This window comes from Lissotriton helveticus, chromosome 1_1, assembly GCF_964261635.1.
Source record: "Lissotriton helveticus chromosome 1_1, aLisHel1.1, whole genome shotgun sequence".
Lineage (NCBI taxonomy): Eukaryota > Metazoa > Chordata > Amphibia > Caudata > Salamandridae > Lissotriton > Lissotriton helveticus.
This window is the reverse complement of record NC_136057.1, coordinates 556,619,731-556,691,819: the sequence shown is the minus strand read 5'-3', so window position 1 is coordinate 556,691,819 and position 72,089 is coordinate 556,619,731.

Here is a 72,089-nt window from a genome sequence, read left to right as displayed (position 1 = left end):
CCTCTTGGAATACCACCGACTCAACAAATGCCTCCCACTCCCCCACCGGGCAGCAACCCCCAACCCCGCTCCTACCAAGTCGCACCAACATCCCTTTCCCTTTCTGGTCTGTCTTTGACTGCCTCAATGTAATTTGCAACACTCCTATACCCAGAATTTCGATATCAGATGTCTGGATCCCCTCCTGATTTCGCAAACCCAATAATTCTGATATCCTAAACGCACCAAAGAACAACCATACCATACATAACTTAATTCAAAACCATTCCCACTCATCATAACAACAAGCGGGCAGGACGCCCAACAATTTTTGTAACAATGCAAATGTAATGGGATTTCACAACTTTTTCGCCTGCCCAAATGACCTCCCAAAACCTTTCAACATTTTTTGTAAACGGAAACCCATTCGAACCTCACACCCCAAAACCAGTTGACTATAAAATGAAATGCCCGCCAACTTGCCTGAAATGGTTGATGGCGACAAACCTTAGTCTATCAAACTCAACACAAATTCCCACATAAACTTTTCATCACACACCGCTGTACCATCCAAGCCGTGCTGTGCCGCATATCCCAAAAAAAACAGACCATGCCAGCTGATAACTGCGTCGCGTGGAGCCTGCTAACGACTGCTCGACAAACTCTGCCATTCTCAGTTCCCCAGGTCCCACATGTTCGGTGGAATCGGTGTCCTGTATTGGTCCGCTCCAGGTGCCAAGTCCCGAAACCTCTGCCACTGACAACGAGACAAAGCGTCGGCAATTGAATTGTTGACACCAGGGATGTGTTGAGCTCTAAAAACAATATTCAGCTGCAGAACACGCAACATGAAAGCCCGCAACAATTGCAGCACCTTGACATCCCTTGCCCGCTGCCCATTAACCAGACAGACCACTGCCATGTTATCGATATGAAACAACACGCAGCGGTCCCTGAACTCCTCACCCCAAACCTGTAGCGCCACTAACAGGGCAACCTAAGAAAACCGCATAAATGCATACCCGTACCTCTCTAGCACTCCGCCAGTTGACCCGGTTCACAACAAACATATTGTCACCGTGAAAAAGGACACCACGAATCCCTGTAAACCTCACCCCACACCTATAAAGCTACCAGTATAGGAAAAAACTTCTATGAAAGCAATGTTACTACCTTGATGGAAACAATGATCCGGTCAACGTTCAACACCACGTCCGTCCCAAAAGAGCCCGAAGCCGTGATCCCCAGAGGCATCTTAAATTTTTTATTTTTTTTTAAACTACCACACCATATCCTCTTCTAACAATATTGATGGAGACACCCATGACATCTTCCAAAAAAAAAAAACGCCGCCAAATTACCGGGGCATCTCCCACCGCTTAAAATGACCTGCTATACTACCGAAGTACACTACCTTTCACAATTTCACACGAACCACCCGAGATAACTTTTGCTGATTTCAAGTTGTCCGTCCAACACTGAGCACCAGTGCCTCGGTAACCAATGCGAAAAAACTAATTAACCACTCCAAACAACTCAGAGGCGGCTACCCATCCAGGTACTCAACCAAATCTTGTAACATAGCCTGTATTCTAAATGGGTAGGCCGCCTCTGGGACAACCGATGCACCGGCTCCACTGCTTTTCTGACCTCTGCCGTGGACCTTAAATTGCTGAGTGGAAAAAACACTGTGAAATTGGGTGTCTTTCCCCCCACTGTGGACACTTGTGCCTGAATATGCAAGAGTATTGGCTACTGGAAACCGCAGTTAAAAATCCCAATAGGCTCCTGTTGCTGGCAACTGTGCTCTGCCAACCCCACCAGCCCCCCTTTGGAGCGGGACATTGTATAAAAGGCCGAAAATTGATGGGGAGGACACGTACTGGAAGGATAAAACGTCGATGTCTGACGAACCGACCACCCATGCAGCCAAAGCTCTTGGGCCACTTCCCCCCAATGGCTTGTCCTTGTAAATACATACCCTGGCCCTAACTCGGCAGCATAATTGAGCCAGTCCGATCTACCCACCTACATTTGCTCCCTCCTAAGAATGTCAATGTATTTACCTCGCGCCCCCACCCTCTCCAGATGTCTCTCAAGTACACTAGCGAAAACGAGAAAGGCAGCCGTCCGTTTCCGACGTTGCTGGGGACCTTAGGGTGGCGGAACAATCCTAAATTCTTCCTCTCTCGAACCTTCTGTGGCCTGCCGATCTCTGCGCAACAATCTACAAACATTCGCAAAATCGTGGTTCCAAATTTTGTAACCAGTCCTGCCGTAGAGATGTGTACTCAATGACATAGCCAATCCCATATAAGGTATTTTCACCCGGCCAGACCCAAAACCACCTCTTTCGTTCACTGGCCACATTCGTAACTGGACTACAATGAAATAATGGCACCCCAGCGGTTTGTGGCACTGCCTTAACTGTGCAGGGAATTGACGAAAATTCTCTGCTACCAAAGAAACCGAACCCCTCCCCCCCGCAATTCAACTCTCACGAACCCAAAATTGCCGCCCAGTAAAGAACAAAACCACACTGCCCACCATGTGGTCCTACCTGAAGTAACTGCGTAGCCCCCTTTTTATTTATTTATGTATGTATTTATTTATTTATTTATTTATTTATTTATTTATTTATATATTTATTTATTTATTTATTTATTTAATTTATTTTTATCTTTAGGATCATCACGCCCAGTGATGTCCGCCACGACTCCTTGAAAATGTTGAGACTCCGCTCCAGATCTCTGTAAAAAACGAAAAGACGTGAAATAACCCCTATCCCCCATTACCCAACTTCTTTAAGAACATCACGCCCATGATGAGAATGTTGAGAAATCCGCTCCAGATCTCTGTCAGAAACTAGCAAACGTAAAATGACCCTAGCCCCAGCTACCCAAAACTCCTGACTAACCAAAACAGGAGCCGCTTCTTGAACCAAATTTTAAACATTAATATCCCATTCTCGTTATCAGAACCATGATATGTATTATGTCCCAAGCGAAATTGCTCACGTCAACCTTTGTACTCTGCTTTCTCCATCTCCAATACCCCCATCCAAATTTACCCATGAGGTCACATGACTTTTTTTTTGATCAAATATATTTTTATTGAGTTCCACAAAGCAATGTTATACATACAGTATATGAAGAAACAAAAAGCTATGTCTAGGCGCCCGTCCCCGACCCAGCAGCGCACCCCTCTGAGTGTCCATAAAGTGAGGCAAGTCCGGGCGCCCTAGTATGCTTGCTTGGCGGAGGGACATGCCCCCCTGCGGCCATCCGAACTCTTTTCCACCAACTCCCCAACAGGCCCCCCCTCCCGCCCAACCCCAACGGTATCCCACCCCCTCACCAACCCCCCCAACCTCCCTCCTCCCGCCCGGTGTGTTCCCTGTAGCGCCTAAGGTCGGTTGTACTGTGTAGAGGCTAGACTTTATGTTCCGCTCTGGTCTTTTCATCTCTAAACCCCTCCGCCAATTTCAGGACCCGGAGATACCTCGGGCAGGTGAGCTCCGTGAATTCTTGGGAGAGTAGAGAGATAAGTGGTTGCCATGTTGCCCTGAAGGTGTCGGAGGACTGAGTAAGCGAGGCCTGTATCCTCTCCATCCCCATGATGTACCATAACCGATGTAACCACCCCGTGTGTGTGGGCTGCCTGGTGGACCCCCAGTGTGATAAGATGTGCTGCGTCGCTGCCCCCATTGCCAGTCCCATCTGTTTTCCCCTCATGGACTTGAGGGGGAACGTCAGGTCGTTCGGCAGTCCGAGAACAGCATAAGCTGGGAATCGTGGAATGTCGGTGTCAAAGTGAGTGTCTATGTCCTTAAGTACCGCTGTCCAATATTCCTGTACCTCGGTACAGTCCCACAAGATGTGTAGCATGGTCCCCGTGTGCCCGCACCCTCTCCAACATTTAGGGTCTTTGCTCGGATTCCCCTGATGCAGACGCTCAGGGGTCAAGTGCCAGTAGTAGGCGATCTTGACCGCCGCCTCCCTGCTAGCGGTATTCCTGGCCGTGTGATGAGCACGGTGGTATACGGCTCGCCATTCTTTAGCTGAAAGAGCGCGTCCCAGTTCCCTCTCCCAGCGCCTCTGCCCAGCAGATTTCTCCGAAGGGGGGGGCGGGGACAGCATCTGATACAGCTCTGTGATAGACCTTGTGTCCGATGTCTTGGTCACAATCCAACGCTCATAGGGGGTGAGGGGGCGTCCAACCAAAGGCGCCACGTCAGCGTGCGTTAGCCAGTGCCTAAGCTGGAAGTACTGGTAGCGGAGTGGCTTATCCAATGAGTAGTGTGCTGTCACGGCGTCCCATGTCATGAAGCCCTCCGTGTCGAAGAGGTGGCCCGCGGAGCGACATTCGGATTGTCGCCATTGTGGGAATGAGCTCGGGGAGCTGCCAGGGGGGAACGCCGGATTGTCCAGCAGAGGCGTCATGGGGGAGGGAAAGGTCGTCAGGCCCCTAGGGACCGCGGTAGCATCCCACACTTGCAAAAGGGTCCTGGTGATAGGGGATCTTTTGAGGTACTGTGGTCTGTCTGGGCGCGCCAAATAGGGAACCTTCCAGAGGGGCAGGCCTGCCATGGCTCTGTCCTGGAACAACCAGTGTTTCTCCGAAGTCGGTCGGGACCACTCCAGTAGGAATCTAAGCTGAGCCGCGTGGAAGTAGCGCTTGAGGTCCGGAACCCCCAGACCCCCCTCCGCTGTCGTCCTCGTGGCCAGGTCGCGCCGCAGTCTGGACCTTTTATTCGCCCATATATAGTGATGCAGGGCATCCTGTAGTTTCTTCAGCATCCCCAGCGGGGGAGTGACCGGGATGGTCTGGAATACATAAAGGATCTTAGGCAACAGGGACATTTTTATGGCCGCCACCCGGCCCAGCCACGAAAGCGGCTGTTGCTTCCACCTCGCAATGTCCCCCTGAACTCGCGACAGCAGCCTGGTGTAGTTAAGGTCGACCGTTTGAACGGTTGACGGCGTCAGGTCTATCCCCAGGTACTGCACGGTGGTGCTGACCTCCAGCCCTCCTATGTGCAACGAAGCCCTGTTAGCCGGTCGGGTGTTGCTACCGAGCGGCAGGACGACGGACTTCTGGATATTCATTTTGAAGCCCGACACTGCCCCGAACGCGGTCATTTCCGAGAGGAAGGCCGGCAGAGAGACCCGAGGGTTATCCACCGCCACCAGAATGTCGTCCGCGTAGAGGCTGATGGTTTGCTCCACTCCTCCAAACCTGATCCCGGTTATGGCACGGTTGTCCCGAACCCGCTGGGCAAATGGCTCGATATAAAGAGCGAACAGGAGCGGCGAGAGTGGGCAGCCCTGCCGCGTGCCTCTCTGGATGTCGAATGGCGTAGAGCTGACCCCGTTGACTTTGATGGTCGCCTTCGGGGACGTGTAGCATCCCGCCACCCAGGAGCGGAATCGCGGACCCACTCCGAATTTGGCCAGCGTCTGTTCCAGGAACCCCCAATCCACCCTGTCGAACGCCTTCTCGGCGTCCACCGAGAGCAGTGCTGCGTCCGAGGCGTTGGCGTACGCTTTGTCTATGACATGCATGATGCGCTTTGTGTTATCCGCGCATTGCCTGGAGGGGACGAAGCCCGCTTGGTCAGGGTCGATAACGCCTGGCAGGCACGGGCCCAGCCGGGAGGCCAGGATGCCCGTGAAGAGCTTAAGGTCCACGTTGAGGAGCGAAATCGGCCTATACGCAGCACAGCGTGAGGGGTCTTTGCCCGGTTTCGGAAGGACCACGACCTCAGCCTCCAACATCCCCCTCGGGATTGAGCCCTGGCCCTCGAATGAGTTGAATAGCTTTGTAAGGACCGGCGCCAGAAGGGGGCAGAAGGTTTTATAAAAGCCCGAGGAGAAGCCGTCCGGGCCCGGAGCCTTCAGGGGTTTAAGACGGGCAATGGCCGCTATGACCTCTTCCAGGCGGAAGGGAGCATCTAGCGCGGCGGAGTTCACGTCATTAAGGGCGGTGACCTCCATGGACTCCAGGTAGGTCTTCCCCGCCTCCTCCCCCACGGTCCGATCGGCGGCATATAGCTGCTCATAGAAAGTCCGGAATGCCTCCGCTATGCCGTCATCCTCTCGGACCTCGCCGCCACCGTCTCCGCGTATCACAGGGATCTGGGAGCGGACGGTTTTGGCCTTGAGTTTGCTAGCCAGCAGGCGGCCCGTCTTGTCTCCCCCCACGTAGTACGTGTGGCGGAGGCGGAGCGCCGCGTATTCCGCCCTATCTAGGTCTAGACTCGCCAGTTGCGCCCTGACCGCTTTCAGCTTGCGCCAAATCCGGGGGGCTCCCGTCCGGCTGTGAACCCGCTCCAGTTCTAACACCTGCGTCTCCAGGTCCCGTCTCCGATCTTTTCGCTCCTTATTTTCTGCCGCGGCGATCGCTATGATTTCGCCCCTAATGACCGCCTTGAGTGCCCCCCATAGTGTCGCCTGGGTTACCTCTCCCGTGTCGTTCTGGTCCAAATAAGTGGTGATGCTTTGGGACAGTTGCTGCACAACTCCCTTGCGGGCCAGTAAACTTTCCCTGAGTCGCCACTTGCCCCTACGTGGAGGAGTGCGCGGGACGGTTAGTTGAAGGGTCACCGCGTCGTGGTCTGAAAGTGCCGCCGGTGTAATGTCAATGTCCCGAACCATGGGTATTATGTCAGTCGAACCCAGGAAGTGGTCTATTCTAGCATATGTGTGGTGCACATGAGAGTAAAAGGTGTATCCCGGGGCAGTGTGATGTTTGTCCCGCCAGATGTCAGTCAGCCCCCTGTCCCCTAACCACTGCTTCCCTGTCACCGACAGCGCTCCGGAGTCCCCAAACCTCTTCCCGGACCTATCCTTCTCATTATCCATGACCAGGTTCAAGTCCCCTCCCACCAGTACCAGCCTCATATCGCCCGAAAGCGCTTCAGACAGCGCACCTTTCAGGAAAACCTCCTGTTTGGTGTTGGGTGCATAAATGGAGCCTAACGTGAAGGAAGAGGTACCTACGTGTATCGTGTGTGCCAGGAGCCTGCCCTTGATTTCAGCCACCTTACTCCCAACCCGCCCTTTGAAGTGTCTGGCCACTAGTATAGCTACACCCGCTTTCTTTTCGCTGGTCGCGGAGTAGAATTGGTGGGGGAAGGCCCTAGCTTTCATACGGTGCCAATCTTTCGCCAACAGATGCGTTTCCTGTAACAGACATAATTCAGCCCCAGAACGCTCAAGGAAAGAGATGACTGCCCTTCTTTTGATGGGGTTATTGAGTCCCTTGACATTGAGTGAGAGGATACTTATGCTGTCAGCAGCCATAAGTATGCGTGCGTCCCTCCCGCCGTGACCCAATCCTCCAGCCAGCCCAACCTCTGGTACCAGATGCCAATCGATAGTGAACACACCGAGCTCCCCCCCTCCCATCCTCCCAAGCCCCAACTCCCCCCCCAACATTCCCCCTCATCCCTCCCCCCCCAACTGGTGAACGTAGTCCCAGGCCAATCATGAGACAGTCTAGGCCTGTGGTAGATGAGTCAATGAGTGGGTGTGTGGCAGTGGCGGCTCGTGGCCCCCCGACCCCCCCCAACCAGGAGCCAAAACTTAGCTGATGTCGACCTTCACCAGGATCCACTTAGGAGGCTGCGCCTGTGTCTTTGGATACTTCATGGATTGCTGCAGCCTGTTCCAGGGCCACCGTGTCTGGATCGGGCTTGAGAGGCTTCTTCCGCTGTCTGTCCCGCCGTACTGTCCGCCATCCGTCCCTCGACGTCCCGGGGGAGCCTGTCCCGGCCCCGGAGGACTGCCGGTCCGCCATGTCGTCCTGGAGCGGGTCCTCGTGGGGGATGCCTAGCACCGTGCATGTGTCTCGTAGGGAACGCAGCTGGTGGAGGGCGCCCTTCCACCTAAAGACCAGGCGAAACGGGTGTCCCCAGGAATACGGGACCTCCTCTTTACGCAGGAAAGTTGTGGCAACCCTAAACTCCCTCCGCTTTTGTAGGGTGGACGCAGCCAGGTCCTGAAAAAGTTCCACATTGTGGTCCTGGAAGCGGAGGGGTTGCTTGTGACGAGCCTCCCTCAAGATGCGCTCCTTTAAAGGGTAGTCCGGCAGAAAGGCCAGAATGTCCGGCGGGGGGCCCTGGGTCCGGCGGGCCGGGCCCACTCGGTGGGCTCTGTCAATACGGACCGCGAAGTCCTCTCCTTCCCCCAGCACCATTCGGAAGAGCGATTGCAGGTATCCCGCCATGTCGTCCCCCTCCGCCTTAAGCGGCACATTCCGGACTCGGATGTTATTGCGCCTGGAGCGGTTCTCCAGGTCCTCCGCATGGGTCTGGAGATCTATTTGCTGGTCATGAAGGCGGACGATCTCCTGCCGAAGGAGTTCTATTTCCTCGCTACGTGCCTGGCCCGAGAGCTCGTTGGCCGCTACTCTCTCCCCCAGTTCGTCGACGTCCCGTCGGAGTTCCTTGTGCTCCCCGGTCATTTCCTGCCGGAAGGTTTGGATATCGTCTTTCAGGGAGGCGAAGAGGGTTTCCATAAACTCCTTGGTGGCTGGTGTCTCGCCAACTGGGATGTCTTTCCCCTTAGGGGGGGGCGTTGGCGCTGGCTTGTCCGGGCTTTTGTCAGGCTTGGGGGGTCCCTTGCCCAGCATCTCCGAGATGTTACGGTTCCCCTTGCGGTTCGCCATGGTGAACCCAACCGCCGGCCTCAGCCCGGCCGATGCTCCAGGTACGTCCGCAGGGGGTCCCTGTGTGCTCCGGCCGTAAACCAGAGGGGCCGATAGCTTGTCCCTGGGGCCGATCCCCAAGTCCTCTATACTGCTGCTTCTCCCAGCTCGCGATGAAGGGCCTGATGCCCGCTTGGTAACTCTGGGCCACAGTCCGCCTGCTCGGATCACCACCTCCTAGGGCCTGCCGCCCCCACGGGCCGTCCCCAAGGCGCAGTTGTGCCGCCGCCTCGTGTGTGTCTCTGTGAGTCGCTGGCCTCCCCCTGAGCACCTCTCACCTCTTCCCTGTGGGCGCCGACCGGCTTCACCGGCCCGTGGCGCAGCAGGGCCGTGCACCCTCCACCGGGCCCACGCCGGGGCCTCCCCCAGCACCGAGGGCTGGCCGGCCCGGTACCTCACTGTCCGTAGGGCCGCAGTTGGATGCTGCTGGATTGCGTTCCCCGGCTCCCACAGACACCGCCTGGTCCCCCACCGGCTCCCGCCTCGTGCTGCGCTACTCGGGGTCCACCGCCCTCACTAGCAGTTCCAGGGGCCTAGTCTCGCCGTAGTTTCTGGGCCTCCTGTGTCTCTGAGTCACGGCCCCCTCTTCATATGGGTCCGATGGATGTCCGTGCCTCCATGTGTGCGCCGCGGCGCTGCTCTCGCCGGGAGGGGGGGAGGGGGAGGTCCGCAGCCGCTCCCCCGTTTCCCCCGGTCTGCGCACTGTTCTCTCTTCGCCCCTGCCCCCGGGCCCCGTGGATTCTCGCTGCCTCGCAGGGGGGGGGGTCCGCACTCCCTACCTCCGGTGCTGGGGTCGCTCGTGCTCTCGGTCGCCTCCTGGGCCTCGCTCCTTGTTGCCGCCGGCCGTTTACTTGCTCCGGCCGTGCCTTCCACCACCAGGCCCACGCCGGGGCCTTGCGTAGATCTGGGGGCCGGGAGCCTGGCACCGCCCTCCTCTCCGCCAGACCCTGGGACGCCTCGCTCGGGGCTTCGCTGTCCGGACCCCGCGAATGTCACCGGGGGTCCTGATTTCGCCTTCCCCGTTCCCGCGATGCTGTGGAGCGGCCCCGCCGGGCCTCCAGGTGCCGGGGTGCGGGACGGGGCCGCTCGCGCCTTTCGGCGGCGGCCAGGTTTCACTGCCTCTCGGCGCCGCACTCGGGGTCGAGGTCCAGTCTGCGGCTCCCCGGCTGCAGAGGACTGCCGGGTGTCTGTCTGCTCGCTGTGGCCGGCTCAGTCAAGGCTGTGGTCCGCTACTGTCCCTGGTGGGGGATCGGGCCTGGGGAGCCTCCGCGGGACACGTCCTACCAAGCCGCCATCTTGGCCACGCCCCCCGTCACATGACTTTTTAAGAGTACCCAGCCGAAGCCGGCAGATCCGCCAAAGATCCGCCTCGGGTATAATCTGACTTACCAAAAGCCGCACTTGCTTTGCCTTAGCTGGAAGAAAATTTTGAGACCCAGAATTGCTCCCAGAGTCCGCTAACAATTCCTCGCCGCTCCAGCCAGGAACCGCCACCAACTAACCATTTATCTGATCCCTTACGTAGAACAAACGCTTCATTAGTGGACACATGTGAGTGCTCAACCCACAACCACTGGCCCCGCTGTGGACTTGCTAGAATCTCTGACTCCTGCTGCACCGTCTATAACCAATGGTTCTTCATTCGTAAAAAAGCTGCTAGGGGCTAATACAACACTGGCGCTGCTTTGCCTTGAGCCCTCCTTCCATCACTGAAAAAACTATTCTCCATGACTATGGAAGGGACTTCCCAGTGTGTTCCGGCAGTTCGAGTGTTTACCATTTATTGCAGTATTATCCTTGTACCTGTGTATGGTACCCCTTTTTAACTTGCACACATCACTTGTCTCTTGTAACACCTGTTTTGCTACCTCTCATATTTTGTTTGTTGATGATACTTGCCCAAGTGCCACCATTGCCTACGTAACGTTTGTTCTTGTGCCTCTGTCTAGCATATAATGCAGTATTATCCTCTAAATGTACTTTGTCTTCTCTTGTAACCTGCACACTTAACACTCTTTCCCCCCGTATTGCACTGTTTGTTACCTCATGTATTTTGTTTGCTCACCATTGTCACTTTTACCCCATGTAACTTAACCTGCTATTGTAATATCGTTCATTTGTAATTTCAAGTTCCTAATGTGAAGCGCTTTGACGCCCTCGGGTCCACAGCAGCTCCAAGACGCTGTAAAAAACCTCTCCCTACCGCCAACAAGCTTCCACAACTTCCCTCGCGCTGACGACGTCCGTCATGTTGACACGCTCTTCAGCCCCCCTCACGATAGCAGCTTCCGTCATGGCAACTCTCCTCTCTTCTCCGCCTGAAGGAAGAAAAAACGGCTCGACGCTTGACAGAAAGAGTCTCCTCAGCTGACAGAAAAACAGTTCAGCTCCGTGAAAAACATGCAGTTTGACAGGAAAAACGGGGGGGGGGGGAGCAGCCAAACGAGCCCCTCAAAAGCGACACCACCGCTCCTCTCACTCGCTCAGAGTGACGTCAACCCTCCCTCCCCTCCCTTCATTTGGACCTAGCCCCTCCCACCACCCAATCAGGCTGCGTGAGGTCGTCCCTCGCGCGAAATACCCCAGGGGGACATTGGCTTTGCCAAGTGCCCCTGGGGCCCCATTCCCTTCAATCGAGCTGCACCTGTGGGACTTTAGATTGTGTTTCCCACTTTTCTTTCACTTTTGTGGTAGTGGCACAGTAGGAGAGGCCCGAGATTTGGCAAAGGCGGTAGGGTAGGATGGCAGGGCCATTCTTACTGGGAGGGTTTTTATGAACGTCAACTATTTTCGGGCTTCATGATTTAAGTTATTCACAAACCATTTTCTGACCTTTTCCACTCTGGAAATATTCATAGATGTGTTCAGGTTATGGACAGTAATGGATATTCTTCCATGACAGGAAATTGCAAGCGCTTTTGCATGTAATAATGTGTTTTGTGGCATGAAAAACTATACAACTATATTCCATGCAGAACAGGAATTCACACACAGGCCCAGATTTTCAAAGGTGTCATGGAATGCAGCGGAGCAGTCAAATATGCTGTGCTGCTTTGCTTGACAGTGAGGGCACAGGAGAGCACATATCTACAAAGATATGAATCTCTTCTCCCCTCTTCCTAGCGCTGGCACTGATTTCAGCTACCGTGCACTAGCCACTCACCTTAGCCCCATAGTGCTAGGGTGTGTGCCTGGTCTACCATAGGTTTTGCCCAGGAAGGGTCGGAACAAAAGGAGAAATAAATACATTTCTCTTTTTAATGCCTGTCTTCCAGCAATGATAATTTTCAAAACCCTGTCTACTCATGTTAGTAGATAAGGTTTAGCATCAAAAAGCCTGGGTGGTTGCACTTGGGGCCCATGTACCACCCATGTAAGGCCCTCTTGGCGCAGTGTAATGCCAAGCAACGTTACTTTCCCATACAAACCAACGCTAATAACAATTAGTGTCGGTTTGTTAATCTCCAGAAAGGTTTAGTGTTGGGTCAGCATTAAAAAGGTAACGCAAACCAGACCCTAAACCTTTGTGAATCTCGGCCACTGTCTCAAATATGCCACTGGAACACTTTGTGAATGCCTGAAAGTCGTAAATCTGCACTCATGTTAGCTAATAATCCTGACATGCAGATGCACATCTTTTTTAAGCTTCAGGCTTATACAGGTGATGGAAACCTGCTAGTATAACGTGCTATTTACCCATAATAAGAGTTTATATAACGCTGGCAGTCTCAGCTTGAGGGGCCAAGCATTGTAAAGTGAAGTTATCTGCATCTCAGAGCTTGTTGTTTCTGACTAGGTATCAAGCACACTCATGGGTAATGGAGGAGAATAACAGCACTTATCAGCAGAGCTGCAATTAAGTCTTAAGCTAATATTAACCAGAACGTCCACGTTTGGCTTCTAGAATGTTGATGGGACTGTGCTAGTACTTCCAGCCACTCCTGCTATAGTGTTAATGATACATCATTAGTAATCCTCAACAGGGACAGTAACGTGATTAGCCAGCAGGCCTCTTTCCTTTGTTGTCACAATGCCTTTAATACCACTTCCTAAAAGGGCGACAGGACTTTTGAACACTTAATACTAATGCCATTTCCAGATGAATGTCCGAGAATTGAGTTGGCAAATACCTTACTCCTCTCTCACCTCACAGGTCAGGTATGATAAGCAAAAGTTTTAATTGTCAAAAGATGGCAGTTCTGCACTGAATATTTAGCCAGTGCTCCCAACCCTGCCTGTTATAATACATATCCATGACATACATATGTGAATGACACAGTCCAAGCCCTACCAGCCTTTTAGAGATATTGCCCTATCTGGAAATCTACAGATTGTCATAATGGCTAGTCATTTACAATCAATTAGGGCTGGGGAAGAGAGAGGTATGACATAAATGTAACTAACACTACCCTAGCCAACAGCCTTTTTGGAAGCAGCCTGCTGTGAAATATAGCTTGCTGGATTAAAGTGCCTGCCGCAGAAATCTTTAGTTTACAGTAAACAGGGTCCAATCTTGATAAAATAGTTGGGTTGGCTGTTGTACCTGCTACAGCGATGTGTGAAATTTGCTTAGTTACCACTAGTATAACTACATGAAATTCCCCCCAAATGACACATAATGACACTTAATTATGCGAACTCCCTGCGTTTGGTGGAAAAAAGACTCAAAGACGCACTGCAGCAGCGCCTCTCAGGTAAACACTCATAGTGCCCACACCATCAGTGCTTGCTTCGCCCTGCGCACATTACACTTACATACCAAGGAAACTCATGAGACATATTTGTGGGAAACCAGTGATGCAGGTTTATTTGCGTACAACACAGGTACTGATAGGTGGGTCATCTTACAGGCGATCCAATGCAGCAGCCTCTCGCTGACCCGCATGCCCAAGGAGCCATCTTGCACGGCGAGGCAATGCTCTGACAGTGCAGTACATTATCACTTTATTTCGTTAGCCTCCCGCCCCCCCTGTCAGGGCAGGAGATGAGGCACACCCCCGGTCGGTTCAGGCCCCCCAACCGCCCGAAGGACTAACGGGGCGCCGACGCTGTTTCCTGGAACCCCCTCGGCTCCAGGTTCTTGGCTCGGGCACCCTACTGTGCCAGGCAGAGGTATTTAGACTGTATCCTTCTGCCGCAGAGGTACCCCTACTGTCCATCTGCTTCCAGATCGCCCTGTACTCTGCCACAGCTCTGGAGGAGGCTTCCGTCAATGACAGAGCCCCCCACCCACCTAGCTACTTTCGGTCGCTGTTTAGTGCACCTCTATCATAGTACCCCTCACCACACCTAGTTGTTGCCTTCGCTTTTTGTCTGCCACGGGGCCAGCCGCTAACGAGTCCACATTCTGATGTGTGGTGGGTTTGGACTCATTCCCAGAGTATCGGTGTAAGGTTCCTATTTCCGGACTGCGCTTGTGCCCCTGCAGCAAGCATAATGCACTCCTAATTCTCTTCTAGGCGACCATCAAGCTTTACACTGTTAACCTGAAGCTAGGAGGTTATACATGTTTTCGATGTTGAGAATGTGTGCTAAAGCAATGCACTGTATTAGCATTGGCTGTACATTAATTTAGGGCTGACATGCCATTTATTGCCCTTGTTACCTAGTGTTCGGGTATATGTTTGGCCCTATTCACTATAAGGCAAGGTATTCACAATTGTGACCCTTCATTCTAGTTCTACTTATTCCTCCCGGTTGTCACTCAAGTGCCACCATCGCCAACCTTACATTTGTTCTAGGCCTGAGTGTCTAGCACATGTTGCAGTATTTTACCTCCAATTGTACTTTGTCTCTCTAGTAACCTGCACACTTATCACTTATCCCTTCTGCAATGCAATGTGCGATTATTACCTGTCATTTCTTGTACTTATTGTGAATAGTGGCTTGCAAGGAGTAATGCCGTCCTAGAGCATATTCCTTCACGTTTAGGATAAAGCATGACAGTTCCGTTAAAGAAGTGGGTATTCAAGTCTGTTGAAGTACCCTGTTGGGGTCACAAGATTACATGAAACAGTTCTAGTGTGCCAAGGAACAAGATCGGTCATGGTAATCCTTGGAGATGGCAACTCTACCCACCTGGAGTGCACACATTACCTGAGACAGCTACATGCTGCTGGCAAGGAAGATGTTGTTAGTCAGCTTAAATCATGTGAAGGGGTTACTGTAGCCTTCGCCTTGCAACTAATCCCAACCTGAACTGAATTACCTTCCATAGAGAGAGAAGTCCTGGCCTGCGCTTGGACTGTGTATGTCCCGCAGAGTTCGTGAATCGCAATGTTCATGTATGTCTGGCAAATTGGCCCTGGGCATGGCCCACTGGATTGGTTGTATACCCCTGCGCTAGCAGTGTTCCACATGTCACTAGCGACTTGCACTTAGTGCCTGAGTTGAGTTTCGTGAATGGATTACCCCTTCCCACATATGACACATATGCATTTGCCCTATTACCAATGCATTATATCCTAGACGACTTACAATAAGGTGTATTGGATGTTCGTCACATTCGTTACTAAGTAACCTGACTGAGTCTACCTCTTACAGCCATCTGAGGTTGTAATTTACCAACTGCTACATCAGGTGATACTTGAGCCATGTGGGTGATTTCCCAATGCGGTTCCTGCATTGGAGACAGAAAACATTCATTAGAAGCCCTGCCCCCAATTATCCATCAATACGATTCTCTGCAATGAAACAGGGATAAACAATGCCCCACTCGCTACCCTGGTCAAGCCTGTTTGGAGCCAGATGCGGTAATGCAGCACCTTGACTAGGTCACTTATTCACATGTCGCATCTTGCCAATAACAATTGTCGTTTGTCGAGCGCGATTTCGTGTCACCGCTCAACTCGTTCCCCTAGTCTTCATCTCACAGACACCTCATCCTCCCAGGTTTTCAAAACTGACCTCAAGGATCTCCTCCTTCAAAGGCACTTACAATTGTAACTGCTGCCCTCCTTCGCAGTTTAAATTTACAGTCATATAGGGATGTCTGCAGCTTCATCTTACCCAAGTTACACATTGTTAACTTATACTTTCTTATCCAACACGCCGTAGGCATATTGATTAATTACTATAACTGCTTCTTCCTTTGGTAGCACAATGTGCAGTCCCCCGGGGCCCTAGATCACAAATACCCACCAATATAACGGGAGTATCTTAATTTGAAATATCAATAACAATCTTTGCCATTTTCAGGGGGAACTGAGCAACCGAAACTTGTTAAATTAGAAATTGTATATATATTTGTTCCGCTCAAATCACAATGGGGTGCAACATACTGCCTTCAATTGAATAGCCACCTTTCTATACTCCAGGCCTCCTCTGACAGTGTTGGTCTTAGAACATGCTTTCGCTTGCGGCTACTGTTGGCTGGGCAGGCCTAGCTATTTCCCCGTCGTACAAGACACGGGCCATCAACGGTCATGAAGATGCTGTACCATTAGTATGAATCTAGAGCATTAGGCAGTAAGCTAGCTGCCCCACAATACACCGGGCCATCCATTAATGTAATTGAACCGATACTGCAGGCAGTGGACACTTCCCATACCTGGACAGTAGGCTACCCTGATCAGCGTCAATCGATGCTGAAGTAAACGGCCTACTTGCTAAAACCTGCTCTGTTTTTGGTAGATTGTGCTTTGACATTTGAGAATGGGAGGGGTCAGCCTACCCAGAAGCTTAGTGTCACAAGTCCGTCTGTGCGACGTGGACGGGCTACCAAAGTCATGCATGCCACACTATCCCTTCACATGTCCCTCTGTCCTGCCATCTGTTTCTCAGGGGCTTACACAATGTGCCAGCAATTGTAGTCCTTAATAGAGTCGTTAGCCGTCAGTTCATAAACTGCTGTTGAAGCTAGACATGATGGTTTGGTCATGTTATCAGAGTGTCAGGTGAGTGTATTCCTGCATAGTTCTTCTGCTGATGGCAGATGCTATGCGTAACTTTGCGGACTGCACCCCGTCTGTCACATTGCATTCGTTGTTTCTCTTCCCTGACACTGCAAAGTTTGCCATATATTTGACCATTCCTACTTGTGATGTTCCGCGAGTTGGAGAGCAGACTGGGTTGTTGAGGAGCTGTGCATTGGAGCAAGTTGTACTCTGTGAGTGTGTTGCAACAGCTCCTGGCACATTCTACATGTGTAAGAAACCATTTCATATGAGAATGGAAAACCACGGGCGCATCCCAATGCATATGAGGTCAGTTCGCCCTGGAATAACTAAAGACACGTGATCTGAAACAAGGCAGAACCACGTTTAACCCTTGTAACATACCGCCTGGCAAAGACGATGTCAATCTAGCGTGAATCCGCAACCAGAACATTTGTGTGTTACGCGTAACTGCGGACGTGAATGAAATTCTCTTAATATCAAAATTATCGTGTTATTGGCGACTTCCTCGGACCCATGAGGGAGCTGCCACGGAAGCCCCATTCACAGACCCTGAAAATATTTGCGCGTTTAGAGCGGGTCTTGCGATTCCTAGCGCAGCTTTATTTGGCCTAACCAGAAGATGGTTTCTGGCGTCATTACCGAGACTCGAACCCCACTCCCCAAGTCTGAGGTCGAGAAGATGGTTTCTGGCGTCATTACCGAGACCCGAACTCAACTCCAAGCAGCAGCATGAGTTTGAAATAATTCCTTATCAGTGTGTAGGAACAGTTGCAAAAACCATCTGCGACAAAGTCGAACACAATGTGGCCGCTAAAATGATATATTTATCGGAAGTTTTGAATATTCCGGCCTTCCATGATGCACAAGGGGAGCTGCCCTTAGCGATCATGGGTTGCAGCAAACAGCTATACTTCAGCATTATAAAGGATAACGCCCACACCAACTAATATGTCATTGTAATTCTAATTTTCATTCAGGAGTGGATTTAAATATAACTTCCAAGCTCATGGAGCAAGGTCGCAGCTATAATTATCCGCGCCAAAGCACTGTTATTACGGTCTGGTAGTCAAGCTGTTCGTTTCCAACCTGATCTGCACGGCCATATTTGCTTTTCTATCTGTACAGCATACCTGTTATATGCTCTGCACTAGCGAGGCCACTTAAAATGTATCGGTAGGTTTTAGTTGTGTTTGTCTCTGTGTGTGCGGTGGCTGTACTGTGGTTATGTCCTAAATTCCCGTAGGACCAAATTCGTAGTAGCGTATGTGGGGGAAGGAACACCGACGCTCTCTGTACCCTAGGGTACGTGCTGCCTCTTAACGCCTCTGTGTGCGGATATTTACTGTTCTTGCAGTGCAACACATGACAACGCCACACACAAGAAAGCGGCACAGTATTGGGTATGAGTGACATCCTGCACACATTTTTGAACTACCAGTTCTTAATTTTTTTAATTTTTTTTTTTTTTTTGTGCAGGGGTCCGTAGTATTTTTAGGAGCTCACCAGCTCCGTCAAACTCTAGCCATGCCCAATACCAAGGCTACCTTGTCTTGATTTAAACTCTGTGACAGAGTACCTGCTTGTTTCTGAGAAGTGCCGGTACTTTCCAAATTAAAAGTATTACGTTTTTCTTGAGAAGTGCAGGTGCTCAAAAAGTCCGCTACTCAGTACCGGCCCATTTAAAGCACTGCCTATGCTGTCTCTTTATCTCACCATTGCAGACATTGTCTTACATGATTTCTCCTCTTGTCGCTGTTTTCCTACCTTTCTCTTCTTCCTTTTACGTCCCGTTTTTGATTTTCTCTCTCATTCACAAAATCTGATGATACAGAACAAATCCTGGCCCTCAAAAGCAGGTACCGCTGCACACTACCTGCTGCCACGTGCTCTCCCTCTATGCGTTGTGGGAAGAATCTATCCACGCGCTGGTGGAAGCTGGCTCGCTACCTACCCCCGCTCTTCCCATGCCTCATTGTCGCAAACCGCCCCAGGCGCCCAGACGACAATACCAAGGGGACCAAGCCGACACTAATAATCTCACTAGCGCGTCTCGCAGGACACTACCGTGCCCTCGTTTAGTTATGTGCCAAGGCCTCCTATGCAATTCATTACAGAATTACAACCATTTGATGTGCTGCCTGAAACAATACGTTGGAGTGTTATCTACCTGTCTCTTGATGCACAAGGCCATCCGGCACAGATTGTTTCGGTAGCTGCTCAACATTTTTAGTTTGTTGACATTTTTCCGATAATAGCGTGAACTTGACTTGGCGGTATCACAGCGCTTTACATGAGCACCCGTTGCACCACGGACAGACACATTCATTTTAGGCACGGGTATATTAAGTGATTTGCCCGGAATCACAGAATGCTCGAGCCCACTGCCACATTCGAAACCGGCTTTCCCAGCCTCAGAGTAGGTCGCGCTAGCCGTTAGATTTTAGTTTGTTGACATTTTTTCGATAATAGCGTGAACTTGACTTGGAGGTATCACAGCGCTTTACATGAGCACCCGTTGCACTACGGAAGACACATTCATTTTAGGCACGGGTATATTAAGTTATTTGCCCGGGTATATTAAGTTATTTGCCCGGAATCACAGAATGCTCGAACCCACTGCCACATTCGAACCGGCTTTCCCAGCCTCAGGGTAGGTCGCGCTAGCCGTTACATTTCTAGTTTGTTGACATTTTTCCGATAATAGCGTGAACTTGACTTGGAGGTATCACAGCGCTTTACATGCGCACCAGTTGCACTACGGACAGACACATTCATTTTAGGCACGGGTATATTAAGTGATTTGCCCGGAATCACAGAATGCTCGAGCCCACTGCCACATTCGAACCGGCTTTCACAGCCTCAGGGTAGGTCGCACTAGCCGTTAGACCACATCCTCTCTCCCCTTAAGGATATTGAAGGAGACATCTTTCATATACAATATATTCAGTTTAAACCATACTAGATTACTGCCTTATTGCTGTACTTTAGCCACTGCTGCTGTGAAATGTAAAATCAGTCAATTATCTGCCAGCAGCTGTAACGGCCATTTCATAATTAGGCGAGGCCTGCCTGAGAAAAGTCCTTCACCCGGCCCGGCCCTGACGGGCCTCGGCTGCAGACGCCCGCTTCCCTTTGATACACCCACTCCTGGAAAACACGAGGGATGTGCGGCGGAGGAACAGCAAGTACAGCACAAGCCCTGCCTGCCACGCCCGGGCTGGGCGGCTCATCGAGAAAATGGTGGTGATTCCGAGGCACAATGGTGGAATCGCTGCCAGGTGTGTGTGTACGCCGTATTTATACGCGCGGAAAAGAGAGATTATGGATTGCGTCAGAACATTTATGCCAAGGATTTGTCTCCTTGAGAGCACAAATCTAACCCCAATAACCAAATATAAGCAATAATTACTGGATTAATCACTACCCTCGGGCACAGCAGCACAAAGTAAAGCGCTTCAAGTGGAGCTTCGAATCGAACCCCAATAACCAAAATTAAGCAATAATTACTTCATTAATCACTAACCCTCGGGCACAGCAGCACAAAGTAAAGCGCTTCCAGTGGATATTCAGTTATTTGCCCGACTCATAAGCAATAATGGCGATCATGCCACGTGCTCTCCCTCTATGCGCTGTGAAAGAATCGCGTTCGGTAATAGTGAGCCATATTCAGAGCCTGTCTCGCGCTCCGTTAGTCACCGGGTGCTCCAATATTTGTTTCAGTGGGCTACGTGGCTTTTAGAGGGGGCGAGCCACTGAAAGACTGAGCCGGGCTGAAGCCAAATGTCTGGCTGTGTTTCAGCTCAAGATCGCTTTGAACCCTGAGCCCAAGACGAGTTGAGAGTTTGATAATCTCATGTAGAGCGCGCAAACGCCCGCAAAAGTGTCTCTGGCGCTAGGGAAGAATCTATCTGCGCGCCCATCGTGGGGCTCGAACTCCCGACCCTGTGGTTAGGAGATGTGCGGGCACCGCTTTCTTTTATCGAATCTATCCGCGCCCGTTTCAGTGGGATACGTGGCTTTTAGAGGGGGCGAGCCACTGAAAGGCTGGGCTGGAGCCAAATGTCTGGCTGTGTTTCAGCTCAAGATGGCTTTGACCCCTGAGCCCAAGACGAGTTGAGAGTTTGATAATCTCATGTAGAACGCGCAATCGCCCGCAAAAGTGTCTCTGGCGCTAGGGAAGAATCTATCTGCGCGCCCATCGTGAGGCTCGAACTCCCGACCCTGTGGTTAGGAGACGTGCGGGCACCGCTTTCTTTTATCGAATCTATCCGCGCCCCTCGTGGGGCTCGAACTCATGACCCTCCTATTACGAGTCTTGCTACGGGGCACGAATCGCTACCCTCACCCGCTCTTCCCGCGCCTCATGGTCACACCCCGCCAAACCCTATACCCGCGGCTCACGACCCGAAGCCGCAGCCCCCCCCCGTGGTCGACACCACAGGGCCCAATCAACCTGTGCATGTCCAGGGATCAGGCCGGGGGGAGACTAGGCAGATGCTGCCCCATACCTTAGGTCGACGACAGATACAGCGCAGAGCAGCCTAGGACTACGCGCGGGAAGGAAAGGCCGAGCCTAGCTGCTGGGCCTGGACATATGCCCCCCGGAAGCGCCTCCCCCGTCCCCAGGAGAGCCCTCCCCATTGGCTGTTGGCCGGGGGGGCGGCTCAGGGGGTGGCGCGCTGCAGGCTCCGCTTGCCCGACGTGTGGGACTAGGGCGCTGTCCCACCCATGCTCCCCTTCGTGTCGCGCTGCCAGCGGCAAACATTCTTCACTCGGCACACCGGCCACACCAACAACACACTGAGAGTAGCCTGTAGGACAAGTCCTTGTAACAACCCTGAGCTCTCGTCTTTTCAGCGCTCTGGCGCTATGTTTGGGTTATGCATGCACCACTTCATGCACACTTTCGAAAACACTTTTCACGTCCATGCAGGTACGCAACTACTTGCACCAAATGTTGAGGTAACAGCAATTCGGACCCACTGCACAAACGGACAACACATTTAACAGTATAGGAAAAGCACGGCAAAAAGTGTGTTCACTTAAAAAAGGCTAATTTTAATAACGTCCAGCAGATAAATCCATTCCCGAAGTACATGTAATACAGACGCTTTCTTTCAGTGACAAGACATCCGACAAGTGGAGTGCATTTCGCACTGAACAGTACCCACAAGAAGAAACTGGGGTAAATATTTCCATCTTGTTAATTACATAAATGTAAACATGAATGGGAAACTCGATTGGTCTGGCTTGCTGTTTCATTCCCGACTACAACATTTTAAAAGCCTGCTGGGTTAAAAACAAAAAATCATTGCATTATGTATGCATTATGTCCTATGAGCTAAATCATTTAATTAGTCAAGACTCAGAGATATACTCTTATATGCAGGGCCAAATCCAACTCTTATGTATTTTAATTGGTAACAATAGGTAATCCAGCTAGCTGCCGTGGCAAGTCAGACCTAAAATGCTTTATTCTGACAAAAGAGACTTGAAGTTCAATGTAGGGAGTTATGAATCTTGAATCATGGTATTACAATTGACAGATATGTGTAAGTAGTTTAAATAGCTAAGTAACTGCAATATATCTAAAGACTCAAGACAGTTTCGAAATTAGATGCTGTGGATTGTTATTTTTTAAACAAAATGTATTGATTCCATACTAGTTGTGCATCAATTATTCAGAAGTTATGGTCACATTAAATAAACATGTATTTGCGAAGCCAATATGATTTGCTTTCATTTAGTGTAGGCACTCAGAGACTCACAACATTCATTCACATATTGACATACATCCACATATAGAGACAACAACCCACATACAGGTATTAATTTACGCACAGAGAACCACAAATATATGTAAACCAACACAGACCACCTGACATACGAGTCCACAAATACAGATGAACAGACCACCAGACTAAAAGTACCTACTATGCACATAGACCAAAACACTCACACACACATAAAATGCACGGTCATACGTACAATCCCACAACTCAAACACACAGGATCTCAAAAATAGCAAGAGTTACAGAAAGAATGATCTTGTCTGATACATCAAGAGTTCCCCACCATTTTGGGTTAGTAAGTCTGCTGATGGTGCTTTATCCATGTGGTAGGACCACTTTCAAAGTTATACCTTGGCTCCTACTTGGCATTTTTCTGTTTTTCCCAAATGTATCCACAAAGCAGGATTTTTCTGAAAGGCAAACTGGAATTGTTCATAACATGCTGAGAAGGTTTTCCTTGCCTGTTGAGGGATTTCTGTATTTATATATGTTATATATGTTTGTGACCACCTTGGCAGTTGGGAGCATGAGTTAGGCAACTGGATGCTTTTGGACTACGGCCACTGTGGGACTTGTTGTCCCAGCCTGCTGTCACCACCAACAAGGCGGAGGAGCCACTGTTGCTGACACCTCGTGCCATGCTACAATGAGCACCCACCACCTCCCATGGCACGGGATGCTTTTGGACAATGGCTGATGTGAGATTCGTTGTTCCAGCCTGCCATCACCACAAAAAAGAGTGCCCACTGGAGTAAGGTCTCTTGTAGATGGGAGAAACTAGAGGCACAGATCTACCCAGGGTAGTAATGCACAGATTTATTTCGTGGGAGCAGGAAGGGAGCCCACAGGCTTTAAGGTGGGTTTAGGTAGTTATTGAACATTAGAAATTTCAGTTTCTTCTTAAAGTGAAGGAAGAGTTGATTTTCCCGCAGGTCCTGGGGCAGGAAGTTCTAGATTTTTGGAGCATTTCCGGAGAAGGAGCGGGTGTGCGATTTCTCTCTCTTAAATTTTCGATGGCTCAAGATTAGGCTGTTTGAGCTTCATATTGGTCTCTATTGGCCTTTTTTTGATAGTTTATTCATGAGGTAGATTGGATTTTCACTATATAGTGCTTTGTGTAGTATGCAGGCAGTTTTCAGAATTGTCCATGCCTCCATTGGTAGCCAATTGAGTTGTTTGAGTGTGGGAGTGATGTGATCAAAGACTCTTTCCCTTAAACAAGTCTAGCCACACCGTGGAGAGTGGCTTTCAGTTGGGCTAGGTAAGATTTTAGGGTTCCAGTAACCATTGCGTTGCCATAGTCTAGATTGGGTAAGATAAATCATTGCACCACCGTCTTTAGGTCTTCGTTGTGGATGAAGGGCTTTACTTTTTTTTATATATTTCAGCATGTAGAATGCGCTTTTTGCAGCAGCATTGATGGGGTTTTTCATGCGTAAGTGAGAGTCAAGTGTAATACCCACAAATTTAACAGAGTTAGAGATGGACAGTTTACAGTTTAAAGCTGTGACGTTGTCGAGCCAGCATTCTACAGGAACTGATTTTTCTTTGGGATGGATGAGAAGCAGTTCAGTTTTACTGGGGTTGAGTTTGAGGTGGTTGCTTGGCAGCCAGGCTTAAACTGTGAGAAGACTGTTATTAAGGTGCTGGGTGTCTTTGCCTGACGAAATTTTCATGCAGAGTTGGTTGTCACCTGCATATAGATGGTAGTCTATTCTAGTTGCCTCAGGATCATTGCAAGGTGTTCCATATAGAGGTTGAATAGGTTGGGAGACAGGATTGACCCTTGAGGACCTCCTTGGTAGACTGGTGTTGTTTTTGAGGTTGAGTTGTTGAGCTTGATTAGCTGTGAGCTTTGGCTTAGAAAGGAGGAGAACCACTGAAGGGCAGTCCCATTGATGCCTGTAAATTGTGCAAGTGTGTTTAGGAGGATGATGTGGTTGACAGTATCAAAGGCGGCCGAGAGGATTAGGAGGACTAGGAGGCAAGCCTGGCTATCATCTAAAATTCTGTATTGGTCATCCATCATGTTTAGTATAGCAGCCTCTATACTGCAACCTTTCCTGAACCCAGATTAGAAAGTTGAAGCTGGTTGTTTCTTTTTATATGGTTGTTGAGTTGGACAAGCACACATTTCTCCATGGTTTTGGTGATGAGGGGCAGGTTGGTTGTAGGTCTGTAGTTATTGAGGTAATTCTGGTCAGCGTCCATTTTTTTGATGAGGGTGGGACTTGGCCGAGTTTGAGGGGAGCTGGCATAGAGCCACTTGATAGAGAGGAGTTGATGATTTTGGTCCAAATCAGTGAGATGATGTGCCTGAGAGTTTTCACCATCGCAGCAGGGAGGGTGCCAGAAATGTGAGATGCCGGCTTCATGCTAGAGACTAACACAGAGATAGCCCTTACGGAGAGGAGACTTTCTCTCAACTTGGGTGGTCGAGTCCTGAGATAGCACACCAGACTCTCTCTACCCAGCAACCTCCCTAATTAATGTTAAATGGATCTGTTTCAGACACAATTTCTAATCAAGTTGTAACCCCCCAGTCCCTCTGATTTCTCACAGCCTTGCTTTAGCACAGCACCATGGTCGCAAACCAGTACAACCAAGAAAATCTAAATGTGTGGCCCAGCTCAAACAACTTATAAACGCGCCCCTGAATCCCATGATACCTCTTTAAACCCTGTGAGGAATTCAGCGCACAATTCCTTAGAACTGTCAACAGCACCAATAGTACCATGTGCAGAGGAAAGTTTATCCAATGCTGACCAAGTTTATTGCAAACATCAATTGGAGAATCTTTTCCCAAAATTTTATCAGACTCTCAGGTCAGAAATCTTACCCATTTTTCTATGGTTAGCTTCTTCAGAAGCCGAAATGGAATCTCTACAACTTTGTATGTGCCAGGTGACTCCTGGCGATGGTAACCTAGTTGTCTGGACCAACAGGCCTAACATTTGAAAGTCAATAGCCACGTCCCCCGTGGTGAAATAAGTACCACTTCTGTCTTGTGTTTGGTTTCATCAGAAAATACGGTCTCATCAGGGAAGCTCTCTCAAGCTCCACCCTTCAGGACATAGTGTTAATTCCACAAAAGGTTTCACTGTAAAAGGGAATGAGCTGTTATTGAATATTAATGTTGTGACACCAGTTACATCTGATCGGACAGTAATCAATCTTCCTCCCGCAGCCTGTCCTAACGTAACTGCCTTATCCGTAGTTCTGCTTCTTCGAGCCTCCCATTCTGAATCTGATGAGAAACTGTTTAACAAAACATAGGACTGGTTGGTGTGCCAAAAGGGCCTGTCTTGTTATCATGCTAAAGACATTTTATTTGTACAAATTCATGCTCGTATTGGGTATAACAAGGATGACATTGCAGTGGACTGTGTCATCGTGAAATGTTAGATTTCCATGGTTGGCTTACAACTTGTTGCTTAATGCAAATTCTAATTTTATACAGAGAATTTCCATTACCCTGTTCCCCCTTGGATACTTTTATAAACCCCCCATCCCATGAGACAGATGTATCCCCCCAGAGCAGGTTCTCTGTTGGACTACTCAGGCACTCATCATAAGGCTGCACAAGCGTGTCAGCATCCACCTGTACTTTATTTATATATTTATTTAAGATTTATAATGCGCATGGCTGCCTCAGCAACGAGGCGTCCCAGCGCAACCAGAAACCCAAAGAGGAGAGCATGAGAGACCAGTCTAATAATTAAACATCGGAAAATGGGAACAGCCAAGTTTTTATGGTTTTATGAACCCCAAAAAGATTAGGAATAGCTCTGATGTGAGCCAGGAGAGAGTTCCAGAGATTTGCGGCTAAAAAGCGAAAGGAGCGGCTCCCTGCCCTCGCTCTCCAGACTCGAGGAGCACAGACAGGCGCAAGGTCGGCAGATCTCAATGCACGCCCAGGCATATAAGGCATCAACAGGCAGGATAGCCCACCAGGGGCTTGGTGCGTCAAGATCTTGTGTGAGATGCACAGCACTTTAAACTGAATGCGTTTTTCGATGGGTAGCCAATGAAGCTTAGGGAGCACATGCACCACCAAGCAAGATCTAGGTAAGGCCACCAAGAGGTGCGCCGCCTCCTTCTGGACCCTCTACAGGCGTTTAATACTGGCTTTATTAGCGCCCAGATACAAAGAGTTACCGCAGTCAAGCCTGGAGACGAACTCTAGGAGGAAAAACGCCAATCAGGGTCTCAGCCCTTGGAAGAGCCCAAAACAGACAGAGGCAACAGCTTTTGTCTGTTTCTCAAACGTCAGTCCACTGTCGAACCACATGCCCAGGTTCTTAACAGCCCCCTTAGGTAACAGGGCGGGTTTGAGATGGCCCGGCCAACACTACTCAGACCATAGCTCCCGATCCTTGCCAAACTGCAAGATCTCCGATTTAGTGGCATTTAACTGTAAACAGTTTGCCATCAGCCAATCTGAGATAGCCAGCAAATCCTCCTTGAATTTCTCCAAGTTGGCACAACAGTTTTTAGAAAAGGCAATTACCAACTGGGTGTCGTCGGCGTAGGACACCAAGGACAGCCCCCTGCCTTTTGCCACTTCCGCCAGGGGTTTCACATGAAGGTTGAACAGAAGAGGGCTTAAAATAGAGCCCTGAGGTACTCCCTGGTGCAGGGCACATTCCTGGGAGTGGAAAGGTGGTACGGAGACCTGGAAGGACCATTCCTCCAACAAAGACCGGATCCAATCCAAGGCCCCATCCCTAATCCCAACTTCCCCGAGGCGTTCGAGGAGAATCACATAAGACACCGTATCAAAAGTGGTGCTTAGGTCCAGCAGGATGAAGGCTGCCGAGTCTCCCACATCCAACCTACTCCGGATGGATTCCGATACTGCCACTAGTGCTGTTTAAGTGCTATGCCGTGGTCGAAAACCATGCTGTGATGAATCAAAAATGTTGTGCTGTTCAATAAATTTGGATAGAGTAGAGTTCACATGTGCTTCAACCAGCTTAGCCAAAAAAGGCAGCTGGGAAATGGGGCGATAATTGCCAGGCTCTTCTAGATCAAGAGAGGATTATTTTACCAAAGGAATGACTTTGGCGTGCTTCCACGCCCTAGGAATAGAAGCTGACCTCAAAGACAAATTGGCCAATTCTAGGCTCACAGGAGCGATCGATGAGTGGAGCTGGCGAAAGTAGGCAGATGACATAGGGTCAGCTGGCGAGCCTGACTTGATTTTATGGCACCGGACCTCAAATTCCGGGGGCATCAACAATGGGAAAGATGATAAACAGTTACCCTCCACGGTGTCCACCTCTCCAAGCGCCCCACTACTTTCCCTAAAGGAAGGGATGCCTTAGAGAGGCCACAATAGATCTGCTCAACTTTATTCAAATAGTGCTGCGCTAATACCTCACACTGGCGATTGGAGGCTATAGAAGAGGCTCTAGGAGCGCCCGCACTCTTCATATTATTGAGCAGGGAGAAGATGGTCTTTGCGGGATTGGAGCTGGCCAGAATCTTATCTGCTACATACTCCGCCCGCGCTCTCCGAATGAGCTTATGATATTTCTTGACCACCGCCCGATATTCTACTTTTGCAGGTGCCTCATAAGAGCGGCGCCAGACACGCTCAAGCTGCTTGCAGCCCTTCTTTGAGTTTGTCCCGTGAACTTCCAGCTCCGGCTAGCCGTTTTCCTCAATCCATTCTCGTTTCAGTCCTAATTTTCGACATCGCCGAACAGAACATCACCACTAGGGAATTCCTCTATCCGACCTGACGCGTCGCATTGCCCTGCCTCGCGCTAGTGTGCCCCTGAGGCAGCTACCTTTCCCTGTACCCAGAGCCCTCCTTGGTTGTTGACTACCTATAGACCTACAAACATCTGTACTTATTTTCCAGATACCCCCACCCCTGTATCCCAACTGACTCGTGCCCTGATGAAGGTGAGACCTCACTGAGGTCGCACACCGAAACGTACGTCGGCACCACAAACTTTTATCTGGCGAAACCTATGTGAACCACAGCTTCTCCTAATTTTTTCACTGCTATCATTTGCGGAGAAAGATTCTCTCCATTGTTTATTCTTATTTTATCCTGTGATACTATTTATTCTATCTTCTAATTCCGTCTAGCGTGGATTCCTATCCTTAACCACTTCAGCGCTAATGACAAGGGTAACTCGTCATGGACTTTCCATTGATTTCAATGGAAAGTCAATGGAACACCTCGCACACCCTTAGCAGCCAAGTGGTTAAATGAAAGTATACAACACTGTACTTACTATCAGTTTTTCAATTTAATGCAACTTGACTTTAGGTTTCGCCCCCCGTTTGACCTGTTCTAGAATTTTAGTTCCCTTGAATGAATGGACCTTTGTAGTATTTGTACGTATGTGAATGAATGAGTGAGAATGTTAGTGTTTGTTTAAATGTTTTACTCTCGTGAGGGGGGTCATTATCCTTTTTTTTATTGTGTTTTGTTACCAAATGTCAAACAATGTATGGATTGTTTCTTTATGAATTTTGATTAAAACAAACCTATGTATTCAGAACCTTTTTGTTACATTGTTGACCTCATTTCTCCTGGGAGGGAGACCCATGTATCAAGTGACTTTATTAGCACTCATTGACTCACTACAGGTGGAGTTTTTTTGTTCTATTGTACAGCAACATGTGTACCCTCAAGAATATGTTGCGACAAATGAAAGGCCTCTAAGTCTGCCGAAAAACTGGCGATCTCAGCTTTCCCCCCATCCACAGATGAAGATTGAGATCCCCCAATACTGTGAAATTTGTCACCTTACTAGCCAATTGTCCAACTTTACTCAATAGATCTTCTCTAAACAGACCAGAGGGCCCATGGGTCTGTAAATTAAGAGGCCATACATGGTAAAGTTACAACTAAGACTAATTTTGAAAAGAGCACTTTCACAGCCCGCTATCTTCTCCTTGCCAAGACTAATAGTATAGGCTTCCTTGACCACCACTGCGATACCACCCCCTCTCCCCCCTCTCTAATGATACTTTTTAACACATAACCTTGTGGGAGGGCTAACCAAGGTTACGTCACTGAGTCCTGGGTAAGCCATGTTTCCGTTAAGAACTGGCATCAGGGGATTCGTCCATAGAAGATCAAACACTTCGGCATGGTGTTTCACCAAAGAGCCGCAATTCAGGCTGAGGAACCTGTATTCCCTGGAGTTAGGTAAACCAGGTAAGCAGGGAGACGGCTCTGCTAAGTCCAGCTCAAAGGATTCAGAAAAGGGGGTGGTGATGAACAGAGTGTCTGAATTAAGCAGACCACTCTTACCCAGTCCAAAGATCAGGGCTTGATCCATCACCGTTATTTAGCTCACTGCCCCATCCCAGCTCAGAACCTGGCTATATGCAAATTAGTCTGTCCCTGGCCCAGTGCATCATGGGAACAGGGCAGACCAAACTACCAAGCCAATTCTTCACCAGAAAGGAGACAAGCTTCCGGGGACCGGTTTCTGCCATTTCAGGCGTCGTCGGCCCGGCTTGCTTGAATCCTGATGGAGCAGTGAGCAAGGGACTCATGTCTGAGTATACCCTTCCACGCTTAGGGTGGACAAAATGATTCAGAAAAGGGGGTGGTGATGAACAGAGTGTCTGAATTAAGCAGACCACTCTTACCCAGTCCAAAGATCAGGGCTTGATCCATCACCGTTATTTAGCTCACTGCCCCATCCCAGCTCAGAACCTGGCTATATGCAAATTAGTCTGTCCCTGGCCCAGTGCATCATGGGAATAGGGCAGACCAAACTACCAAGCCAATTCTTCACCAGAAAGGAGACAAGCTTCCGGGGACCGGTTTCTGCCATTTCAGGCGTCGTCGGCCCGGCTTGCTTGAATCCTGATGGAGCAGTGAGCAAGGGACTCATGTCTGAGTATACCCTTCCACGCTTAGGGTGGACAAAATGATTCAGAAAAGGGGGTGGTGATGAACAGAGTGTCTGAATTAAGCAGACCACTCTTACCCAGTCCAAAGATCAGGGCTTGATCCATCACCGTTATTTAGCTCACTGCCCCATCCCAGCTCAGAACCTGGCTATATGCAAATTAGTCTGTCCCTGGCCCAGTGCATCATGGGAACAGGGCAGACCAAACTACCAAGCCAATTCTTAACCAGAAAGGAGACAAGCTTCCGGGGACCGGTTTCTGCCATTTCAGGCGTCGTCGGCCCGGCTTGCTTGAATCCTGATGGAGCAGTGAGCAAGGGACTCATGTCTGAGTATACCCTTCCACGCTTAGGGTGGACAAAATGATTCAGCGATAAGCGTGGAAGGGTATACTCAGATGTGAGTCCCTTGCTCATTGCACCATCAGGATTCAAGCAAGCCGGGCCGACGACGCCTGAAATGGCAGAAACCGGTCCCCGGTAGCTTGTTTCCTTCCCAGTATAAGAATTGGCTTGGTAGTTTGGTTTGCCCTGTTCCCATCATGCACTGGGACAGGAACAGACTAATTTGCATATAGCCAAGTTCTGAGCTGGGATGGTGCAGTGAGCTAAAAAACGGTGATGGATCAAGCCCTGATCTTTGGACTGGGTAAGAGTGGTCTGCTTAATTCAGGCACTCTGTTCATCACCAACCCCCTTTTCTGAATCATTTTGTCCACCATAAGCGTGGAAGGGTATACTCAGATGTGAGTCCCTTGCTCATTGCACCATCAGGATTCAAGCAAGCCGGGCCGACGACGCCTGAAATGGCAGAAAACGGTCCCCGGAAGCTTGTTTCCTTCCCAGTATAAGAATTGGCTTGGTAGTTTGGTTTGCCCTGTTCCCATCATGCACTGGGACAGGAACAGACTAATTTGCATATAGCCAAGTTCTGAGCTGGGATGGTGCAGTGAGCTAAAAAACGGTGATGGATCAAGCCCTGATCTTTGGACTGGGTAAGAGTGGTCTGCTTAATTCAGGCACTCTGTTCATCACCAACCCCCTTTTCTGAATCATTTTGTCCACCATAAGCGTGGAAGGGTATACTCAGATGTGAGTCCCTTGCTCATTGCACCATCAGGATTCAAGCAAGCCGGGCCGACGACGCCTGAAATGGCAGAAACCGGTCCCCGGAAGCTTGTTTCCTTTCCAGTATAAGAATTGGCTTGGTAGTTTGGTTTGCCCTGTTCCCATCATGCACTGGGACAGGAACAGACTAATTTGCATATAGCCAAGTTCTGAGCTGGGATGGTGCAGTGAGCTAAAAAACGGTGATGGATCAAGCCCTGATATTTGGACTGGGTAAGAGTGGTCTGCTTAATTCAGGCACTCTGCTCATCACCAACCCCCTTTTCTGAATCATTTTGTCCTCCATAAGCGTGGAAGGGTATACTCAGATGTGAGTCCCTTGCTCATTGCACCATCAGGATTCAAGCAAGCCGGGCCGACGACGCCTGAAATGGCAGAAACCAGTCCCCGGAAGCTTGTTTCCTTCCCAGTATAAGAATTGGCTTGGTAGTTTAGTTTGCCCTGTTCCCATCATGCACTGGGACAGGAACAGACTAATTTGCATATAGCCAAGTTCTGAGCTTGGATGGTGCAGTGAGCTAAAAAACGGTGATGGATCAAGCCCTGATCTTTGGACTGGGTAAGAGTGGTCTGCTTAATTCAGGCACTCTGTTCATCACCAACCCCCTTTTCTGAATCATTTTGTCCACCATAAGCGTGGAAGGGTATACTCAGATGTGAGTCCCTTGCTCATTGCACCATCAGGATTCAAGCAAGCCGGGCCGATGATGCCTGAAATGGCAGAAACCGGTCCCCGGAGGACTTGTTTCCTTCCCAGTATAAGAATTGGCTTGGTAGTTTGGTTTGCCCTGTTCCCATCATGCACTGGGACAGGAACAGACTAATTTGCATATAGCCAAGTTCTGAGCTTGGATGGTGCAGTGAGCTAAAAAACGGTGATGGATCAAGCCCTGATCTTTGGACTGGGTAAGAGTGGTCTGCTTAATTCAGGCACTCTGTTCATCACCAACCCCCTTTTCTGAATCATTTTGTCCTCCATAAGCGTGGAAGGGTATACTCAGATGTGAGTCCCTTGCTCATTGCACCATCAGGATTCAAGCAAGCCGGGCCGACGACGCATGAAATGGCAGAAACCGGTCCCCGGAAGCTTGTTTCCTTCCCAGTATAAGAGTTGGCTTGGTAGTTTGGTTTGCCCTGTTCCCATCATGCACTGGGACAGGAACAGACTAATTTGCATATAGCCAAATTCTGAGCTGGGATGGTGCAGTGAGCTAAAAAACGGTGATGGATCAAGCCCTGTTCTTTGGACTGGGTAAGAGTGGTCTGCTTAATTCAGGCACTCTGTTCATCACCAACCCCCTTTTCTGAATCATTTTGTCCACCATAAGCGTGGAAGGGTATACTCAGATGTGAGTCCCTTGCTCATTGCACCATCAGGATTCAAGCAAGCCGGGCCGACGACGCCTGAAATGGCAGAAACCGGTCCCCGGAAGCTTGTTTCCTTCCCAGTATAAGAATTGGCTTGGTAGTTTGGTTTGCCCTGTTCCCATCATGCACTGGGACAGGAACAGACTAATTTGCATATGGCCAAGTTCTGAGCTGGGATGGTGCAGTGAGCTAAGAAACGGTGATGGATCAAGCCCTGATCTTTGGACTGGGTAAGAGTGGTCTGCTTAATTCAGGCACTCTGTTCATCACCAACCCCCTTTTCTGAATCATTTTGTCCACCATAAGCGTGGAAGGGTATACTCAGATGTGAGTCCCTTGCTCATTGCACCATCAGGATTCAAGCAAGCCGGGCCGACGACGCCTGAAATGGCAGAAACCAGTCCCCGGAAGCTTGTTTCCTTCCCAGTATAAGAATTGGCTTGGTAGTTTGGTTTGCCCTGTTCCCATCATGCACTGGGACAGGAACAGACTAATTTGCATATAGCCAAGTTCTGAGCTGGGATGGTGTAGTGAGCTAAAAAACGGTGATGGATCAAGCCCTGATCTTTGGACTGGGTAAGAGTGGTCTGCTTAATTCAGGCACTCTGTTCATCACCAACCCCCTTTTCTGAATCATTTTGTCCACCATAAGCGTGGAAGGGTATACTCAGATGTGAGTCCCTTGCTCATTGCACCATCAGGATTCAAGCAAGCCGGGCCGACGATGCCTGAAATGGCAGAAATCGGTCCCCGGAAGCTTGTTTCCTTCCCAGTATAAGAATTGGCTTGGTAGTTTGGTTTGCCCTGTTCCCATCATGCACTGGGACAGGAACAGACTAATTTGCATATAGCCAAGTTCTGAGCTGGGATGGTGCAGTGAGCTAAAAAACGGTGATGGATCAAGCCCTGATCTTTGGACTGGGTAAGAGTGGTCTGCTTAATTCAGGCACTCTGTTCATCACCAACCCCCTTTTCTGAATAATTTTGTCCTCCATAAGCGTGGAAGGGTATACTCAGATGTGAGTCCCTTGCTCATTGCACCATCAGGATTCAAGCAAGCCGGGCCGACGACGCCTGAAATGGCAGAAACCGGTCCCCGGAAGCTTGTTTCCTTCCCAGTATAAGAATTGGCTTGGTAGTTTGGTTTGCCCTGTTCCCATCATGCACTGGGACAGGAACAGACTAATTTGCATATGGCCAAGTTCTGAGCTGGGATGGTGCAGTGAGCTAAGAAACGGTGATGGATCAAGCCCTGATCTTTGGACTGGGTAAGAGTGGTCTGCTTAATTCAGGCACTCTGTTCATCACCAACCCCCTTTTCTGAATCATTTTGTCCACCATAAGCGTGGAAGGGTATACTCAGATGTGAGTCCCTTGCTCATTGCACCATCAGGATTCAAGCAAGCCGGGCCGACGACGCCTGAAATGGCAGAAACCAGTCCCCGGAAGCTTGTTTCCTTCCCAGTATAAGAATTGGCTTGGTAGTTTGGTTTGCCCTGTTCCCATCATGCACTGGGACAGGAACAGACTAATTTGCATATAGCCAAGTTCTGAGCTGGGATGGTGCAGTGAGCTAAAAAACGGTGATGGATCAAGCCCTGATCTTTGGACTGGGTAAGAGTGGTCTGCTTAATTCAGGCACTCTGTTCATCACCAACCCCCTTTTCTGAATCATTTTGTCCACCATAAGCGTGGAAGGGTATACTCAGATGTGAGTCCCTTGCTCATTGCACCATCAGGATTCAAGCAAGCCGGGCCGACGATGCCTGAAATGGCAGAAACCCGTCCCCGGAAGCTTGTTTCCTTCCCAGTATAAGAATTGGCTTGGTAGTTTGGTTTGCCCTGTTCCCATCATGCACTGGGACAGGAACAGACTAATTTGCATATAGCCAAGTTCTGAGCTGGGATGGTGCAGTGAGCTAAAAAACGGTGATGGATCAAGCCCTGATCTTTGGACTGGGTAAGAGTGGTCTGCTTAATTCAGGCACTCGGTTCATCACCAACCCCCTTTTCTGAATCATTTTGTCCTCCATAAGCGTGGAAGGGTATACTCAGATGTGAGTCCCTTGCTCATTGCACCATCAGGATTCAAGCAAGCCGGGCCGACGACGCATGAAATGGCAGAAACCGGTCCCCGGAAGCTTGTTTCCTTCCCAGTATAAGAGTTGGCTTGGTAGTTTGGTTTGCCCTGTTCCCATCATGCACTGGGACAGGAACAGACTAATTTGCATATAGCCAAGTTCTGAGCTGGGATGGTGCAGTGAGCTAAAAAACGGTGATGGATCAAGCCCTGTTCTTTGGACTGGGTAAGAGTGGTCTGCTTAATTCAGGCACTCTGTTCATCACCAACCCCCTTTTCTGAATCATTTTGTCCACCATAAGCGTGGAAGGGTATACTCAGATGTGAGTCCCTTGCTCATTGCACCATCAGGATTCAAGCAAGCCGGGCCGACGACGCCTGAAATGGCAGAAACCGGTCCCCGGAAGCTTGTTTCCTTCCCAGTATAAGAATTGGCTTGGTAGTTTGGTTTGCCCTGTTCCCATCATGCACTGGGACAGGAACAGACTAATTTGCATATGGCCAAGTTCTGAGCTGGGATGGTGCAGTGAGCTAAGAAACGGTGATGGATCAAGCCCTGATCTTTGGACTGGGTAAGAGTGGTCTGCTTAATTCAGGCACTCTGTTCATCACCAACCCCCTTTTCTGAATAATTTTGTCCACCATAAGCGTGGAAGGGTATACTCAGATGTGAGTCCCTTGCTCATTGCACCATCAGGATTCAAGCAAGCCGGGCCGACGACGCCTGAAATGGCAGAAACCAGTCCCCGGAAGCTTGTTTCCTTCCCAGTATAAGAATTGGCTTGGTAGTTTGGTTTGCCCTGTTCCCATCATGCACTGGGACAGGAACAGACTAATTTGCATATAGCCAAGTTCTGAGCTTGGATGGTGCAGTGAGCTAAAAAACGGTGATGGATCAAGCCCTGATCTTTGGACTGGGTAAGAGTGGTCTGCTTAATTCAGGCACTCTGTTCATCACCAACCCCCTTTTCTGAATCATTTTGTCCACCATAAGCGTGGAAGGGTATACTCAGATGTGAGTCCCTTGCTCATTGCACCATCAGGATTCAAGCAAGCCGGGCCGACGACGCCTGAAATGGCAGAAACCGGTCCCTGGAAGCTTGTTTCCTTCCCAGTATAAGAATTGGCTTGGTAGTTTGATTTGCCCTGTTCCCATCATGCACTGGGACAGGAACAGACTAATTTGCATATAGCCAAGTTCTGAGCTGGGATGGTGCAGTGAGCTAAAAAACGGTGATGGATCAAGCCCTGATCTTTGGACTGGGTAAGAGTGGTCTGCTTAATTCAGGCACTCTGTTCATCACCAACCCCCTTTTCTGAATCATTTTGTCCACCATAAGCGTGGAAGGGTATACTCAGATGTGAGTCCCTTGCTCATTGCACCATCAGGATTCAAGCAAGCCGGGCTGACGACGCCTGAAATGGCAGAAACCGGTCCCCGGAAGCTTGTTTCCTTCCCAGTATAAGAATTGGCTTGGTAGTTTGGTTTGCCCTGTTCCCATCATGCACTGGGACAGGAACAGACTAATTTGCATATAGCCAAGTTCTGAGCTGGGATGGTGCAGTGAGCTAAAAAACGGTGATGGATCAAGCCCTGATCTTTGGACTCGGTAAGAGTGGTCTGCTTAATTCAGGCACTCTGTTCATCACCAACCCCCTTTTCTGAATCATTTTGTCCACCATAAGCGTGGAAGGGTATACTCAGATGTGAGTCCCTTGCTCATTGCACCATCAGGATTCAAGCAAGCCGGGCCGACGATGCCTGAAATGGCAGAAACCGGTCCCCGGAAGCTTGTTTCCTTCCCAGTATAAGAATTGGCTTGGTAGTTTGGTTTGCCCTGTTCCCATCATGCACTGGGACAGGAACAGACTAATTTGCATATAGCCAAGTTCTGAGCTGGGATGGTGCAGCGAGCTAAAAAACGGTGATGGATCAAGCCCTGATCTTTGGACTGGGTAAGAGTGGTCTGCTTAATTCAGGCACTCTGTTCATCACCAACCCCCTTTTCTGAATCATTTTGTCCTCCATAAGCGTGGAAGGGTATACTCAGATGTGAGTCCCTTGCTCATTGCACCATCAGGATTCAAGCAAGCCGGGCCGACGACTCATGAAATGGCAGAAACCGGTCCCCGGAAGCTTGTTTCTTTCCCAGTATAAGAGTTGGCTTGGTAGTTTGGTTTGCCCTGTTCCCATCATGCACTGGGACAGGAACAGACTAATTTGCATATAGCCAAGTTCTGAGCTGGGATGGTGCAGTGAGCTAAGAAACGGTGATGGATCAAGCCCTGATCTTTGGACTGGGTAAGAGTGGTCTGCTTAATTCAGGCACTCTGTTCATCACCAACCCCCTTTTCTGAATCATTTTGTCCACCATAAGCGTGGAAGGGTATACTCAGATGTGAGTCCCTTGCTCATTGCACCATCAGGATTCAAGCAAGCCGGGCCGACGACGCCTGAAATGGCAGAAACCAGTCCCCGGAAGCTTGTTTCCTTCCCAGTATAAGAATTGGCTTGGTAGTTTGGTTTGCCCTGTTCCCATCATGCACTGGGACAGGAACAGACTAATTTGCATATAGCCAAGTTCTGAGCTGGGATGGTGCAGTGAGCTAAAAAACAGTGATGGATCAAGCCCTGATCTTTGGACTGGGTAAGAGTGGTCTGCTTAATTCAGGCACTCTGTTCATCACCAACCCCCTTTTCTGAATCATTTTGTCCACCATAAGAGTGGAAGGGTATACTCAGATGTGAGTCCCTTGCTCATTGCACCATCAGGATTCAAGCAAGCCGGGCCGACGACGCCTGGAATGCCAGAAACCGGTCCCCGGAAGCTTGTTTCCTTCCCAGTATAAGAATTGGCTTGGTAGTTTGGTTTGCCCTGTTCCCATCATGCACTGGGATAGGAACAGACTAATTTGCATATAGCCAAGTTCTGAGCTGGGATGGTGCAGTGAGCTAAAAAACGGTGATTGATCAAGCCCTGATCTTTGGACTGGGTAAGAGTGGTCTGATTAATTCAGGCACTCTGCTCATCACCAACCCCCTTTTCTGAATCATTTTGTCCACCATAAGCGTGGAAGGGTATACTCAGATGTGAGTCCCTTGCTCATTGCACCATCAGGATTCAAGCAAGCCGGGCCGACGACGCCTGAAATGGCAGAAAACGGTCCCCGGAAGCTTGTTTCCTTCCCAGTATAAGAATTGGCTTGGTAGTTTGGTTTGCCCTGTTCCCATCATGCACTGGGACAGGAACAGACTAATTTGCATATAGCCAAGTTCTGAGCTGGGATGGTGCAGTGAGCTAAAAAACGGTGATGGATCAAGCCCTGATCTTTGGACTGGGTAAGAGTGGTCTGCTTAATTCAGGCACTCTGTTCATCACCAACCCCCTTTTCTGAATCATTTTGTCCACCATAAGCGTGGAAGGGTATACTCAGATGTGAGTCCCTTGCTCATTGCACCATCAGGATTCAAGCAAGCCGGGCCGACGACGCCTGAAATGGCAGAAACCGGTCCCCGGAAGCTTGTTTCCTTTCCAGTATAAGAATTGGCTTGGTAGTTTGGTTTGCCCTGTTCCCATAATGCACTGGGACAGGAACAGACTAATTTGCATATAGCCAAGTTCTGAGCTGGGATGGTGCAGTGAGCTAAAAAACGGTGATGGATCAAGCCCTGATCTTTGGACTGGGTAAGAGTGGTCTGCTTAATTCAGGCACTCTGCTCATCACCAACCCCCTTTTCTGAATCATTTTGTCCTCCATAAGCGTGGAAGGGTATACTCATATGTGAGTCCCTTGCTCATTGCACCATCAGGATTCAAGCAAGCCGGGCCGACGACGCCTGAAATGGCAGAAACCAGTCCCCGGAAGCTTGTTTCCTTCCCAGTATAAGAATTGGCTTGGTAGTTTGGTTTGCCCTGTTCCCATCATGCACTGGGACAGGAACAGACTAATTTGCATATAGCCAAGTTCTGAGCTTGGATGGTGCAGTGAGCTAAAAAACGGTGATGGATCAAGCCCTGATCTTTGGACTGGGTAAGAGTGGTCTGCTTAATTCAGGCACACTGTTCATCACCAACCCCCTTTTCTGAATCATTTTGTCCACCATAAGCGTGGAAGGGTATACTCAGATGTGAGTCCCTTGCTCATTGCACCATCAGGATTCAAGCAAGCCGGGCCGATGATGCCTGAAATGGCAGAAACCGGTCCCCGGAAGCTTGTTTCCTTCCCAGTATAAGAATTGGCTTGGTAGTTTGGTTTGCCCTGTTCCCATCATGCACTGGGACAGGAACAGACTAATTTGCATATAGCCAAGTTCTGAGCTTGGATGGTGCAGTGAGCTAAAAAACGGTGATGGATCAAGCCCTGATCTTTGGACTGGGTAAGAGTGGTCTGCTTAATTCAGGCACTCTGTTCATCACCAACCCCCTTTTCTGAATCATTTTGTCCTCCATAAGCGTGGAAGGGTATACTCAGATGTGAGTCCCTTGCTCATTGCACCATCAGGATTCAAGCAAGCCGGGCCGACGACGCATGAAATGGCAGAAACCGGTCCCCGGAAGCTTGTTTCCTTCCCAGTATAAGAGTTGGCTTGGTAGTTTGGTTTGCCCTGTTCCCATCATGCACTGGGACAGGAACAGACTAATTTGCATATAGCCAAGTTCTGAGCTGGGATGGTGCAGTGAGCTAAAAAACGGTGATGGATCAAGCCCTGTTCTTTGGACTGGGTAAGAGTGGTCTGCTTAATTCAGGCACTCTGTTCATCACCAACCCCCTTTTCTGAATCATTTTGTCCACCATAAGCGTGGAAGGGTATACTCAGATGTGAGTCCCTTGCTCATTGCACCATCAGGATTAAAGCAAGCCGGGCCGACGACGCCTGAAATGGCAGAAACCGGTCCCCGGAAGCTTGTTTCCTTCCCAGTATAAGAATTGGCTTGGTAGTTTGGTTTGCCCTGTTCCCATCATGCACTGGGACAGGAACAGACTAATTTGCATATGGCCAAGTTCTGAGCTGGGATGGTGCAGTGAGCTCAGAAACGGTGATGGATCAAGCCCTGATCTTTGGACTGGGTAAGAGTGGTCTGCTTAATTCAGGCACTCTGTTCATCACCAACCCCCTTTTCTGAATCATTTTGTCCACCATAAGCGTGGGAGGGTATACTCAGATGTGAGTCCCTTGCTCATTGCACCATCAGGATTCAAGCAAGCCGGGCCGACGACGCCTGAAATGGCAGAAACCAGTCCCCGGAAGCTTGTTTCCTTCCCAGTATAAGAATTGGCTTGGTAGTTTGGTTTGCCCTGTTCCCATCATGCACTGGGACAGGAACAGACTAATTTGCATATAGCCAAGTTCTGAGCTGGGATGGTGCAGTGAGCTAAAAAACGGTGATGGATCAAGCCCTGATCTTTGGACTGGGTAAGAGTGGTCTGCTTAATTCAGGCACTCTGTTCATCACCAACCCCCTTTTCGGAATCATTTTGTCCACCATAAGCGTGGAAGGGTATACTCAGATGTGAGTCCCTTGCTCATTGCACCATCAGGATTCAAGCAAGCCGGGCCGACGATGCCTGAAATGGCAGAAATCGGTCCCCGGAAGCTTGTTTCCTTCCCAGTATAAGAATTGGCTTGGTAGTTTGGTTTGCCCTGTTCCCATCATGCACTGGGACAGGAACAGACTAATTTGCATATAGCCAAGTTCTGAGCTGGGATGGTGCAGTGAGCTAAGAAACGGTGATGGATCAAGCCCTGATCTTTGGACTGGGTAAGAGTGGTCTGCTTAATTCAGGCACTCTGTTCATCACCAACCCCCTTTTCTGAATCATTTTGTCCACCATAAGCGTGGAAGGGTATACTCAGATGTGAGTCCCTTGCTCATTGCACCATCAGGATTCAAGCAAGCCGGGCCGACGACGCCTGAAATGGCAGAAACCAGTCCCCGGAAGCTTGTTTCCTTCCCAGTATAAGAATTGGCTTGGTAGTTTGGTTTGCCCTGTTCCCATCATGCACTGGGACAGGAACAGACTAATTTGCATATAGCCAAGTTCTGAGCTGGGATGGTGCAGTGAGCTAAAAAACGGTGATGGATCAAGCCCTGATCTTTGGACTGGGTAAGAGTGGTCTGCTTAATTCAGGCACTCTGTTCATCACCAACCCCCTTTTCTGAATCATTTTGTCCACCATAAGCGTGGAAGGGTATACTCAGATGTGAGTCCCTTGCTCATTGCACCATCAGGATTCAAGCAAGCCGGGCCGACGATGCCTGAAATGGCAGAAACCGGTCCCCGGAAGCTTGTTTCCTTCCCAGTATAAGAATTGGCTTGGTAGTTTGGTTTGCCCTGTTCCCATCATGCACTGGGACAGGAACAGACTAATTTGCATATAGCCAAGTTCTGAGCTGGGATGGTGCAGTGAGCTAAAAAACGGTGATGGATCAAGCCCTGATCTTTGGACTGGGTAAGAGTGGTCTGCTTAATTCAGGCACTCTGTTCATCACCAACCCCCTTTTCTGAATCATTTTGTCCTCCATAAGCGTGGAAGGGTATACTCAGATGTGAGTCCCTTGCTCATTGCACCATCAGGATTCAAGCAAGCCGGGCCGACGACGCATGAAATGGCAGAAACCGGTCCCCGGAAGCTTGTTTCCTTCCCAGTATAAGAGTTGGCTTGGTAGTTTGGTTTGCCCTGTTCCCATCATGCACTGGGACAGGAACAGACTAATTTGCATATAGCCAAGTTCTGAGCTGGGATGGTGCAGTGAGCTAAAAAACGGTGATGGATCAAGCCCTGTTCTTTGGACTGGGTAAGAGTGGTCTGCTTAATTCAGGCACTCTGTTCATCACCAACCCCCTTTTCTGAATCATTTTGTCCACCATAAGCGTGGAAGGGTATACTCAGATGTGAGTCCCTTGCTCATTGCACCATCAGGATTCAAGCAAGCCGGGCCGACGACGCCTGAAATGGCAGAAACCGGTCCCCGGAAGCTTGTTTCCTTCCCAGTATAAGAATTGGCTTGGTAGTTTGGTTTGCCCTGTTCCCATCATGCACTGGGACAGGAACAGACTAATTTGCATATGGCCAAGTTCTGAGCTGGGATGGTGCAGTGAGCTAAGAAACGGTGATGGATCAAGCCCTGATCTTTGGACTGGGTAAGAGTGGTCTGCTTAATTCAGGCACTCTGTTCATCACCAACCCCCTTTTCTGAATAATTTTGTCCACCATAAGCGTGGAAGGGTATACTCAGATGTGAGTCCCTTGCTCATTGCACCATCAGGATTCAAGCAAGCCGGGCCGACGACGCCTGAAATGGCAGAAACCAGTCCCCGGAAGCTTGTTTCCTTCCCAGTATAAGAATTGGCTTGGTAGTTTGGTTTGCCCTGTTCCCATCATGCACTGGGACAGGAACATACTAATTTGCATATAGCCAAGTTCTGAGCTTGGATGGTGCAGTGAGCTAAAAAACGGTGATGGATCAAGCCCTGATCTTTGGACTGGGTAAGAGTGGTCTGCTTAATTCAGGCACTCTGTTCATCACCAACCCCCTTTTCTGAATCATTTTGTCCACCATAAGCGTGGAAGGGTATACTCAGATGTGAGTCCCTTGCTCATTGCACCATCAGGATTCAAGCAAGCCGGGCCGACGACGCCTGAAATGGCAGAAACCGGTCCCCGGAAGCTTGTTTCCTTCCCAGTATAAGAATTGGCTTGGTAGTTTGATTTGCCCTGTTCCCATCATGCACTGGGACAGGAACAGACTAATTTGCATATAGCCAAGTTCTGAGCTGGGATGGTGCAGTGAGCTAAAAAACGGTGATGGATCAAGCCCTGATCTTTGGACTGGGTAAGAGTGGTCTGCTTAATTCAGGCACTCTGTTCATCACCAACCCCCTTTTCTGAATCATTTTGTCCACCATAAGCGTGGAAGGGTATACTCAGATGTGAGTCCCTTGCTCATTGCACCATCAGGATTCAAGCAAGCCGGGCTGACGACGCCTGAAATGGCAGAAACCGGTCCCCGGAAGCTTGTTTCCTTCCCAGTATAAGAATTGGCTTGGTAGTTTGGTTTGCCCTGTTCCCATCATGCACTGGGACAGGAACAGACTAATTTGCATATAGCCAAGTTCTGAGCTGGGATGGTGCAGTGAGCTAAAAAACGGTGATGGATCAAGCCCTGATCTTTGGACTCGGTAAGAGTGGTCTGCTTAATTCTGGCACTCTGTTCATCACCAACCCCCTTTTCTGAATCATTTTGTCCACCATAAGCGTGGAAGGGTATACTCAGATGTGAGTCCCTTGCTCATTGCACCATCAGGATTCAAGCAAGCCGGGCCGACGATGCCTGAAATGGCAGAAACCGGTCCCCGGAAGCTTGTTTCCTTCCCAGTATAAGAATTGGCTTGGTAGTTTGGTTTGCCCTGTTCCCATCATGCACTGGGACAGGAACAGACTAATTTGCATATAGCCAAGTTCTGAGCTGGGATGGTGCAGTGAGCTAAAAAACGGTGATGGATCAAGCCCTGATCTTTGGACTGGGTAAGAGTGGTCTGCTTAATTCAGGCACTCTGTTCATCACCAACCCCCTTTTCTGAATCATTTTGTCCTCCATAAGCGTGGAAGGGTATACTCAGATGTGAGTCCCTTGCTCATTGCACCATCAGGATTCAAGCAAGCCGGGCCGACGACGCATGAAATGGCAGAAACCGGTCCCCGGAAGCTTGTTTCTTTCCCAGTATAAGAGTTGGCTTGGTAGTTTGGTTTGCCCTGTTCCCATCATGCACTGGGACAGGAACAGACTAATTTGCATATAGCCAAGTTCTGAGCTGGGATGGTGCAGTGAGCTAAAAAACGGTGATGGATCAAGCCCTGATCTTTGGACTGGGTAAGAGTGGTCTGCTTAATTCAGGCACTCTGTTCATCACCAACCCCCTTTTCTGAATCATTTTGTCCACCATAAGCGTGGAAGGGTATACTCAGATGTGAGTCCCTTGCTCATTGCACCATCAGGATTCAAGCAAGCCGGGCCGACGACGCCTGAAATGGCAGAAACCAGTCCCCGGAAGCTTGTTTCCTTCCCAGTATAAGAATTGGCTTGGTAGTTTGGTTTGCCCTGTTCCCATCATGCACTGGGACAGGAACAGACTAATTTGCATATAGCCAAGTTCTGAGCTGGGATGGTGCAGTGAGCTAAAAAACAGTGATGGATCAAGCCCTGATCTTTGGACTGGGTAAGAGTGGTCTGCTTAATTCAGGCACTCTGTTCATCACCAACCCCCTTTTCTGAATCATTTTGTCCACCATAAGAGTGGAAGGGTATACTCAGATGTGAGTCCCTTGCTCATTGCACCATCAGGATTCAAGCAAGCCGGGCCGACGACGCCTGGAATGCCAGAAACCGGTCCCCGGAAGCTTGTTTCCTTCCCAGTATAAGAATTGGCTTGGTAGTTTGGTTTGCCCTGTTCCCATCATGCACTGGGACAGGAACAGACTAATTTGCATATAGCCAAGTTCTGAGCTGGGATGGTGCAGTGAGCTAAAAAACGGTGATTGATCAAGCCCTGATCTTTGGACTGGGTAAGAGTGGTCTGCTTAATTCAGGCACTCTGCTCATCACCAACCCCCTTTTCTGAATCATTTTGTCCACCATAAGCGTGGAAGGGTATACTCAGATGTGAGTCCCTTGCTCATTGCACCATCAGGATTCAAGCAAGCCGGGCCGACGACGCCTGAAATGGCAGAAAACGGTCCCCGGAAGCTTGTTTCCTTCCCAGTATAAGAATTGGCTTGGTAGTTTGGTTTGCCCTGTTCCCATCATGCACTGGGACAGGAACAGACTAATTTGCATATAGCCAAGTTCTGAGCTGGGATGGTGCAGTGAGCTAAAAAACGGTGATGGATCAAGCCCTGATCTTTGGACTGGGTAAGAGTGGTCTGCTTAATTCAGGCACTCTGTTCATCACCAACCCCCTTTTCTGAATCATTTTGTCCACCATAAGCGTGGAAGGGTATACTCAGATGTGAGTCCCTTGCTCATTGCACCATCAGGATTCAAGCAAGCCGGGCCGACGACGCCTGAAATGGCAGAAACCGGTCCCCGGAAGCTTGTTTCCTTTCCAGTATAAGAATTGGCTTGGTAGTTTGGTTTGCCCTGTTCCCATCATGCACTGGGACAGGAACAGACTAATTTGCATATAGCCAAGTTCTGAGCTGGGATGGTGCAGTGAGCTAAAAAACGGTGATGGATCAAGCCCTGATCTTTGGACTGGGTAAGAGTGGTCTGCTTAATTCAGGCACTCTGCTCATCACCAACCCCCTTTTCTGAATCATTTTGTCCTCCATAAGCGTGGAAGGGTATACTCAGATGTGAGTCCCTTGCTCATTGCACCATCAGGATTCAAGCAAGCCGGGCCGACGACGCCTGAAATGGCAGAAACCAGTCCCCGGAAGCTTGTTTCCTTCCCAGTATAAGAATTGGCTTGGTAGTTTGGTTTGCCCTGTTCCCATCATGCACTGGGACAGGAACAGACTAATTTGCATATAGCCAAGTTCTGAGCTTGGATGGTGCAGTGAGCTAAAAAACGGTGATGGATCAAGCCCTGATCTTTGGACTGGGTAAGAGTGGTCTGCTTAATTCAGGCACTCTGTTCATCACCAACCCCCTTTTCTGAATCATTTTGTCCACCATAAGCGTGGAAGGGTATACTCAGATGTGAGTCCCTTGCTCATTGCACCATCAGGATTCAAGCAAGCCGGGCCGATGATGCCTGAAATGGCAGAAACCGGTCCCCGGAAGCTTGTTTCCTTCCCAGTATAAGAATTGGCTTGGTAGTTTGGTTTGCCCTGTTCCCATCATGAACTGGGACAGGAACAGACTAATTTGCATATAGCCAAGTTCTGAGCTTGGATGGTGCAGTGAGCTAAAAAACGGTGATGGATCAAGCCCTGATCTTTGGACTGGGTAAGAGTGGTCTGCTTAATTCAGGCACTCTGTTCATCACCAACCCCCTTTTCTGAATCATTTTGTCCTCCATAAGCGTGGAAGGGTATACTCAGATGTGAGTCCCTTGCTCATTGCACCATCAGGATTCAAGCAAGCCGGGCCGACGACGCATGAAATGGCAGAAACCGGTCCCCGGAAGCTTGTTTCCTTCCCAGTATAAGAGTTGGCTTGGTAGTTTGGTTTGCCCTGTTCCCATCATGCACTGGGACAGGAACAGACTAATTTGCATATAGCCAAGTTCTGAGCTGGGATGGTGCAGTGAGCTAAAAAACGGTGATGGATCAAGCCCTGTTCTTTGGACTGGGTAAGAGTGGTCTGCTTAATTCAGGCACTCTGTTCATCACCAACCCCCTTTTCTGAATCATTTTGTCCACCATAAGCGTGGAAGGGTATACTCAGATGTGAGTCCCTTGCTCATTGCACCATCAGGATTAAAGCAAGCCGGGCCGCCGACGCCTGAAATGGCAGAAACCGGTCCCCGGAAGCTTGTTTCCTTCCCAGTATAAGAATTGGCTTGGTAGTTTGGTTTGCCCTGTTCCCATCATGCACTGGGACAGGAACAGACTAATTTGCATATGGCCAAGTTCTGAGCTGGGATGGTGCAGTGAGCTAAGAAACGGTGATGGATCAAGCCCTGATCTTTGGACTGGGTAAGAGTGGTCTGCTTAATTCAGGCACTCTGTTCATCACCAACCCCCTTTTCTGAATCATTTTGTCCACCATAAGCGTGGAAGGGTATACTCAGATGTGAGTCCCTTGCTCATTGCACCATCAGGATTCAAGCAAGCCGGGCCGACGACGCCTGAAATGGCAGAAACCAGTCCCCGGAAGCTTGTTTCCTTCCCAGTATAAGAATTGGCTTGGTAGTTTGGTTTGCCCTGTTCCCATCATGCACTGGGACAGGAACAGACTAATTTGCATATAGCCAAGTTCTGAGCTTGGATGGTGCAGTGAGCTAAAAAACGGTGATGGATCAAGCCCTGATCTTTGGACTGGGTAAGAGTGGTCTGCTTAATTCAGGCACTCTGTTCATCACCAACCCCCTTTTCTGAATAATTTTGTCCACCATAAGCGTGGAAGGGTATACTCAGATGTGAGTCCCTTGCTCATTGCACCATCAGGATTCAAGCAAGCCGGGCCGACGACGCCTGAAATGGCAGAAACCAGTCCCCGGAAGCTTGTTTCCTTCCCAGTATAAGAATTGGCTTGGTAGTTTGGTTTGCCCTGTTCCCATCATGCACTGGGACAGGAACAGACTAATTTGCATATAGCCAAGTTCTGAGCTGGGATGGTGCAGTGAGCTAAAAAACAGTGATGGATCAAGCCCTGATCTTTGGACTGGGTAAGAGTGGTCTGCTTAATTCAGGCACTCTGTTCATCACCAACCCCCTTTTCTGAATCATTTTGTCCACCATAAGAGTGGAAGGGTATACTCAGATGTGAGTCCCTTGCTCATTGCACCATCAGGATTCAAGCAAGCCGGGCCGACGACGCCTGGAATGCCAGAAACCGGTCCCCGGAAGCTTGTTTCCTTCCCAGTATAAGAATTGGCTTGGTAGTTTGGTTTGCCCTGTTCCCATCATGCACTGGGACAGGAACAGACTAATTTGCATATAGCCAAGTTCTGAGCTGGGATGGTGCAGTGAGCTAAAAAACGGTGATTGATCAAGCCCTGATCTTTGGACTGGGTAAGAGTGGTCTGCTTAATTCAGGCACTCTGCTCATCACCAACCCCCTTTTCTGAATCATTTTGTCCACCATAAGCGTGGAAGGGTATACTCAGATGTGAGTCCCTTGCTCATTGCACCATCAGGATTCAAGCAAGCCGGGCCGACGACGCCTGAAATGGCAGAAAACGGTCCCCGGAAGCTTGTTTCCTTCCCAGTATAAGAATTGGCTTGGTAGTTTGGTTTGCCCTGTTCCCATCATGCACTGGGACAGGAACAGACTAATTTGCATATAGCCAAGTTCTGAGCTGGGATGGTGCAGTGAGCTAAAAAACGGTGATGGATCAAGCCCTGATCTTTGGACTGGGTAAGAGTGGTCTGCTTAATTCAGGCACTCTGTTCATCACCAACCCCCTTTTCTGAATCATTTTGTCCACCATAAGCGTGGAAGGGTATACTCAGATGTGAGTCCCTTGCTCATTGCACCATCAGGATTCAAGCAAGCCGGGCCGACGACGCCTGAAATGGCAGAAACCGGTCCCCGGAAGCTTGTTTCCTTTCCAGTATAAGAATTGGCTTGGTAGTTTGGTTTGCCCTGTTCCCATCATGCACTGGGACAGGAACAGACTAATTTGCATATAGCCAAGTTCTGAGCTGGGATGGTGCAGTGAGCTAAAAAACGGTGATGGATCAAGCCCTGATCTTTGGACTGGGTAAGAGTGGTCTGCTTAATTCAGGCACTCTGCTCATCACCAACCCCCTTTTCTGAATCATTTTGTCCTCCATAAGCGTGGAAGGGTATACTCAGATGTGAGTCCCTTGCTCATTGCACCATCAGGATTCAAGCAAGCCGGGCCGACGACGCCTGAAATGGCAGAAACCAGTCCCCGGAAGCTTGTTTCCTTCCCAGTATAAGAATTGGCTTGGTAGTTTGGTTTGCCCTGTTCCCATCATGCACTGGGACAGGAACAGACTAATTTGCATATAGCCAAGTTCTGAGCTTGGATGGTGCAGTGAGCTAAAAAACGGTGATGGATCAAGCCCTGATCTTTGGACTGGGTAAGAGTGGTCTGCTTAATTCAGGCACTCTGTTCATCACCAACCCCCTTTTCTGAATCATTTTGTCCACCATAAGCGTGGAAGGGTATACTCAGATGTGAGTCCCTTGCTCATTGCACCATCAGGATTCAAGCAAGCCGGGCCGATGATGCCTGAAATGGCAGAAACCGGTCCCCGGAAGCTTGTTTCCTTCCCAGTATAAGAATTGGCTTGGTAGTTTGGTTTGCCCTGTTCCCATCATGAACTGGGACAGGAACAGACTAATTTGCATATAGCCAAGTTCTGAGCTTGGATGGTGCAGTGAGCTAAAAAACGGTGATGGATCAAGCCCTGATCTTTGGACTGGGTAAGAGTGGTCTGCTTAATTCAGGCACTCTGTTCATCACCAACCCCCTTTTCTGAATCATTTTGTCCTCCATAAGCGTGGAAGGGTATACTCAGATGTGAGTCCCTTGCTCATTGCACCATCAGGATTCAAGCAAGCCGGGCCGACGACGCATGAAATGGCAGAAACCGGTCCCCGGAAGCTTGTTTCCTTCCCAGTATAAGAGTTGGCTTGGTAGTTTGGTTTGCCCTGTTCCCATCATGCACTGGGACAGGAACAGACTAATTTGCATATAGCCAAGTTCTGAGCTGGGATGGTGCAGTGAGCTAAAAAACGGTGATGGATCAAGCCCTGTTCTTTGGACTGGGTAAGAGTGGTCTGCTTAATTCAGGCACTCTGTTCATCACCAACCCCCTTTTCTGAATCATTTTGTCCACCATAAGCGTGGAAGGGTATACTCAGATGTGAGTCCCTTGCTCATTGCACCATCAGGATTAAAGCAAGCCGGGCCGCCGACGCCTGAAATGGCAGAAACCGGTCCCCGGAAGCTTGTTTCCTTCCCAGTATAAGAATTGGCTTGGTAGTTTGGTTTGCCCTGTTCCCATCATGCACTGGGACAGGAACAGACTAATTTGCATATGGCCAAGTTCTGAGCTGGGATGGTGCAGTGAGCTAAGAAACGGTGATGGATCAAGCCCTGATCTTTGGACTGGGTAAGAGTGGTCTGCTTAATTCAGGCACTCTGTTCATCACCAACCCCCTTTTCTGAATCATTTTGTCCACCATAAGCGTGGAAGGGTATACTCAGATGTGAGTCCCTTGCTCATTGCACCATCAGGATTCAAGCAAGCCGGGACGACGATGCCTGAAATGGCAGAAACCAGTCCCCGGAAGCTTGTTTCCTTCCCAGTATAAGAATTGGCTTGGTAGTTTGGTTTGCCCTGTTCCCATCATGCACTGGGACAGGAACAGACTAATTTGCATATAGCCAAGTTCTGAGCTGGGATGGTGCAGTGAGCTAAAAAACGGTGATGGATCAAGCCCTGATCTTTGGACTGGGTAAGAGTGGTCTGCTTAATTCAGGCACTCTGTTCATCACCAACCCCCTTTTCTGAATCATTTTGTCCACCATAAGCGTGGAAGGGTATACTCAGATGTGAGTCCCTTGCTCATTGCACCATCAGGATTCAAGCAAGCCGGGCCGACGATGCCAGAAATGGCAGAAATCGGTCCCCGGAAGCTTGTTTCCTTCCCAGTATAAGAATTGGCTTGGTAGTTTGGTTTGCCCTGTTCCCATCATGCACTGGGACAGGAACAGACTAATTTGCATATAGCCAAGTTCTGAGCTGGGATGGTGCAGTGAGCTAAAAAACGGTGATGGATCAAGCACTGATCTTTGGACTGGGTAAGAGTGGTCTGCTTAATTCAGGCACTCTGTTCATCACCAACCCCCTTTTCTGAATCATTTTGTCCTCCATAAGCGTGGAAGGGTATACTCAGATGTGAGTCCCTTGCTCATTGCACCATCAGGATTCAAGCAAGCCGGGCCGACGACGCCTGAAATGGCAGAAACCGGTCCCCGGAAGCTTGTTTCCTTCCCAGTATAAGAATTGGCTTGGTAGTTTGGTTTGCCCTGTTCCCATCATGCACTGGGACAGGAACAGACTAATTTGCATATGGCCAAGTTCTGAGCTGGGATGGTGCAGTGAGCTAAGAAACGGTGATGGATCAAGCCCTGATCTTTGGACTGGGTAAGAGTGGTCTGCTTAATTCAGGCACTCTGTTCATCACCAACCCCCTTTTCTGAATCATTTTGTCCACCATAAGCGTGGAAGGGTATACTCAGATGTGAGTCCCTTGCTCATTGCACCATCAGGATTCAAGCAAGCCGGGCCGACGACGCCTGAAATGGCAGAAACCAGTCCCCGGAAGCTTGTTTCCTTCCCAGTATAAGAATTGGCTTGGTAGTTTGGTTTGCCCTGTTCCCATCATGCACTGGGACAGGAACAGACTAATTTGCATATGGCCAAGTTCTGAGCTGGGATGGTGCAGTGAGCTAAGAAACGGTGATGGATCAAGCCCTGATCTTTGGACTGGGTAAGAGTGGTCTGCTTAATTCAGGCACTCTGTTCATCACCAACCCCCTTTTCTGAATCATTTTGTCCACCATAAGCGTGGAAGGGTATACTCAGATGTGAGTCCCTTGCTCATTGCACCATCAGGATTCAAGCAAGCCGGGCCGACGACGCCTGAAATGGCAGAAACCAGTCCCCGGAAGCTTGTTTCCTTCCCAGTATAAGAATTGGCTTGGTAGTTTGGTTTGCCCTGTTCCCATCATGCACTGGGACAGGAACAGACTAATTTGCATATAGCCAAGTTCTGAGCTTGGATGGTGCAGTGAGCTAAAAAACGGTGATGGATCAAGCCCTGATCTTTGGACTGGGTAAGAGTGGTCTGCTTAATTCAGGCACTCTGTTCATCACCAACCCCCTTTTCTGAATAATTTTGTCCACCATAAGCGTGGAAGGGTATACTCAGATGTGAGTCCCTTGCTCATTGCACCATCAGGATTCAAGCAAGCCGGGCCGACGACGCCTGAAATGGCAGAAACCGGTCCCCGGAAGCTTGTTTCCTTCCCAGTATAAGAATTGGCTTGGTAGTTTGATTTGCCCTGTTCCCATCATGCACTGGGACAGGAACAGACTAATTTGCATATAGCCAAGTTCTGAGCTGGGATGGTGCAGTGAGCTAAAAAACGGTGATGGATCAAGCCCTGATCTTTGGACTGGGTAAGAGTGGTCTGCTTAATTCAGGCACTCTGTTCATCACCAACCCCCTTTTCTGAATCATTTTGTCCACCATAAGCGTGGAAGGGTATACTCAGATGTGAGTCCCTTGCTCATTGCACCATCAGGATTCAAGCAAGACGGGCCGACGACGCCTGAAATGGCAGAAACCGGTCCCCGGAAGCTTGTTTCCTTCCCAGTATAAGAATTGGCTTGGTAGTTTGGTTTGCCCTGTTCCCATCATGCACTGGGACAGGAACAGACTAATTTGCATATAGCCAAGTTCTGAGCTGGGATGGTGCAGTGAGCTAAAAAACGGTGATGGATCAAGCCCTGATCTTTGGACTGGGTAAGAGTGGTCTGCTTAATTCAGGCACTCTGTTCATCACCAACCCCCTTTTCTGAATCATTTTGTCCTCCATAAGCGTGGAAGGGTATACTCAGATGTGAGTCCCTTGCTCATTGCACCATCAGGATTCAAGCAAGCCGGGCCGACGACGCATGAAATGGCAGAAACCGGTCCCCGGAAGCTTGTTTCTTTCCCAGTATAAGAGTTGGTTTGGTAGTTTGGTTTGCCCTGTTCCCATCATGCACTGGGACAGGAACAGACTAATTTGCATATAGCCAAGTTCTGAGCTGGGATGGTGCAGTGAGCTAAAAAACGGTGATGGATCAAGCCCTGATCTTTGGACTGGGTAAGAGTGGTCTGCTTAATTCAGGCACTCTGTTCATCACCAACCCCCTTTTCTGAATCATTTTGTCCACCATAAGCGTGGAAGGGTATACTCAGATGTGAGTCCCTTGCTCATTGCACCATCAGGATTCAAGCAAGCCGGGCCGACGACGCCTGAAATGGCAGAAACCAGTCCCCGGAAGCTTGTTTCCTTCCCAGTATAAGAATTGGCTTGGTAGTTTGGTTTGCCCTGTTCCCATCATGCACTGGGACAGGAACAGACTAATTTGCATATAGCCAAGTTCTGAGCTGGGATGGTGCAGTGAGCTAAAAAACAGTGATGGATCAAGCCCTGATCTTTGGACTGGGTAAGAGTGGTCTGCTTAATTCAGGCACTCTGTTCATCACCAACCCCCTTTTCTGAATCATTTTGTCCACCATAAGAGTGGAAGGGTATACTCAGATGTGAGTCCCTTGCTCATTGCACCATCAGGATTCAAGCAAGCCGGGCCGACGACGCCTGGAATGCCAGAAACCGGTCCCCGGCAGCTTGTTTCCTTCCCAGTATAAGAATTGGCTTGGTAGTTTGGTTTGCCCTGTTCCCATCATGCACTGGGACAGGAACAGACTAATTTGCATATAGCCAAGTTCTGAGCTGGGATGGTGCAGTGAGCTAAAAAACGGTGATTGATCAAGCCCTGATCTTTGGACTGGGTAAGAGTGGTCTGCTTAATTCAGGCACTCTGCTCATCACCAACCCCCTTTTCTGAATCATTTTGTCCACCATAAGCGTGGAAGGGTATACTCAGATGTGAGTCCCTTGCTCATTGCACCATCAGGATTCAAGCAAGCTGGGCCGACGACGCCTGAAATGGCAGAAACCGGTCCCCGGAAGCTTGTTTCCTTCCCAGTATAAGAATTGGCTTGGTAGTTTGGTTTGCCCTGTTCCCATCATGCACTGGGACAGGAACAGACTAATTTGCATATAGCCAAGTTCTGAGCTGGGATGGTGCAGTGAGCTAAAAAACGGTGATGGATCAAGCCCTGATCTTTGGACTGGGTAAGAGTGGTCTGCTTAATTCAGGCACTCTGTTCATCACCAACCCCCTTTTCTGAATCATTTTGTCCTCCATAAGCGTGGAAGGGTATACTCAGATGTGAGTCCCTTGCTCATTGCACCATCAGGATTCAAGCAAGCCGGGCCGACGACGCATGAAATGGCAGAAACCGGTCCCCGGAAGCTTGTTTCTTTCCCAGTATAAGAGTTGGCTTGGTAGTTTGGTTTGCCCTGTTCCCATCATGCACTGGGACAGGAACAGACTAATTTGCATATAGCCAAGTTCTGAGCTGGGATGGTGCAGTGAGCTAAAAAACGGTGATGGATCAAGCCCTGATCTTTGGACTGGGTAAGAGTGGTCTGCTTAATTCAGGCACTCTGTTCATCACCAACCCCCTTTTCTGAATCATTTTGTCCACCATAAGCGTGGAAGGGTATACTCAGATGTGAGTCCCTTGCTCATTGCACCATCAGGATTCAAGCAAGCCGGGCCGACGACGCCTGAAATGGCAGAAACCAGTCCCCGGAAGCTTGTTTCCTTCCCAGTATAAGAATTGGCTTGGTAGTTTGGTTTGCCCTGTTCCCATCATGCACTGGGACAGGAACAGACTAATTTGCATATAGCCAAGTTCTGAGCTGGGATGGTGCAGTGAGCTAAAAAACAGTGATGGATCAAGCCCTGATCTTTGGACTGGGTAAGAGTGGTCTGCTTAATTCAGGCACTCTGTTCATCACCAACCCCCTTTTCTGAATCATTTTGTCCACCATAAGAGTGGAAGGGTATACTCAGATGTGAGTCCCTTGCTCATTGCACCATCAGGATTCAAGCAAGCCGGGCCGACGACGCCTGGAATGCCAGAAACCGGTCCCCGGAAGCTTGTTTCCTTCCCAGTATAAGAATTGGCTTGGTAGTTTGGTTTGCCCTGTTCCCATCATGCACTGGGACAGGAACAGACTAATTTGCATATAGCCAAGTTCTGAGCTGGGATGGTGCAGTGAGCTAAAAAACGGTGATTGATCAAGCCCTGATCTTTGGACTGGGTAAGAGTGGTCTGCTTAATTCAGGCACTCTGCTCATCACCAACCCCCTTTTCTGAATCATTTTGTCCACCATAAGCGTGGAAGGGTATACTCAGATGTGAGTCCCTTGCTCATTGCACCATCAGGATTCAAGCAAGCCGGGCCGACGACGCCTGAAATGGCAGAAAACGGTCCCCGGAAGCTTGTTTCCTTCCCAGTATAAGAATTGGCTTGGTAGTTTGGTTTGCCCTGTTCCCATCATGCACTGGGACAGGAACAGACTAATTTGCATATAGCCAAGTTCTGAGCTGGGATGGTGCAGTGAGCTAAAAAACGGTGATGGATCAAGCCCTGATCTTTGGACTGGGTAAGAGTGGTCTGCTTAATTCAGGCACTCTGTTCATCACCAACCCCCTTTTCTGAATCATTTTGTCCACCATAAGCGTGGAAGGGTATACTCAGATGTGAGTCCCTTGCTCATTGCACCATCAGGATTCAAGCAAGCCGGGCCGACGACGCCTGAAATGGCAGAAACCGGTCCCCGGAAGCTTGTTTCCTTTCCAGTATAAGAATTGGCTTGGTAGTTTGGTTTGCCCTGTTCCCATCATGCACTGGGACAGGAACAGACTAATTTGCATATAGCCAAGTTCTGAGCTGGGATGGTGCAGTGAGCTAAAAAACGGTGATGGATCAAGCCCTGATCTTTGGACTGGGTAAGAGTGGTCTGCTTAATTCAGGCACTCTGCTCATCACCAACCCCCTTTTCTGAATCATTTTGTCCTCCATAAGCGTGGAAGGGTATACTCAGATGTGAGTCCCTTGCTCATTGCACCATCAGGATTCAAGCAAGCCGGGCCGACGACGCCTGAAATGGCAGAAACCAGTCCCCGGAAGCTTGTTTCCTTCCCAGTATAAGAATTGGCTTGGTAGTTTGGTTTGCCCTGTTCCCATCATGCACTGGGACAGGAACAGACTAATTTGCATATAGCCAAGTTCTGAGCTTGGATGGTGCAGTGAGCTAAAAAACGGTGATGGATCAAGCCCTGATCTTTGGACTGGGTAAGAGTGGTCTGCTTAATTCAGGCACTCTGTTCATCACCAACCCCCTTTTCTGAATCATTTTGTCCACCATAAGCGTGGAAGGGTATACTCAGATGTGAGTCCCTTGCTCATTGCACCATCAGGATTCAAGCAAGCCGGGCCGATGATGCCTGAAATGGCAGAAACCGGTCCCCGGAAGCTTGTTTCCTTCCCAGTATAAGAATTGGCTTGGTAGTTTGGTTTGCCCTGTTCCCATCATGAACTGGGACAGGAACAGACTAATTTGCATATAGCCAAGTTCTGAGCTTGGATGGTGCAGTGAGCTAAAAAACGGTGATGGATCAAGCCCTGATCTTTGGACTGGGTAAGAGTGGTCTGCTTAATTCAGGCACTCTGTTCATCACCAACCCCCTTTTCTGAATCATTTTGTCCTCCATAAGCGTGGAAGGGTATACTCAGATGTGAGTCCCTTGCTCATTGCACCATCAGGATTCAAGCAAGCCGGGCCGACGACGCATGAAATGGCAGAAACCGGTCCCCGGAAGCTTGTTTCCTTCCCAGTATAAGAGTTGGCTTGGTAGTTTGGTTTGCCCTGTTCCCATCATGCACTGGGACAGGAACAGACTAATTTGCATATAGCCAAGTTCTGAGCTGGGATGGTGCAGTGAGCTAAAAAACGGTGATGGATCAAGCCCTGTTCTTTGGACTGGGTAAGAGTGGTCTGCTTAATTCAGGCACTCTGTTCATCACCAACCCCCTTTTCTGAATCATTTTGTCCACCATAAGCGTGGAAGGGTATACTCAGATGTGAGTCCCTTGCTCATTGCACCATCAGGATTAAAGCAAGCCGGGCCGCCGACGCCTGAAATGGCAGAAACCGGTCCCCGGAAGCTTGTTTCCTTCCCAGTATAAGAATTGGCTTGGTAGTTTGGTTTGCCCTGTTCCCATCATGCACTGGGACAGGAACAGACTAATTTGCATATGGCCAAGTTCTGAGCTGGGATGGTGCAGTGAGCTAAGAAACGGTGATGGATCAAGCCCTGATCTTTGGACTGGGTAAGAGTGGTCTGCTTAATTCAGGCACTCTGTTCATCACCAACCCCCTTTTCTGAATCATTTTGTCCACCATAAGCGTGGAAGGGTATACTCAGATGTGAGTCCCTTGCTCATTGCACCATCAGGATTCAAGCAAGCCGGGCCGACGACGCCTGAAATGGCAGAAACCAGTCCCCGGAAGCTTGTTTCCTTCCCAGTATAAGAATTGGCTTGGTAGTTTGGTTTGCCCTGTTCCCATCATGCACTGGGACAGGAACAGACTAATTTGCATATAGCCAAGTTCTGAGCTTGGATGGTGCAGTGAGCTAAAAAACGGTGATGGATCAAGCCCTGATCTTTGGACTGGGTAAGAGTGGTCTGCTTAATTCAGGCACTCTGTTCATCACCAACCCCCTTTTCTGAATAATTTTGTCCACCATAAGCGTGGAAGGGTATACTCAGATGTGAGTCCCTTGCTCATTGCACCATCAGGATTCAAGCAAGCCGGGCCGACGACGCCTGAAATGGCAGAAACCAGTCCCCGGAAGCTTGTTTCCTTCCCAGTATAAGAATTGGCTTGGTAGTTTGGTTTGCCCTGTTCCCATCATGCACTGGGACAGGAACAGACTAATTTGCATATAGCCAAGTTCTGAGCTGGGATGGTGCAGTGAGCTAAAAAACAGTGATGGATCAAGCCCTGATCTTTGGACTGGGTAAGAGTGGTCTGCTTAATTCAGGCACTCTGTTCATCACCAACCCCCTTTTCTGAATCATTTTGTCCACCATAAGAGTGGAAGGGTATACTCAGATGTGAGTCCCTTGCTCATTGCACCATCAGGATTCAAGCAAGCCGGGCCGACGACGCCTGGAATGCCAGAAACCGGTCCCCGGAAGCTTGTTTCCTTCCCAGTATAAGAATTGGCTTGGTAGTTTGGTTTGCCCTGTTCCCATCATGCACTGGGACAGGAACAGACTAATTTGCATATAGCCAAGTTCTGAGCTGGGATGGTGCAGTGAGCTAAAAAACGGTGATTGATCAAGCCCTGATCTTTGGACTGGGTAAGAGTGGTCTGCTTAATTCAGGCACTCTGCTCATCACCAACCCCCTTTTCTGAATCATTTTGTCCACCATAAGCGTGGAAGGGTATACTCAGATGTGAGTCCCTTGCTCATTGCACCATCAGGATTCAAGCAAGCCGGGCCGACGACGCCTGAAATGGCAGAAAACGGTCCCCGGAAGCTTGTTTCCTTCCCAGTATAAGAATTGGCTTGGTAGTTTGGTTTGCCCTGTTCCCATCATGCACTGGGACAGGAACAGACTAATTTGCATATAGCCAAGTTCTGAGCTGGGATGGTGCAGTGAGCTAAAAAACGGTGATGGATCAAGCCCTGATCTTTGGACTGGGTAAGAGTGGTCTGCTTAATTCAGGCACTCTGTTCATCACCAACCCCCTTTTCTGAATCATTTTGTCCACCATAAGCGTGGAAGGGTATACTCAGATGTGAGTCCCTTGCTCATTGCACCATCAGGATTCAAGCAAGCCGGGCCGACGACGCCTGAAATGGCAGAAACCGGTCCCCGGAAGCTTGTTTCCTTTCCAGTATAAGAATTGGCTTGGTAGTTTGGTTTGCCCTGTTCCCATCATGCACTGGGACAGGAACAGACTAATTTGCATATAGCCAAGTTCTGAGCTGGGATGGTGCAGTGAGCTAAAAAACGGTGATGGATCAAGCCCTGATCTTTGGACTGGGTAAGAGTGGTCTGCTTAATTCAGGCACTCTGCTCATCACCAACCCCCTTTTCTGAATCATTTTGTCCTCCATAAGCGTGGAAGGGTATACTCAGATGTGAGTCCCTTGCTCATTGCACCATCAGGATTCAAGCAAGCCGGGCCGACGACGCCTGAAATGGCAGAAACCAGTCCCCGGAAGCTTGTTTCCTTCCCAGTATAAGAATTGGCTTGGTAGTTTGGTTTGCCCTGTTCCCATCATGCACTGGGACAGGAACAGACTAATTTGCATATAGCCAAGTTCTGAGCTTGGATGGTGCAGTGAGCTAAAAAACGGTGATGGATCAAGCCCTGATCTTTGGACTGGGTAAGAGTGGTCTGCTTAATTCAGGCACTCTGTTCATCACCAACCCCCTTTTCTGAATCATTTTGTCCACCATAAGCGTGGAAGGGTATACTCAGATGTGAGTCCCTTGCTCATTGCACCATCAGGATTCAAGCAAGCCGGGCCGATGATGCCTGAAATGGCAGAAACCGGTCCCCGGAAGCTTGTTTCCTTCCCAGTATAAGAATTGGCTTGGTAGTTTGGTTTGCCCTGTTCCCATCATGAACTGGGACAGGAACAGACTAATTTGCATATAGCCAAGTTCTGAGCTTGGATGGTGCAGTGAGCTAAAAAACGGTGATGGATCAAGCCCTGATCTTTGGACTGGGTAAGAGTGGTCTGCTTAATTCAGGCACTCTGTTCATCACCAACCCCCTTTTCTGAATCATTTTGTCCTCCATAAGCGTGGAAGGGTATACTCAGATGTGAGTCCCTTGCTCATTGCACCATCAGGATTCAAGCAAGCCGGGCCGACGACGCATGAAATGGCAGAAACCGGTCCCCGGAAGCTTGTTTCCTTCCCAGTATAAGAGTTGGCTTGGTAGTTTGGTTTGCCCTGTTCCCATCATGCACTGGGACAGGAACAGACTAATTTGCATATAGCCAAGTTCTGAGCTGGGATGGTGCAGTGAGCTAAAAAACGGTGATGGATCAAGCCCTGTTCTTTGGACTGGGTAAGAGTGGTCTGCTTAATTCAGGCACTCTGTTCATCACCAACCCCCTTTTCTGAATCATTTTGTCCACCATAAGCGTGGAAGGGTATACTCAGATGTGAGTCCCTTGCTCATTGCACCATCAGGATTAAAGCAAGCCGGGCCGCCGACGCCTGAAATGGCAGAAACCGGTCCCCGGAAGCTTGTTTCCTTCCCAGTATAAGAATTGGCTTGGTAGTTTGGTTTGCCCTGTTCCCATCATGCACTGGGACAGGAACAGACTAATTTGCATATGGCCAAGTTCTGAGCTGGGATGGTGCAGTGAGCTAAGAAACGGTGATGGATCAAGCCCTGATCTTTGGACTGGGTAAGAGTGGTCTGCTTAATTCAGGCACTCTGTTCATCACCAACCCCCTTTTCTGAATCATTTTGTCCACCATAAGCGTGGAAGGGTATACTCAGATGTGAGTCCCTTGCTCATTGCACCATCAGGATTCAAGCAAGCCGGGACGACGATGCCTGAAATGGCAGAAACCAGTCCCCGGAAGCTTGTTTCCTTCCCAGTATAAGAATTGGCTTGGTAGTTTGGTTTGCCCTGTTCCCATCATGCACTGGGACAGGAACAGACTAATTTGCATATAGCCAAGTTCTGAGCTGGGATGGTGCAGTGAGCTAAAAAACGGTGATGGATCAAGCCCTGATCTTTGGACTGGGTAAGAGTGGTCTGCTTAATTCAGGCACTCTGTTCATCACCAACCCCCTTTTCTGAATCATTTTGTCCACCATAAGCGTGGAAGGGTATACTCAGATGTGAGTCCCTTGCTCATTGCACCATCAGGATTCAAGCAAGCCGGGCCGACGATGCCAGAAATGGCAGAAATCGGTCCCCGGAAGCTTGTTTCCTTCCCAGTATAAGAATTGGCTTGGTAGTTTGGTTTGCCCTGTTCCCATCATGCACTGGGACAGGAACAGACTAATTTGCATATAGCCAAGTTCTGAGCTGGGATGGTGCAGTGAGCTAAAAAACGGTGATGGATCAAGCACTGATCTTTGGACTGGGTAAGAGTGGTCTGCTTAATTCAGGCACTCTGTTCATCACCAACCCCCTTTTCTGAATCATTTTGTCCTCCATAAGCGTGGAAGGGTATACTCAGATGTGAGTCCCTTGCTCATTGCACCATCAGGATTCAAGCAAGCCGGGCCGACGACGCCTGAAATGGCAGAAACCGGTCCCCGGAAGCTTGTTTCCTTCCCAGTATAAGAATTGGCTTGGTAGTTTGGTTTGCCCTGTTCCCATCATGCACTGGGACAGGAACAGACTAATTTGCATATGGCCAAGTTCTGAGCTGGGATGGTGCAGTGAGCTAAGAAACGGTGATGGATCAAGCCCTGATCTTTGGACTGGGTAAGAGTGGTCTGCTTAATTCAGGCACTCTGTTCATCACCAACCCCCTTTTCTGAATCATTTTGTCCACCATAAGCGTGGAAGGGTATACTCAGATGTGAGTCCCTTGCTCATTGCACCATCAGGATTCAAGCAAGCCGGGCCGACGACGCCTGAAATGGCAGAAACCAGTCCCCGGAAGCTTGTTTCCTTCCCAGTATAAGAATTGGCTTGGTAGTTTGGTTTGCCCTGTTCCCATCATGCACTGGGACAGGAACAGACTAATTTGCATATGGCCAAGTTCTGAGCTGGGATGGTGCAGTGAGCTAAGAAACGGTGATGGATCAAGCCCTGATCTTTGGACTGGGTAAGAGTGGTCTGCTTAATTCAGGCACTCTGTTCATCACCAACCCCCTTTTCTGAATCATTTTGTCCACCATAAGCGTGGAAGGGTATACTCAGATGTGAGTCCCTTGCTCATTGCACCATCAGGATTCAAGCAAGCCGGGCCGACGACGCCTGAAATGGCAGAAACCAGTCCCCGGAAGCTTGTTTCCTTCCCAGTATAAGAATTGGCTTGGTAGTTTGGTTTGCCCTGTTCCCATCATGCACTGGGACAGGAACAGACTAATTTGCATATAGCCAAGTTCTGAGCTTGGATGGTGCAGTGAGCTAAAAAACGGTGATGGATCAAGCCCTGATCTTTGGACTGGGTAAGAGTGGTCTGCTTAATTCAGGCACTCTGTTCATCACCAACCCCCTTTTCTGAATAATTTTGTCCACCATAAGCGTGGAAGGGTATACTCAGATGTGAGTCCCTTGCTCATTGCACCATCAGGATTCAAGCAAGCCGGGCCGACGACGCCTGAAATGGCAGAAACCGGTCCCCGGAAGCTTGTTTCCTTCCCAGTATAAGAATTGGCTTGGTAGTTTGATTTGCCCTGTTCCCATCATGCACTGGGACAGGAACAGACTAATTTGCATATAGCCAAGTTCTGAGCTGGGATGGTGCAGTGAGCTAAAAAACGGTGATGGATCAAGCCCTGATCTTTGGACTGGGTAAGAGTGGTCTGCTTAATTCAGGCACTCTGTTCATCACCAACCCCCTTTTCTGAATCATTTTGTCCACCATAAGCGTGGAAGGGTATACTCAGATGTGAGTCCCTTGCTCATTGCACCATCAGGATTCAAGCAAGACGGGCCGACGACGCCTGAAATGGCAGAAACCGGTCCCCGGAAGCTTGTTTCCTTCCCAGTATAAGAATTGGCTTGGTAGTTTGGTTTGCCCTGTTCCCATCATGCACTGGGACAGGAACAGACTAATTTGCATATAGCCAAGTTCTGAGCTGGGATGGTGCAGTGAGCTAAAAAACGGTGATGGATCAAGCCCTGATCTTTGGACTGGGTAAGAGTGGTCTGCTTAATTCAGGCACTCTGTTCATCACCAACCCCCTTTTCTGAATCATTTTGTCCTCCATAAGCGTGGAAGGGTATACTCAGATGTGAGTCCCTTGCTCATTGCACCATCAGGATTCAAGCAAGCCGGGCCGACGACGCATGAAATGGCAGAAACCGGTCCCCGGAAGCTTGTTTCTTTCCCAGTATAAGAGTTGGTTTGGTAGTTTGGTTTGCCCTGTTCCCATCATGCACTGGGACAGGAACAGACTAATTTGCATATAGCCAAGTTCTGAGCTGGGATGGTGCAGTGAGCTAAAAAACGGTGATGGATCAAGCCCTGATCTTTGGACTGGGTAAGAGTGGTCTGCTTAATTCAGGCACTCTGTTCATCACCAACCCCCTTTTCTGAATCATTTTGTCCACCATAAGCGTGGAAGGGTATACTCAGATGTGAGTCCCTTGCTCATTGCACCATCAGGATTCAAGCAAGCCGGGCCGACGACGCCTGAAATGGCAGAAACCAGTCCCCGGAAGCTTGTTTCCTTCCCAGTATAAGAATTGGCTTGGTAGTTTGGTTTGCCCTGTTCCCATCATGCACTGGGACAGGAACAGACTAATTTGCATATAGCCAAGTTCTGAGCTGGGATGGTGCAGTGAGCTAAAAAACAGTGATGGATCAAGCCCTGATCTTTGGACTGGGTAAGAGTGGTCTGCTTAATTCAGGCACTCTGTTCATCACCAACCCCCTTTTCTGAATCATTTTGTCCACCATAAGAGTGGAAGGGTATACTCAGATGTGAGTCCCTTGCTCATTGCACCATCAGGATTCAAGCAAGCCGGGCCGACGACGCCTGGAATGCCAGAAACCGGTCCCCGGCAGCTTGTTTCCTTCCCAGTATAAGAATTGGCTTGGTAGTTTGGTTTGCCCTGTTCCCATCATGCACTGGGACAGGAACAGACTAATTTGCATATAGCCAAGTTCTGAGCTGGGATGGTGCAGTGAGCTAAAAAACGGTGATTGATCAAGCCCTGATCTTTGGACTGGGTAAGAGTGGTCTGCTTAATTCAGGCACTCTGCTCATCACCAACCCCCTTTTCTGAATCATTTTGTCCACCATAAGCGTGGAAGGGTATACTCAGATGTGAGTCCCTTGCTCATTGCACCATCAGGATTCAAGCAAGCTGGGCCGACGACGCCTGAAATGGCAGAAACCGGTCCCCGGAAGCTTGTTTCCTTCCCAGTATAATAATTGGCTTGGTAGTTTGGTTTGCCCTGTTCCCATCATGCACTGGGACAGGAACAGACTAATTTGCGTATAGCCAAGTTCTGAGCTGGGATGGTGCAGTGAGCTAAAAAACGGTGATGGATCAAGCCCTGATCTTTGGACTGGGTAAGAGTGGTCTGCTTAATTCAGGCACTCTGTTCATCACCAACCCCCTTTTCTGAATCATTTTGTCCACCATAAGCGTGGAAGGGTATACTCAGATGTGAGTCCCTTGCTCATTGCACCATCAGAATTCAAGCAAGCCGGGCCGACGACGCCTGAAATGGCAGAAACCGGTCCCCGGAAGCTTGTTTCCTTCCCAGTATAAGAATTGGCTTGGTAGTTTGGTTTGCCCTGTTCCCATCATGCACTGGGACAGGAACAGACTAATTTGCATATAGCCAAGTTCTGAGCTGGGATGGTGCAGTGAGCTAAAAAACGGTGATGGATCAAGCCCTGATCTTTGTACTGGGTAAGAGTGGTCTGCCTAATTCAGGCACTCTGTTCATCACCAACCCCCTTTTCTGAATCATTTTGTCCACCATAAGCTTGGAAGGATATACTCAGATGTGAGTCCCTTGCTCATTGCACCATCAGGATTCAAGCAAGCCGGGCCGACGACGCCTGAAATGGCAGGAACCGGTCCCCGGAAGCTTGTTTCCTTCCCAGTATAAGAATTGGCTTGGTAGTTTGGTTTGCCCTGTTCCCATCATGCACTGGGACAGGAACAGACTAATTTGCATATAGCCAAGTTCTGAGCTGGGATGGTGCAGTGAGCTAAAAAACGGTGATGGATCAAGCCCTGATCTTTGGACTGGGTAAGAGTGGTCTGCTTAATTCAGGCAATCTGTTCATCACCAACCCCCTTTTCTGAATAATTTTGTCCACCATAAGCGTGGAAGGGTATACTCAGATGTGAGTCCCTTGCTCATTGCACCATCAGGATTCAAGCAAGCCGGGCCGATGACGCCTGAAATGGCAGAAACCGGTCCCCGGAAGCTTGTTTCCTTCCCAGTATAAGAATTGGCTTGGTAGTTTGGTTTGCCCTGTTCCCATCATGCACTGGGACAGGAACAGACTAATTTGCATATAGCCAAGTTCTGAGCTGGGATGGTGCAGTGAGCTAAAAAACGGTGATGGATCAAGCCCTGATCTTTGGACTGGGTAAGAGTGGTCTGCTTAATTCAGGCACTCTGTTCATCACCAACCCCCTTTTCTGAATCATTTTGTCCACCATAAGCGTGGAAGGGTATACTCAGATGTGAGTCCCTTGCTCATTGCACCATCAGGATTCAAGCAAGCCGGGCCGACGACGCCTGAAATGGCAGAAACCGGTCCCCGGAAGCTTGTTTCCTTCCCAGTATAAGAATTGGCTTGGTAGTTTGGTTTGCCCTGTTCCCATCATGCACTGGGACAGGAACAGACTAATTTGCATATAGCCAAGTTCTGAGCTGGGATGGTGCAGTGAGCTAAAAAACGGTGATGGATCAAGCCCTGATCTTTGGACTGGGTAAGAGTGGTCTGCTTAATTCAGGCACTCTGTTCATCACCAACCCCCTTTTCTGAATCATTTTGTCCACCATAAGCGTGGAAGGGTATACTCAGATGTGAGTCCCTTGCTCATTGCACCATCAGGATTCAAGCAAGCCGGGCCGACGACGCCTGAAATGGCAGAAACCGGTCCCCGGAAGCTTGTTTCCTTCCCAGTATAAGAATTGGCTTGGTAGTTTGGTTTGCCCTGTTCCCATCATGCACTGGGACAGGAACAGACTAATTTGCATATAGCCAAGTTCTGAGCTGGGATGGTGCAGTGAGCTAAAAAACGGTGATGGATCAAGCCCTGATCTTTGGACTGGGTAAGAGTGGTCTGCTTAATTCAGGCACTCTGTTCATCACCAACCCCCTTTTCTGAATCATTTTGTCCACCATAAGCGTGGAAGGGTATACTCAGATGTGAGTCCCTTGCTCATTGCACCATCAGGATTCAAGCAAGCCGGGCCGACGACGCCTGAAATGGCAGAAACCGGTCCCCGGAAGCTTGTTTCCTTCCCAGTATAAGAATTGGCTTGGTAGTTTGGTTTGCCCTGTTCCCATCATGCACTGGGACAGGAACAGACTAATTTGCATATAGCCAAGTTCTGAGCTGGGATGGTGCAGTGAGCTAAAAAACGGTGATGGATCAAGCCCTGATCTTTGGACTGGGTAAGAGTGGTCTGCTTAATTCAGGCACTCTGTTCATCACCAACCCCCTTTTCTGAATCAAGTCCAGCTCAAAGGCACAGAATTCGCAATGAAAAGCTGGCTCCTGGAATGTCCAGGGTAAAGAAGGGCAATTAGATTCCATACGCAGAATCTCCTCCAGTGAATAACAGAGCGGGTCTCTAGAAAATGATGCAGGGGTCCTGGCGACTGGCGATGGCCCGGCGCGGACGGGCGCAGACGGGCTTGTTTTGGCGCACCATCGGCATGCCCGCGGCATGCCCGCTGCGCGCGTCCGCTGTGCGGGCACCTTAGCGTCCACACTTATGCTATTCCAGCAAACAAGGCAAGCGAGGTCGCAACAACTGGCCCGCTAACCCTGCGACTCCTCCCAAGATGGCGGGAGCACTCCGGCCACCCCGGAGAAACACAACCAGCTGTCCAGGCCCCTGCCGAATTAAACACACCCCTCCCACACTTCCCTCCAGAAACAGCAGCAAAGAGAGTTAAAAATCGGCGAGAGTTGGGTGAGTGCACAAAAAGGTCTGATACCAACAATACAATAAAAGCAATGAAAACAGTGGAGCCTGAAAATGAAATGTTCAGCAGTAGTTCCAGCTAATGAGTCTTCACACACGCCCATTATCACTCCAGTCAATGCTAGTAACCATTTTTCCATTCCTACATCTAACTGGTTCGAGGTTCCTTCGGACCTGGTCTGACTTCCCGAAGCAGGTAATCAAGACCTGAAGATGGTTACAAGAGCTATTGAGCATTAAGCTCAAACTGTCTCCTTAGATCTCAGCCAAGGGTGCCCATTGTCCATACTTAGCTGGAATTTAGCAGGTCTTAAGGAAGATTCACAATCCTGAATGGTGGAAGTTTATAACTAAGTTTTATATAATTGCTAAGCAGGAAACCTGGTCTCTTACCTCGATATTTCTTGATGGGTATGCCTGTTACACTAAGCCTGCTACTCCTTCTATCAGTGGCAGGGCCATGGGGGGTCTCACAGTATGGGTAAGCTTGAACTTTTGTGTGGGCATAACAGTTGGCAAATCAGATCCACCAGCCTTCCTAGTTGCAAAAATACATGATAGATCGACAAACTTTTTATTTTATTTAATTAACTTTTTTAATAATGATTTAATCTATCCCCTTTTTATTCATTTTACTGACTTGTTTATATTTTTATCTAAATTCCAATCTCAGGAAGACAATAAACCAAGACAGTTTTGTTATTTGGTATGTGGCAATTTCTAAAGGGGTGTATACAGGATTTAGGAACACACATGGAAGGTTTCAGAACCGACATCTGGCAATGCTTGACCTAGTAGACATATCTAAGATCTTTTGAGGGGAGGTAATTCCAACTCCAATCTTTCAAGGGATAGGCCATGCCGCAACTATTGATTTTTATGTTTGCGAACACTAATTTTATGCCATGCTTTTTAGGTCAAGCATTCGGGGACTCTTGTATATACTTTAGTGTATACTTATATGTATGTGTACTTTGTGGGCTCTGGAGATTAGACCTAGGACTTGTATGCTACCACTTAGGGACTTTTGTTTCTGTTCAACTGCCTCTATTTAACTGTCTTGATAGAAACCGATCAGCAGAGGTCAGTAAAACACCAGAATCCCTTTAGCATTCGAGATTCCAGTCTATAGAAATTGTCTTCCACGAGCACCAGTAGACAATACATTTTTTTTCAAATCTTGTATTTTCAGTGATATGACCACAGAAGACCCTGATTTCATAGTAAAAACAGAGCTTTGGACTATACCATTTCCCGCTGAAAGGCAATATTTCTCTCCATGTGTTCCCATACCTGGTGTGTCACGCAGTTTAAACCTTACTTTCCCTCCGTGTTAAAGAACAGTAGATGTTTCATCACCCAGGCTAGTGTGCTGCAGGGCTAAATACATATAGGCCCTAGAGGCGATACGGATTGCATTGCAAATGCTTGTTTAACGTGGAGCTGCTAGTAACTGAGTGGGGAGGCCATAATGCATTTTGCGCTTCAATTTAATTGTCAGTGAGCAGACTTCAATGCAAAATAAATGTGATCCCATTACTAAACATTCAACAGATGGATTTAGGCTAATTTGGAGGCTTAAAAACACAATTGAAACCCTGACACTGTTAATCAAATCAAATCAGGGTATTTTCTCAGCTGTTTAGACAATGCTGGCAGTCAGGAGGTGATAACTCAATATAGCAGTTTAACTCAATGCATCAAACAGGCCTTACTTAAGCCTGTCTGTCCAGATAGGAGGGCCTGCGATGGTTCGACAAGCATTGCTCAGGTTTGGTAGGCACGTCGTGAATACAAAACCGCTGTTAAGTTTAGAAAAGAGGAGCTTCATGAAATAGACATGCAACTCCTGGAACTAGCAGCAGTAGAAATTGACAGAAAAATATTATGGGATTTAATAAAGAACATCAGATCCAGGAACACCTCTGTAAATCCTTCTCTGCAGTATAACATCATAGCCTTGGATTGGGTATCACACTTCACTGCCATATATCATATTGAAGAAGACGAGGGCTTGGCACTTGCTCTAAACTGAAGATTGAAAAATTCACTGCCCTCTCTCATTTCTCTTCAGGAAGTTGAACTGGACACATAGCAGAGCACAGACGCAAAGCACCAAGCCCCTATGGAGTCCCAATCAATCTCATATAAAGTAGGCCTGATTTATGGGGGCCCTTTATCACAAATATTTTTAACAGCTGTCTCACTTTTAACATCCCTCACACCTGGACCTCTTCAACTATCGGTCCCTTGTTTAAAAAGGGTAACGGTTTGTCCCCTAAATGTTACAGACCCATTTTTCTTATAGACAGTACAATCAAAATCATCGGGAGAGTTATTTATTAGTGACTGGTTACATGGGCCAGGGATAATGATATCTGTTCACCCTTTTGTTTTGGTTTTCACCTGGGCACAGTGGTGCAATGCTTGAATCTGAGCTTGCTTAAAAGTAAATATGCCCACGCTCAGCGTTCTCCAATTTACTTGACTTTCATTGACTTGTCCACCGCTTTTGATTCAGTAAACAGGACCAAGCTGTGGACAATGTTGGCCATCCAAGGAGTGGATATCCCCCTAGTGAATTTTTTACATGAACCTCTAACTGCAAAAGTGTGTAAGAGTGCTCATGGTGAACTGTCTCCAGAATTCTCCCTAAAATGGAGGTGTGCACCAAGTCTGTACATTTGTGCCCCTGCTTTTTATCCTGTATATAAACAGTTTATCCACGTATTTTGATCTCTGACCTGGTGGATACCCAAAGGTTCACAACCATGCAGGAGCCCGTGCTACTCTATGCTAGTGACAGGATCCTTTTAGCATGTACTCCTAATACTCTGAGATTACTGGTGGACCGTTATGTCCTTTTTATGAGTAATCTTGAATTACTGACTAATTATAGTAAGTCACACATTATGGCATTGTGGAATTTTAGTTCGTGAACTGAACATCATCTGCGCCATCTTGCCCATTCCTCAGACTACACGACAGCCATTTTAGGTACCATGGTCTCCCTGTTCACGATCGATCATCAGTGCACTTCCCTGACCCTGCAAGCATCCCCCATGCACCCTGGCTGCCCCCGCTCTCACATGCACAAGTCATGAACCCCCCCCTTCCGCATGACTCTGTCTCTGGGAATCACACCCCGCGCCTGACCAACACCTCCATTCCTTCCATGAATACCCCTCTTTTGATAAACCCTTCCTCCACGCTCGATTGGCCATACCGATCCTTCCTTTCATGAATATCTCTCCTTTGATGACCCCTTCCTCTGAGCCCGATTGTCTGCACGGACCGCTGGTCATCCCTTAGCCTGAGGATACAGTTTATTGCCCACTACTGTATGCACTCGCCCCTCTTCAAAGGAGCTACTATTGATCATGACCTCCCCACCTCCTGAGATTCGATCAGGCGCACACATTCCAAAGGAATCGGCGGAACACTCAGCTGCGTGATAGCCCCCTCCTATTGTATGGGGGGTGAGGACCTCTACTGTAACCACGTGTTGGAATGAGCCGGAACTGGGGGGTACCGGGGATGTCTTTTTTCCATTACTTCACAATGTCTTTATTGTAATAAAGAGCGGTCCCATGTCGTAAACCAGTGTATAAAAGGCCAGGCCTCAGAGAGGCTGCTGGAGAGCACCTCGAGACGATACCTTGTTGTCCGATCTGATGTGTTCTGCTCCGTCGGAATAAAACTTGTTTCCTGTCTTCCTGTCTCCAGCGCCTGCCTCTTTATTTGATAAACTTCGTATGGTATTAGAGGCGTTTAACGCCGGGCAAAATTACTTAAGAAACATCGACTAAATTGCCTGACCATTTTTCTGACTTTCCACAATTGGCGTCCCAAGCGTGGGGCCCATCAGCGACACGTGGATACAGTGGGAGAGGTCCCGACGACAGAGTGAACGACTGCAACGATCGGGAGAGCTCCTGTCCGATAGACCCTCGTCTGACAGCCGATCATCCGAACTTCACTGGTTCCAAGCTGACCTCTCCCGAGTGATCTACGGTCCTGACTGGGAACCATCAGGAGTGCCGCGGTAGCAACAGAGAGTAGAGGACGATAGGGCGCTGGAAGCGGAAGACGAGAAACTGTCCATGCGGTCCGGGTAAGGTCGTGACACACGACGAATTGCGAATTGATTTATTGTTTGATTGATTGAAATACTAGTATTTGCTTTGTCGCTCTTTGAGATATTCGCTGCCTGCAAACGGGGAGGAATAGGAATATTCTATCTCCCTTTGCGGATAGTGAAGGGTAGGTAACGCGGACTTTTGTCCCCCATTGTAATCTGCCGTACCTATTTTTCTCCCCACTGATTGATTGTCCGAACATAGATTGTTTGGAGTATAGTTCTTTTGAGGTTCTCCGCTTGCAAATAACGTAGAATAGCAATATTCTGTCTAGTCTTTGCAAATAGTGAAAGATAGGTAGTGCAGACCTTTGTCCCCCGTTGTAATCTGTCATGTCTGTATTCTCCCCACTGATTGGTAGTTGGTACAACCCGGACCGCTTATTAGAGATGAACCATCCAGCTCCATTGGAAGGCACCCCTAATAAGGACATGTTCACTAAACAAGGACTAGTCGTTATAGCTTATAGTAAGTTATGGCATAAATATACAAAAAAGGAGCCCGAAAGTCAGTGGCCACTGATAGGTTCCTTTGATGATCATAAAATAAAAACGTTAGAAGCAGCTGTTAGAACAAATAAGGCAACGCCCACCATGCTCGATAGTATCGGCATGTGGAGCAAAGAAGCAGAGCAACGAAGAAAAAGAGAAGAAGCAAAAATAGGGTAAGAGTTACGAAAGGCAGCCCACCTGGCCGCTAAGGAACTAGATGAAGAAATAAGAAGGAGAGAGGAAGTTAGACAAACGCAAGAATCAGGGTCGGCAGGCCAATGCCCTGTTAGGACCCCCTCTACGCTCTACCCGGAGATGCCCTCCAAACAACGGGAAAACGACGAGTTACTGCTAGGTCCTCCGATTATCTACATGCCCCCTCCTTATGCCCCCTGCCAGCCTCTAGCACAGCACCTACCAGTTCTGAGTGCGGGCGAGGGTGACCCTAGCGCTAGTGCCCCGGCTCTTACGGCCTTCGCACCGGCCACATTGGTAACAACATCAGATGAACTCGAGACTAGCAAGCAGCCAACAGCCAGACCAAATAGGTTGAGCAAAGACGAGCGGGATGGGATTGACAAGATAGCAAAGACACTGGTAGAACGGAAGGAGAGCGAAGAATATACGATGGATATGCACAATTCACATGCCGGTAGCCACAGACGGCATTTCATTTTACGGTTCAGCTACCTCACCCTGAACGCATATGAGGATAGGTATCAAAATAAGGGTCCTGCTAAGCTGACGGCTCTATATAGAAAGGTCGATGTTGGAGATGGGACTGAGCGCGATGTGACGAACCTCTTCATGCAAACGCTTGAAGTCTTCCGCCACCTCACGGAACAGAAACCAGAGGTTAAGATCACAGTCCCTGAAACGGCTGAGTCCCCATTAGAACTAGCCAACACTATGATGCCTATCAGAGAAGCCGCCCCCTACTGGGTTCCCCCAAGAGGTCAGGGAACAAACGACGATATCAACCACGCAGATGCAAAAGGGAGGGTTGTGTACAATTGGGTTTACCAACCATGGGATCGACAAGATATTTTAACCTTTAGGCAAACCCTGCCTGATTTAAGGAAGAACCCGACAGCATTTTACACCGAATTAGGCACAGCCTTGGGCTCAACGATAATGACTCTAGCAGACATTGATTTGTTTTTCGGGTTATGTCTGCCGGCTGACGTGTGGAAGCAAATCCGGAAAGCTGATCACACAGATCTGTTCGGACATACCTGGAATCAACTCAGTGAACTAGATAGACGACGAGAGCCCGGAAGGAAACCGATAAAAGACATACTGGAACTTCCGGACAAAATAGTTCAGAAGCTAAAAACCTTGATCCCAGAGAAAAAGGTAGATTGGTCAATAGTCACGGCTTGCCGTCAGAAACCCCAGGAAGACGTA